The sequence below is a fragment of the Arachis stenosperma genome, chromosome 4 (genome assembly GCF_014773155.1).
Source record: "Arachis stenosperma cultivar V10309 chromosome 4, arast.V10309.gnm1.PFL2, whole genome shotgun sequence".
Lineage (NCBI taxonomy): Eukaryota > Viridiplantae > Streptophyta > Magnoliopsida > Fabales > Fabaceae > Arachis > Arachis stenosperma.
In genome coordinates this window covers 3,270,033-3,335,342 of record NC_080380.1, presented here as the reverse complement: position 1 = coordinate 3,335,342, position 65,310 = coordinate 3,270,033, and the positions used below count along the sequence as shown (strand labels likewise).

General features: G+C 33.6%; 4 protein-coding genes and 1 long non-coding RNA gene across 6 annotated transcripts; 1 reads left to right on the top strand and 4 right to left on the bottom strand.

Annotated features, from left to right (window-relative positions):
• The first annotated feature begins 7,324 nt into the window (after positions 1 to 7,324).
• LOC130976797 (probable magnesium transporter NIPA1) lies at positions 7,325 to 16,682 on the top strand. Its single transcript, XM_057901723.1, has 8 exons — positions 7,325 to 7,620; positions 7,710 to 7,766; positions 7,854 to 7,944; positions 8,020 to 8,180; positions 14,778 to 14,905; positions 14,994 to 15,131; positions 16,210 to 16,302; positions 16,424 to 16,682. The coding sequence occupies exons 1-8, from the start codon at positions 7,494 to 7,496 to the stop codon at positions 16,583 to 16,585; spliced, it is 957 nt and encodes a 318-aa protein (XP_057757706.1). The 5' UTR covers positions 7,325 to 7,493; the 3' UTR covers positions 16,586 to 16,682.
• Positions 16,683 to 22,309: 5,627 nt separating this feature from the next.
• LOC130976995 (uncharacterized) lies at positions 22,310 to 27,751 on the bottom strand. The gene is made up of 3 exons (XR_009084807.1): positions 27,371 to 27,751; positions 23,932 to 24,779; positions 22,310 to 23,851 (listed from the first exon to the last, which is right to left on the bottom strand). It is a non-coding gene; the product is annotated as an uncharacterized LOC130976995 (long non-coding RNA).
• Positions 27,752 to 30,865: 3,114 nt separating this feature from the next.
• On the bottom strand, positions 30,866 to 51,462 carry LOC130974144 (uncharacterized). 2 transcript variants are annotated; one of them, XM_057898894.1, is made up of 31 exons: positions 51,323 to 51,462; positions 50,899 to 51,021; positions 49,194 to 49,351; positions 48,250 to 48,294; positions 47,965 to 48,043; positions 47,766 to 47,839; positions 46,999 to 47,105; positions 46,648 to 46,869; positions 45,581 to 45,787; positions 44,743 to 44,956; positions 44,577 to 44,648; positions 44,090 to 44,442; positions 43,664 to 43,853; positions 43,306 to 43,546; positions 42,885 to 43,224; positions 42,415 to 42,595; positions 42,157 to 42,297; positions 41,797 to 42,058; positions 41,112 to 41,693; positions 39,469 to 39,932; positions 38,884 to 39,020; positions 38,582 to 38,763; positions 38,114 to 38,491; positions 37,719 to 37,844; positions 37,037 to 37,102; positions 35,140 to 36,953; positions 34,784 to 35,063; positions 33,324 to 33,557; positions 31,890 to 32,408; positions 31,675 to 31,807; positions 30,866 to 31,413 (listed from the first exon to the last, which is right to left on the bottom strand). In XM_057898894.1, the coding sequence occupies exons 1-31, from the start codon at positions 51,389 to 51,391 to the stop codon at positions 31,157 to 31,159; spliced, it is 8,250 nt and encodes a 2,749-aa protein (XP_057754877.1). In that variant the 5' UTR covers positions 51,392 to 51,462; the 3' UTR covers positions 30,866 to 31,156. The 2 variants fall into 2 exon arrangements, with proteins under 2 accessions (XP_057754877.1, XP_057754879.1); XM_057898896.1 differs by having other exon boundaries at positions 43,670 to 43,853.
• A 1,670-nt stretch (positions 51,463 to 53,132) lies between these two features.
• Positions 53,133 to 53,915, bottom strand: LOC130972919 (dihydroneopterin aldolase 1-like). The gene is made up of 2 exons (XM_057897260.1): positions 53,711 to 53,915; positions 53,133 to 53,329 (listed from the first exon to the last, which is right to left on the bottom strand). The coding sequence occupies exons 1-2, from the start codon at positions 53,913 to 53,915 to the stop codon at positions 53,133 to 53,135; spliced, it is 402 nt and encodes a 133-aa protein (XP_057753243.1).
• A 6,415-nt stretch (positions 53,916 to 60,330) lies between these two features.
• Positions 60,331 to 63,198, bottom strand: LOC130977013 (chaperone protein dnaJ 20, chloroplastic-like). The gene is made up of 2 exons (XM_057902008.1): positions 62,643 to 63,198; positions 60,331 to 60,550 (listed from the first exon to the last, which is right to left on the bottom strand). Exons 1-2 carry the CDS (start codon positions 63,159 to 63,161, stop codon positions 60,377 to 60,379), a joined length of 693 nt encoding a protein of 230 aa, XP_057757991.1. The 5' UTR covers positions 63,162 to 63,198; the 3' UTR covers positions 60,331 to 60,376.
• Positions 63,199 to 65,310: the final 2,112 nt, after the last annotated feature.

The window sequence follows — 65,310 nt, the reverse complement described above, 5'->3', positions numbered from 1 at the left end:
GTTTGATTCAAATTTTTAGTTCTTGTAAAATTACTGGTGATCTGTTATGATTTGATTGTAGTTATTTTTCTTTTAAATTCTAGATTTTTTTTATGATATGCTATTTTTTGTATTTTAGAGTTAAGATATTAATATATTTTTTATTTTTAAATTTTCAAATTTTAAAGCATATTTTTATTTTTGTTTTTTGATCGGATATATCTGATATCCGTCCACAAATGTGTAGATCGGATTGGATCTGAATATAAAATGTGCGAATATTGGATTCGATCCGATCCAATAAATTTAATCCGAATCGTATCGAGATTTTGACCACATCCGATTCACGTGCAACCCTACTTTATCTTAGGTAATAACTCTCGAACCAACCCTTTATTTACATTGAATTCTGAGTTCTCTGTTCATAATGACTTTATGCATGCTTTAATTTGTTTCATTTTTTTTTTCATCTTTGCTCTGATGAATTGTTAATTAATTATCTTTTGCTCTGATATATATAATATGTATACTTTTGAACTTGGATTATTGGTTGGATTATTCAGTTCATTTTGATGATTATCACTTATATTTTCTCAAGTATTATGTAAATTATATATTGCTCTAATACTTGTACTATAATGTTGGAATACTTATGGTGAGATTCTCTAAGATTTAAAATAATAGTTGAAAAGTCTTCACTCTAAATGCTTATTATCTTATGATGAGAATAATCAATAATTTTTAGAAATTATATTAGTTTCATCATTACCTAAGGGAAAGAATTTTGACTTCATATAGTTTAACACTTTAAATCGTGTTTTGATAATTAACAAAAATAAATATAATTTAAAACTTTCAATAATTTATATTTAATTATTTTCTCAAGCTTTTAAGTAATAGAAAATTGAGTTATTTATTTCAAACTAGTCAAATATAAGACTTGAAAATTCACCTTTATTGTATATCATATACCAAACTAGCAAACACATATTAAAGTAGTTTTGACTAAATATTAACATATATCTTAATAGGATTTAGATTTTAAAGTTTAAAGAAGTCTTAGTTGTTTATAATCTTGTTGATTTATTGTCACAAAAAATAAAAGGGGATAAAAACCTAATTAACAATAAATAATCGATTAAACTCGTATAAATACAATTATATATTTTATGAGTTAATAGTCAAATTAATTATTAAAAAATAAAACATTGTTCAAATTTAGTTCTAAAATATTTTTTCAATTAAATTGGTCCTTACAAAATTATAAATTAATCATATTTGTCTTTTTAGTCACTTCATTAATAATTTTTTTTAAAGATTGATGTGGCAAAATATTAATTGATAATATATATAATACCTAATATATCTAATTAGATATTGATCAAATATATTTATGAAAATTTATTAATTTAGTCATTTTTTCTAATTACAAAAATTCTATTCCTAATCTGACATAATGACTAAAGGTGTGTTTGGATTTGCGTTGGAGAAGAGAGAAGCCCCTTTGAGTTCCTTGAACGCTTCATCATCTTTATGTTTGGCAACATTTTGGCTGCGTTTGTTTCTGAGAACAGGATAGGACAAGACACTAAGAATAACAGACAAGACACTGATAGTTAGAGACACAAAATTTTGTGTTCTTTATTCTGTTTGGTGATAAACTAGAACAAATTATGAAAATCTAATTTATTCTCAATTTTTTTAATTAAAAAAATTTGAGATGAAAAATATAATAATAAAAAAATATAATTATGAAAAATTAACAAAAATAATAAAAAAATAATAAAAAATAAGTTGTGTCCTTTGTTAGTATCTCCGTGTCCTTCCTGCAAGATGGACACAAAATTTTGTCGTCAGAACGGACCAAGGGATCCGGCAAGTACTCCAAAAACCCGATCTGGCGGGAAGAATGATGACTTGGTCCATCGAACTCTCCCAATATGACATACGATACGAACCCCGGCAAGCCGTCAAGGCGCAGGCGATGGCAGATTTTCTAGTAGAAGTAACGGGGGATCCAAGCGAAGAAGTGAGTACACGGTGGAAGCTCCATGTGGACGGAGCCTCCAACCAAACCTTTGGAGGTGCCGGGATCATCCTGGAAAGCCCGATTGGGGTTGTATACGAACAGTCGGTCAGATTCGAGTTTCCCATCTCGAACAACCAGGCAGAATATGAAGCCCTTATAGGAGGCTTAACCCTAGCAGCGGAAGTCGGCGCAAGAAGACTAGAAATATGCAGCGATTCCCAAGTCGTCACCTCCCAAGTAAACGGTAGCTACCAAGCCAAAGACCCTTTGTTACAAAAGTACTTGGAAAAAGTTAAAAGCTTGAGCCAAAAGTTTGAAGAGGTCACGGTCCACCACGTACCTAGAGAAAGGAACACACGGGCAGACCTCCTATCAAAGTTGGCCAGCACAAAGCCAGGAGAAGGCAACCGGTCTCTCATCCAAGGCATGACGAGAGAACCAGCGATCACACTGCACATGACAAGCCTAGGTTCTTCATGGCTAGACCCCATCACCGACTTCCTAGAACACGGCAAACTCCCTAGTGACGAAAAGGACGCGGCGAAATTGAGAAGGGAAGCGGCCAAATACGCCGTCATCCAAGGACAGCTGTTCAGAAAAGGGCTCAACCAACCCCTACTGAAGTGCCTACACCCCGACCAGACGAACTACGTCCTCAGGGAAGTCCACGAGGGCTGCTGTGGGCACCACATCGGAGGCAAGGCCCTAGCGAGGAAACTAATCCGAGCCGGATACTATTAGCCGTCAATGATGGCGGACTCCAAAGAGTTTGTCAAAAAATGCGTAAAGTGCCAACAGAACGCCAACTTTGCCAGGGCGCCGGCCTCCGAGTTAAGATTGCTAACGACCTCCCGACCATTTTCTCAATGGGGAGTCGACCTCTTAGGGCCCTTCCTAGTCGGCCCTGGACAAGTCAAGTACCTCATAGTCGCAATTGACTACTACACCAAATGGATAGAAGCCGAACCACTAGCTAGCATATCCTCGTCCAATTGCAGGAAATTCATGTGGAGGCAGGTGATAACGCGATTTGGGATACCGGAAGTCGTCATCTCAGACAACGGCACGCAATTTACTGACAAAAAGTTCACGGAATTTCTCAACGGCCTGGGTATAAGGCAAAGGTTCTCTTCAGTAGAACACCCTCAGACGAACGGACAAGTGGAGTCCGCCAACAAGGTTATCCTTTCAGGGATAAAAAAGAGGTTGGACAATAAAAAGGGTGCTTGGGCCGACGAACTAGCAGCGGTTCTCTGGTCCTACCGAACAACTGAACAATCCTCCACTAAGGAAACTCCTTTCCGACTAACGTATGGGGTGGACGCAGTAATACCCGTAGAGATCGGCGAACCGAGCCCGCGGTTACTTTTGAAAGGAGTGGAGGAAACCGTAGAAAAGGACCTGATAGATGAAGCCAGAGAAATGGCCCATTTGACAGAAACAGCGCTAAAACAAAGGATGGCTCTGCGCTACAACACCAAAGTGCTCAAGAGAGAATTCGAGCCGAACGACCTCGTCCTGAGGCGAAACGATATCGGCCTACTGACCCCTGGAGAAGGCAAGCTAGCGGCAAACTGGGAAGGCCCCTACAGAGTCAAAAAAGTGATGGGAAAAGGTGCCTTCAAGTTAGAAAGGCTTGACGGCAAAGAAGTCCCGAGAACATGGAACGCGGACAACCTAAGAAGATTCTACTCCTAGAGGATGGCCCGACAAGCCGACCAATCTAGCTAAGTAGATAATTTGCAAATTTAAATTTTGAACTTTTCATAGCGACCTACGAGTCCTTTATGCGATTACCGAATAAGATATACTTGTGCAAATTTTCTCTTCTGTTTTGTCACCCAATTCTCCAGATAAACCATCCCGTCACGACCAACGACGACGCGCGACCCCGGGACTGATCACCCCGGGAGCCCGTCAACCGCCGTTGTAACAAATGACTACGCGAAAGGCCACGAGCCGTTGATACAAATGACGACTATAAACCAAAAACGGTTAATAGAAACGATAACACGACCAGACAAATAAGAAAAAGTTTACCACGCCAACACGAGCAAACGACTAAAAAGGTCATTGTTCATAAGCCAAAATAAAACGGCTAAACTCAAATTGTTCACAAGCCAAAACAAAACGGCTAAACAAAAACTTTAAACAGAGGATTCATTTCTTGGGGATGTCAACGACTTTGCCATCCTGAATGACTTTGAGAACACCAATCGCCGACGTATCAAACTCGGGAGCAATGACTTTGACCTGAGCCTTAAGAGCCTCCTCGGTCGCCAAAATCGCACCCTTCCCCTGCTTGACGACATCTTTGTACTTAGCTTTCCACGTTGCCAATTCAGCCTCCGCGGCCTGCTTTTCCTTCTCTATCTCGGCCACCCGTTTCTGCGCCGCGCCGACCTGGCTCTCCAGAGTCATTTCACGTTCGACAAGACGAGAAACCGTGGCATCCGAGTCTTTTAACTTTTCCTCAGCAGTGGCAGCTTTCTTCTCGGCAGCCGTAGCCTTCTTCTCGGCGGCATCAAGTTTCTCATTCGATTGGGTCAACTGCTCCCGGAGAGTCTCGACTTCACTCTTCAGCTCGTTGTTAGCCTTTCCACTAGATTCCAACCTTCTACGGAGGGACTCCATCCCGGATAGCTCAAATTCGGCCTTCCGGGCTATCACGGCGCCCCGCAAAAGGGTACGGTACATCCACCTCGCCTGCCCGGCAAGGGAAGACTCATGGAAATACTCCTCAGTACCAGGGATCAGCTGGGAATCTATAAAGTTCCCGGCATCAAAATTCCTCTCCATGACGGTAAGGACCCCCTCGGGACTAGAGGACGTCTTCCTCTTCCTCTTAAGGCTAGGGACCTCTTCCACCCCGTCATCAACATCCGAGTTAGACGTCGAACCCCCGGTGCCTATCACCTCGCGAAAGGGGGAAGCGTGAACCGTTTTGTCGCCCTCGACCTGGGCAGCTTGGGTCGAGGTCCCGGTTCCGTCAACCGCAGCTTCTTGCTCGGAAGCAGCCTTGTCCTCCGAAGGAACTGCAGACTTCTCGGCAGCAGATTTTTCATTATCCCCTTCGTCGTCACTGGCGCAGAGGAAAGTTTGGAATAAGTTGGGAAGACCCGTCACCGACGCAGACATCTCCACTGCAGGAAAGCAAAGAAGGTCGGTTAATCGCCACAAATTATTAGTAAAAGCAAAAAGGTAAAGAACAAGTAAAAGTTTCTCACAAATGTAATTACGACCGGCCTCCCGATCACCCATGAGGAGATGAGGATTTACTTGATTCCTCCCAAAGACTGCCAACAACACCTCGGCAATCTTCCTATCCACCGCCGACATGCCTCTATAGGTTACCTTAATGAAGGCGTTTGACCCTGCTCCGAAACTCCAATAGGTCGGAATAAGGCGTACCCCCTCTAATGACAGCCAAAAGGGATGACGACCTTTGGCAGGGCGGACTTTGAAATATTTGTCCTTAAACCCATGATAAGAATCTTCAAACAAACCAAAAATTCTCCGACCTTGGGCAGACCGGAAAGACATGAATCCTTTTTTATGTTTTCCCTCCTTCGAAGGGTTAGTAAGGTTGAAGAAGAAAAGAAAGACATCCACAGACACCGGGAGCTCAAGATACTCACAAACCATCTCGAAACAGCGGATTGAAGCCCAGCTGTTCGGATGCAACTGCGACGGCGCCACGGACACACGACTCAAGAGCGCCATTTGAAAGGCGGAAAAAGGGATACGGACCCCAACTTGAGTAAACATGGACTTGTAGAACCAAATCCAGTCGGCTACTCGGGGGTGATGGAGATTGATCTCGTACAACCGCTCGTGAGGAGCCGGGACGAAGACGTCGTAATTGGCTTCTTCATCAGTCCCTCCGCACAAGTACTCGGCTTGCCGGAACTCCGTAAGTTCGTCCTCACCCATTTGATTAGGCGAATCCTTCACGTCGGAGACGACCCAAGCATAAGGATCGTACGCAGCGGGAGAAGGGGAAGCCCGGGAGACCGTGCGAGCCATACCTACACGGGGGGACCATCCAGTCAGTCTAAGAGATCGGTAGATCGGTTGCTCAGGCCGAGCACACCACTACTCTCCAACTAAGGATAAAACACTAGAAGTGGACAGGGAAAAGCCTACCCTGGAATGACTTCCCCCCCTAACGCGTATAACCACCATTGAAAGGCCGCACAACAGCAACAAAAACCAGACCAGAAACATGCAAAAACGAAGCAAAGAAGAAAAGGATTTAAAAAATTACCTGAATTGATGGAAAGGAGATGATGTTGCAAGTCTGGGAAAATGCAAGGAGGATGAAGGAAGACACCGCAGCAACACTCTGAAATCTTGTAACAAAGGAAAAGAAGGAGAGAAATAGGAAGTATGAAGAAGTGCAGAGGCCTAAAACTGATCGTTTAAAAACTGCTTCCCCAAAAGCGCGAAACGCCTGGGGGCAAAATGGTCTTTGCAGGGAGGGTTTTCCATCCCATTATGGGCATTAAATGCTTTGCACAAAGAACGATGCGGCAAAACGGTTATTTATGCAAACCAGGGGACACGCGCGCTGAGGGTGTATCCTCCCCACGTGTGGCCGAGTTGACGAGAACGAACGAAATAGGAGACGACACGCCACTAATAGTCTCCACGACTACCACTGGCGCGTGGGGGCACTGTTGTGGCCCAGCCCAAATGGCTCGCGGGTCAACTCGACCCGATGGCAACCCGACCCGACCGGCCGGATGCCAACGGATCACAACACGACCCGGACACGCGTCCCTAACAAGCCCCCCGCTACAGCTGTGAGGAAGCTTCGAGGAAGGTGGGCCTGCCCCCGTAGGGCCCACCTCTGACACGATATAAATAGGGAAGGACATGCCCTTCCCTCGAGGTACGTCACATCTTTTCACCTCATTATTCTGCCCGCCTGCACATCGCTGACTTGAGCGTCGGAGTGTCTTTGCAGGTGGCACCCCCCATCCTCTCTCCAAGACAAGTGCTCGGCTACTCGGCAAACCCGATTCCAGTACGACCAAAGCTAAGGCGTCCTCACTTCCTCTCCTACATACCCGACCTGTCCGGAAACCGACCACCAAACAAATTGAAAAAAAATTTAAAGACGAATTTAAAAAATATTTTTATTTTTAAGGAACTAATTTGATTATTAACTTTATATTTTATTGCTAGGATGAAAAATTATTTAAGTGGTGGCGTGGCTTGTAATTGTGATTTGTGTTTATACGCATAGGTAACCAATTTAGCGTTACCTGTTTCTGTCTTTCTGTCATTTTCTCTTTCTCTAACATACATACATCACAATTTGAGTCTCCCAAATTCAAAAGAAATTCAAAGCTTCTTGCATTCACCCATGAAAATGCGACTTTAGGTCCAGAAAATTCTTAAAAAATTTGCAGGGTGATCAAGGGGGGTTAGGGCCCTGCAAATTTGAATCGTAACCCCTTGAATCATACGAGACGACATCATGGGGATGACAAAGGACAACGTAATTGGGTTTGTTTTGGCTGTGTCTTCCAGCATTTTTATTGGTTCAAGCTTTATAATTAAAAAGATGGGTTTATTAAGAGCCGCCGGTAATGGCAAAAGAGCAGGTTCAATTCATTCATTCGCCTTCCTTCCTTCATTCATTATTTTCAAACATTGGAATCATTTTTATAATTTCTTTAATTTGATTAATTAGCCACGGGAGGCCACTCATACCTGACTGAACCGTTTTGGTGGGCCGGAATGATTTCAAGTGAGTCACCTTCTTTAATTATGTAATTAATTAATTAATTTAATTGATAAGGTTTATTTAATTAAAAATTTTTGTATTTGGTTGCAGTGATCGTTGGGGAAATAGCTAATTTTGCGGCATATGCATTTGCTCCTGCAATTCTTGTAACTCCTTTGGGAGCTTTAAGCATAATTTTCAGGTGAGAGCTGAGCATATAATAATGTTATAATTAATTAATGTGATGATTATTAATTATGATTTAATGATGATGCAGTTCAGTGCTAGCTCAATTTATCTTACATGAGAAATTGCATATGTTTGGAAAGCTTGGATGTGCCTTGTGTGTGGTGGGGTCCATAACAATTGTTTTGCATGCACCGCACGAGCGCGACATCCACTCCGTCAAGGAAATATGGGGGCTTGCTACAGAACCAGGTAATCATCTTTATGGATTCATAAACACTCCTTAAATTACACCATAAATAACTTTTTCAGATGAACCTATCAAGTATACCACCACTTCCTCAACTTCTCATGTCATATTTATTGTCTAATAATTATTCGATACTCGTATTTTTTGTGTTCAATTAGACAGTGTTTATTCTACTATATGCGTAATACGTCCATTAAAAATATGGACATTGTTTGGTCGTTGAGATATTAAATTTTGATAGACACAAAGATACATCAAAAACACATAAAATACATATTTTTAGTAAGACGCAAATGATACGACACTTGGATACAAATGATGAGATATATAATTTTTTTTATTTTTATTTCTTATTATTTTTTAAAATTTCAGTCTCGCCCTTAAATATCTATTTTATCACATCCATCTCTTGGAACCCCTCTCCCACCGCCTCCCTCTCTTTAAATATCTGTTTTAGTTTTTTTTTTCTTCTAAAAAGAATTGTTTAATTGATTGTTGTATTTAGTTTGTCTTTTCTTTTAAAAAAAATAAAAATAATTTTTGAATTAGAATTGTTAATGATAGTAATTTTGGACCGAAGTTGAAGAATTAGTAGTGATGGTGATGGTAAAAGAAATGATAATAATTATAAATGTATTGTTTGAAGGTTAAAATTGATATTTTTTTTGTTGACTAGAAAACAAAAAAAAAAGAGAGGAAAGCCTCCTAAAAATCAGCAGCTAAATTCTTTGTAAGTGAGACGTAAAGCTCATCCAAGGCTCCAACAACTCAGTTTGAGGGATATTATTCTACAACATGATTGGATGATCTTTGAATTACTTTAACAGCAGCTCTCCAATAATTCTAAGTCAAAATCTCATGAATTTTAGAAACTAAATCATGATCAGCACTTTGGATGTTAGTAAAACGGTCTTGGATTAGGAGAAAAGTTTTCAAACAGTCTATCTCACAAGAAATCTGTCTGTACCCTGCCTCCCAAACTAAAAATAATTCTCTCCAAATAGCAAAAAGCTCACAACGAAGTACTGTTCCTAGCGGCAAAACCCCAATACAACCACATTGGCAGGCACCATCCGAGTTTCTAATAATACAGCCAAAGTCAGCACAATCGCTATGAATACTAGCATCACTATTAATCTTAAATATCCCCCCAGGAGGAGGAGACCAAGATGAGCTCGGGCAAGATAAATGAACACCGTTAAGTTTAGTGAACAAAGACTTTAATTCCTTATCAGATGGTAAGATTAACGATAGCACTTTATTAAAAGGCCAAGAACTCATAGGATTGAAAACATCATTATTTCTGTCTCTTCAAATTCATCAAAGAAGAAAAGAGTAGCATTGACATTCTTACAATCAAATATCCACTGTTTTAAGGATGGACAGTGAACATCATTAAACTATAAAGTTTACCAAACTGCACTAGCTTTTGGACAATCACGTAAACAATAAAGGACGGTTTCTGGAGCTAGGGAGTAACGTGGGCATAAATCAAAAGAAGAAAAATGGTGATGTATAAAAATAGTAGTTGAAGAGCATTATGGAGGCAAAGCCAAACAAAAAATTTAAATTTCTCAAGTATCTGGGATCTCCAAAACCAGAGCCACTCTTCATTCTCCTCCCATCCATATTTATGCATGCAAAAACATAAGTAACCACTACTAAAAGAGTAAATTTTTTAATTTGATTCATCCCATCTCCAACCTGCTATGTCCCCAAATTCCACACCAGGATTGTAAGAATTAATATTTAGAGACAAAACATCAAATATAGTAGTGTAAATTCCATTGAAATTCCAACAACTATCTCTCCAAAGATCACCAATAGCAAGGTCAGTATCTGCGATGTGGATATATGACAACTCATTTGCAACAGCACATTCTCTTCTCCAATAATCAAACCAAAAGGAACCATTTAGAGAACCAATACACCAAGAAAAATCCTCTTTCAGAACTTGATAAGCCTTCACAATACTTGTCCAAACATAGGAAGCATTCTCATAGGAGGACAAGCATCTATGCTTATATTTATTAGTAAGCATTTGAACCCAAAGTATTTTTGGACACTAAAAAAACTGTCAGACAAGTTTGCCTAACAAGGCTATATTAGTGCAGGCAGGGTCTCTAATCCCAAGCTTACCAAACTTCTTCGGAGTGACCACCGTCCTCCAATTAACAAGACTTATATACCTTCCTTCAACCTGGCCCTTCCAAAAAAAAATTAGTGCATTAACAAAGATATCTTATTAGTAACATTGATAGGAAAGAACGAAACCTGTAGTTGGTAAACTGGTAAAGAGGCTACTACTAAATTAATCAAATAGAGCCGCCCGGCCCTATTCAAGAGACGCCCTTTCCAACTAGCAAACCAACTCCTTATTTTATCCACGTTACTATTAAAGGAAGCTTTGGACACCTTGGAGTGATTAATATTGACGCCGAGATACTTACCAAGATTCTGGGTGAATCTAATGACAAAAACTCCAGTGAACATCTCTTTTCTTTGATTAGAAACATTCTTGGAATAAAGAGCTCTGAATTTATCTAAATTAATTTCCATTCCGGAAGCTTTGCAAAATAAGTTGAGGAAATTCATAATAACTTGGACTTGGAATTTTCTGGCTTTGCAAAAAAGCAACAGATCATCAATAAATATAAGATAGGAGACCCTAGGTCCTCCTTTAGAAATAGGCACTGGATCTCATATACCCATATCAACCTGATTAGTAATATAGCAAACTAAACATTCCATACAAATAACAAACAAATAAGGGAACATAGGATCTCCTTTCTGAAGACCCTTCTTAGGGACAAACTTATCTAACCTGCTGCCATTTCAAAGAATTGAAAGAGAGGAAGCTTGGACATAGGACATGATAAGTTTGATAGTAGCAGTGGGGAAACCAAAATCCCTAAGGGAATGTTATAAGAACCTCCAGTCCACCTTATCATAAGCCTTCTCTAAATTGATTTTAAAGGCCAACGTTCCTTTGTGCGATTTTGTTTTCTTCATGAAATGGAGAATCTCTTGAGCAATGATAATATTCTCTAGAGCGCTCCTGCCTTAGATGAAACCACCTTGAAGAGGTCCAATGATATTTGTCAAAAAAGGTCGGAGCCGGTTCACCAAAACTTTGGTGATAATCTTATACACCATATTACACAGACTAATCGATCTAAAATCTTTCATGTAATTAGGCACCTCCACTTTGGGAATAAGCACTATGAGAGTTTTCATAAATGAAGGGTCAATATAACCACCTGAAAAAATATTCTGAACAAGCCTCCAAATATCCAAACCAAGAATCTCCCAATACTCTTTAAAGAAAAAAATTTAAAAGCCATCCGGGCCTAGAACCTTAAAGGAATTCATACCAAAAACAGTTTCTTTTACCTCAGTTAGTGTTACTGGTGCAGTGAGATTCTGACAAGTTCCATAACTTAAAGAGGGTAAGGGAATATCCCCAAAACAATTCAAATCAACTTCTTCTGTTGAACAAAAAAGATGCTTGTAGAAAGATATGGCTTCTATTTTAAAGAGCATCTTGATCCGTAGACCAAGTACCATCGTTTAAAAACAACCTATTAATCTTATTATGTTTTCAACGATTTAGAGATTGGAAGTGAAAAGATTTTGTATTCCTATCTCCAAAACACACCCACTTTTCTCGAGACTTTTAAAACAAAAAAATTTCTTCCTGTAAAAGAATATAATTATACTCATCTGTAAGCTCCTTTTTCTTTGTTTCTAAGAGAAAGAGAATCAACCAACTCAAGCCTCTTCTGGATGGATTCAATTTACTTCTCTAACTTTTTTTTTCACAAAAATATTACCAAAAATCTTGGAATTAAAATCCAAAGAACCTTCTTGCACCTTGTGGACCTTGTTGGAAGATGACCCATATGACACTTCACCCTTTTTCAAACCTACTTTAGCTTTTTCTTTTTTAATCACCTTAGTTCATCCTCCTCTTTATCACTTGCTGCCAAATTAACGTGATTTGCATGAGAAACGGTCCCCGAAGAATCCGAACCTTCCCTATTCTTTTGCTCCTCACCAATATTATTTCCAAATTCAAAAGTTATCATTTTTGATCAACCGTTACATTTCTCATCTCCAGCAATTTGTCGATTTCCAATGACATCTTTCCATGGTTCTCATTCAAAGCAATTCCTTCCATACCCTCGTCAATGTAAGAAGAAGCATTATTGCACTCTCTTGCTACATGACCATATCAAGAACACGTCCCACAAATAAGATAGAGACTTTCGTATTCTACTTCATATTCATAGTCATCAACAATGATTTTGTTTATCACCGTTATACCGAGGTCGATCTGGACGCATGCACCCGCAAACTTGCCCTTCTCTATTGATTTTGTAGCTAAGTCAACTTTAATTGGCTTCCCATTGCCACTGCTTTGCGCATCTTTGTCTCCTCCTAGTAGTACCATATAGGAAGTTCAGAGATGCGGATCCAGATCATGGTGAATCCAAAAGAGGTCTCATATGGTCTGAAATTATAGGACCAAGATTTTACAGCCACATAAAACCCCGCAATCAGCCATGGACATCTAAGAGCACTCTCTTTCCATCTTCGAAGAGATCAAACTTAATCATGAAATATTCAAACCCAACATCTAACAATTCAAAACCATTTTTGAGGCGTCATACGACCTTAAGCTTGTGAAAAAACGTTGTGTAACTGAAATATTTTCCTAACACCTTAATAACCACTACATCCATATATGTGTCCTTGTATATTTGTGTGTGTATATTTATGTGCAAAATATATTAACCAAATGCTGTCCTATATCTTAGTATATTTGTGTTCGTGTTAGTATCATATTTTGTGTCTATAGTTCTGTCAATCAGAAATTTTAATACATAGATAAAATTATTTTATACTTTTTATGTTACTGTTAAAGTTTAAACTAAAATAAATTAATCAATCCAATATACATTACAGCTAAGCTTGAACTAAAATAAACTTTTGAAGTACAACAAAATGTATTAAAAATATATAAATATATCTCAAACTTTATTTATTACTAAAGAATTTGAGAGTTAAGAATGTTCTAAAACAAGTGAATGGAAGAATAGTGGGTCCGAATAATATACTTTTTTTTTTTTTTAAGTTTCAAAAGGTTGAAGAAGAAAAGGCCTTAGATGGCTAACTAAGCTTTTAAACATATTTTAAGGTTTAAATACCGTAATTTCTATTTATAAAAAGGTAAATTTTATCTATTTCTCTAAATTAAAGAATAAATTATACTTTTAGGGACATGTCTTATTTTTATTGAATGAAATAAATTAGTTTATCATAACTAACTTTAATTTTAATAAAATTTGAGTTTTGTTAATCTAATCAATTAACAATAATGTAGCCTTTTTTGCAAATTATAAAAATCACTAGACAAGTCTAATTTCATAATTTTTCATCCACACATTTATTAATCAATTTCAACCACAAATTATAAAAAAAAACTCTCAAAAGACAAAAGGTTAAATAAAAAGAAAATTCAAGAGACACCAAAAATTTAAAATTCTCAAAACTCTCTTGCTTTCTTAATTTTTTTAAAAAAATAATTTTTATTGCTCTTATTGACTAATTAAATAATTATATCTGTTTATTATTCATCATTTTTGCATATCAATTGAACAACAACGGCTCTAGTTTGAAAAGAATTTTGAATTAAAATCCTTTTAGTTTGCTTTGAAGGCCAAGTATGTGAAAAGTTTCATTGTTTTGAAATATTTCAACGGATATATTTCATTGTTAAGAGGAATGATGAAGATTTTTTAAGATTTTTTTATTTTGTGATTGAAATTGATTAATAGATGCGTGATTTTAAAAAAATAAAAAATTACAAAATATAATTTCTCTAGTAATTTTTATAATTTGCAAAAAAAATTATATCAGTTAATTGATTAGGTTAACAAAATTTAAATTAAAATAAGAGTTAAAAACTTAAAATTAATCATGATAAATCAATATATTTTATCTAATAATAATAAAATATATCAAAGAGATCATTTATTTTATTTAAAAAAAAAATAGGTAGAATTTACTGTATAAAAAATTAGAGATACACAACATTGTTAAAACTACAAAAAAAAAAAAAAATAAAATAAAATTGAGTCATACTATAAAGATATGAAAAATAATGATATATAATATTAGGCAAGACTCATATTTTAAAGAATGTGAAAATTTAGGTATGGTCAATTTTACGTGAAGTTGATAATTGAAAATCGTTAAATGATTTGACTGATTTGACTAAATCTTTATCTAACGGTTCTCAGTTTTCTTCTAATTTAAGTAAATCTATTCTGGAAGTTATATATTTGTAAAGAAGAATCATAAAAAAATATCAAATAAAAGTAAGAATTTATACATGATTTTCATTAGTTTGGAAAAAGCATAGGATAGCACGGAGTGTTTCTGATTCCACTCGTCCCAATTATCAATAAATTAAGAATTTCTCAATCAATACAAAAATTCCCGGCTTTAATGAGATTATTTCAGTGGATTAATTTTGATCAAGTAGTTAAAAATATGCTCCATTTTTTTTTGTTTTAATTGGTTTTAATGAGCAGGTTTTATTTTCTATGCCATTATTTGTGTGGCATTGATTTGCATTCTGATTTTCCGTTATGCGCCAACACACGGACAGAAGTATATAGTGGTATATATTGGAATATGCTCACTCACGGGCTCACTCACGGTATTAATTAATATTAATTATTATATATATATGTGTGTTCAATAATCCTCAAAATAATTGATGCTAATCTTAGTTTATGCATATATAGGTTATGTGTGTGAAAGCAGTGGGAATGGCCTTGAAGCTTACATTTGAAGGGAATAATCAATTTAAATACTATCAAACTTGGTTATTCACATTGGCCGTCGTTGGCTGTTGTCTCATGCAGATTAACTACTTAAACAAGGTTATAAGATCGCCTATATTCTTATAATATCTCATGAATTTTTTTAACACTAGTGGAGCTTTAAAGAAAGAAAATTGGCAAACTAAGAACTTGAAAATTTAATCACCTGTTTTTTCATAGAATTATCATAGACTTAAAGTATAATCCATTAGAAATATAAGATTTAAAATCTAACATTCTATGATGATATATTGTTGAGAAAATACTTAGTTTGGTCCTTGAAATTTCAATTGTTTCAATTTAATCTCTAAACTTTTCAAATTTTAATCATGTTAGTTCCTGCAGTGGTTTCCGTCAAAGAGTCAATCGAAAAATTTAAGGACTAAATTGAGGCAATTAAAATTTTAAGGACTAAATTGAGACTCGAATGTAACTTCAGAGACCAAATTGAGTATTTTCTCTATATTGTTATATTAGAAGCCTACTATACGCACATCTGATCTGTGTGCGACAAAAATCATAGTGCCAAGATAGTAAAGTTTCGATTGGCAAATGGGTTTGTCCTCCCATTCCGTTCAGTCCTGTTCTGAACAAATTCTACTACTAAATGGATTTGAATCTTTGACACTTATTTAAGCGGATTAGTAAGCTAACCCAACTTAATTAGGTGGGGTGGTGGCTTTAGTTATGAGAAGTGAATTGAATTTTTTTAGAATTTTTTTTTTTTTGGTCAGAAAATTCTTTTAGAGTTAGACTAGGTTAATTTTGAAATTGATCTGTTCTTGGCTTATAGTATTAAAAAAAAACAATGAAAATAAAATTTAAAAGACACAATTAACCTCAATGCATTTTTCTTCTCATTTATTATTTTTACCTTTTTCATCTCACAAAATTTTAAAAACAGATAACAATGAAAATAAAATTTAAATATAATAGATCCTACTAATTGGTTTAACTTTTCTGTATGATCTATTTATTGTTGAAATTTTTCTGAGTTTTGATTTACTTAGTTATGTATTAAAGTAATTCCACGATTAAATTTACAGAATTTAAAATGCACAAAAATGAATGTAACATATTCTATTTGTTTGGTCTGGAAAATTAAGTAACAAGTTCAAATTGGAATAAATGTTTGCAGGCTTTGGACATCTTTAACACAAATGTGGTCTCTCCAGTTTACTACGTCATGTTTACTACACTTACCATCGTTGCCAGTATAATCATGTTTAAGGTGAATTATTTATTTACTTTCCATGCCTTTTTCATCAATTGCATTATTTAGCTTTATTATTAATAATGAATGAAATATGCAAATAAATTATAGTAATAATATTTTCGTTCTTTTACTGTAGGATTGGGACCACTCGAGTGCACAACAGATTGCAACTGAATTGTGTGGTTTTGTCACAATTTTATCTGGGACATTCCTTCTTCACAAAACTAAGGATATGGGAAACCCACCACTAGAAGTTTCTAATATTTCAAAGTCAAGTGAAGACCCTCCAGAAATTTGATTCATTTTTGTGTTTACATTACAACAGCAATTTGCTATTATTCGATGTATATGTAACTAACATAATTCAATTAATTAATTGTTAAATTAATCGTTATTCAAACCGACTCCCACACGTTTTTACTATAGAATATTTAATAATTACCAGTTATTCCAACTATAGAATATCTAATTACCAGTTATTCTTTATTTCTCAAAATGTGGTGAAAAATATTGTCCTATCATACACGGACACTAACACGGACAAAACAAGATACGACATGGGACACACCGATACGCGAATTTTAAAATTTTATTAGATACGTGAATACATATACATCTAAAATATAAAGTATTTTTTAGATAAATCGTAATCATATTTTGATATTTTATTGATATTAAAATATAAATTAAAATTTTAAATTATTTTTAATGTCTTATTTTAATTATATCAAGTATTTAAAATATTTTTTGTTTTAATAAATAAAAATATATACTATATCTAAATTCATTTCAAGAATATATGTTAAGAATAAAATTGGACACGCTGACACGTGATAGTATTTAGGTGTGTTCAAACGTGTTTAGAGAAGAATTTTTTATTTTTTATTAAAATACGGTTAGACACAGCAAACACGCATATCAAACAAGTATCGATAAATATTGTGTCTAAAATATATCCAACATGCAAACACAACAATTCAACGAAGTATTTGTGCTTCATAGATATTGTCACTTATAATAAAGGATAGTCAAACTATTTTGAAGTTATTTGATATATATATATATATATATATATATATATATATATATATATATATATATATATATATTAATTAATACTAAATGTATTCAATTTAATTATTTAAATAATATTAAAGTGAAAACTTACTATTAAATAATAGGTTAAATTACTGGATCAGTTTTTATAATATTTTAAATTTATAATTAATTAAATTTTTACACTTAAAAAATTTATGACGAAATCGCTACACGCCTACAATATATATAAATTTGTACTTATGTCCCATTATTCAAAAAAATATTGGATTTAACATAATATACTTAAGCATATTCTCAAGTGGTGTCTTAAAGGTTTAATGTGGCTAACAATTGAGTTAATAGTCAAATTCATCTTTAAAAAATATCTCGATTTTTATTTTTGTTCTCAAAAAATAAAATTAATCAAATTCATCTCCGAAAGATAATCAATCTGATCGCATTAGTCCTTCTGTTATCTCCTGTACTGAAGTGGCTAACGCTCATTGACATGGCCTGTTAACTGCCAATGTGACACTTGCTTAGTGTACCCTCTTGTTGCTGATAAGATAAGTTCATTAGATCAATTCAAATCAGTCTCTAAGTCCATGAATCCTAATCCCAAATTAGCATTGACGGCCTTCACTCTTCTCTTGTTCTCTTCTGCTGTTTCAGCCATGACCAGCAGAAGCAGCAAAACCACCAGAGCATGATCAACACCAAGTAAGTTCATAGCAGTACACTTTAACATCACGTGATACTCTCTCTACTTATTTTTTCAGCTCTGACTAACTGTTTGACTTCACTTTCTGGGTTCAGGTTTTGGAGTAGCAACAAGACACGTGCAATCTCACATGGAAGAGAAGGAAAAAGGGCAACGGCAGGGGATGAGAAGAGGTCGAGGGGTCTAGGGTCGTGGTTGCCGTCGTGCAAGTCAAAGTGCGGGTGGTGCAGCCCATGCGAGCCACTTCACGTGCCGGTCCAAACGGGTATGATCATACGGCTTGAGTACTACCCAGAAGCGTGGCTTTGCAAGTGTGGGAACAAGATTTTCATGCCTTGATCACTCATCATTCACATGACCATCATCATCATAATCATATATTAACCTTGTTGCCAAAACAGAACAGAAAAAGACATTGTTGGCACCCATCTTAATGTTCTGTTTTCATACATGAACTCTTTGTGGCATGAGAAGAGGATTTAATATAGTTATAGTTTGAATTAATTGCTCCAAGAGCAACGATGAAAGTGAGAGGAAGAGGGGAGATGGAACTACGGAAGAGAGAGGAAGAGGGACGACAGTACCAAGACAGCCAATCATTGAATTTGGGATTAGGGTTCATAGATTTAGGGACTGATTTGAATTGATCTAATAAACTTATCTTATTAGCAACAAAAGGGTACACTAAGCGAGTGCCACGCTGGCAGTTAACAGGCCATGTCAGCGAGCGTTAGCCACCTCAGCACAGGAGATGACGGAAGGACTAACGCGATCAGGTTGGTTATCTTTCAGGGACGAATTTGATTAATTTTATCTTTCGGGGACGAAAATAAAAATTGGAGTATCTTTGAGGGACGATTTTGACTATTAACTCAACTAACAATGGAGAGCAAAGGCTCAAACACTTCAAACCCCCCAATTTTTGTAATGACAAAAACCCCTTTCTTTGTGTCCTCAGGTTCTGTTTGTTTAGGCAGTGTTTGGTTAGTATCTTTTAGACATAAAGACAGAGACACAAATACACAGAGATACATAGACACAAAATACACAATTTTTTTTATTATGTTTGGTCATAGTGTACAAGACACACTTATCTACATCAAATATCATTTTTGTCCCTATATTCTATCCATCGATACATCACTTCCATTACTGTCATCATTGCTTTCCACCACCACCATTGATTTTTCTACAATCCAAATTGCTATCATCAATGTCTCTAATTCATAATCAATTCAATAATTAAAAAAATTGGACAAAAAATCAAAAATAAAAAGAAGATGAGAAGGAGGCCGGGAAGAGAAGAGTTCTAATGTCCAATTGGACTTTTTTGTGTTCCATTACCATTATTATGAAATACAAATTTTTAAGAAAAAGTGGTGGCACATCCCAAATACTCAAGTCATACTTCCCTTCAAAAAACAAACTAAGATTTTGTTTTGAACATGAGTTTTTTTCTTAAATAAAAAAATTAAAATTTTTGAGAAAAAATATTTAATAAACTAATATTCGAACAATGCTTCATCCATCATCGTTCAAAACTCTCATTTTGTGTGACTTTTTTCCATCATCCAAATTCATTGTCATCACAGCTGAAAAAGAGACAGATCTAGAGGCGGCACGATCTAAAAACCACAAAGGCGGAAGCACATGGAAGAGGCAAATAGGAGAACACATACAGATCTAGAGATAAAGCGAGGGAGGCATCAACACGAAGATCAGATCTGATCTCTGGGCGTGAAGAAGAAGATAATGGGTAAAAGAAGAAGGAAGAACAGAAGAGAGAAAAGAAAAAAGATGATGATGACGATTAAATCTGCCATTTGGAGCGTGAAGAAGAAGATGAAGGAAGAATAGAAAGAGGGAAGAGAAAAAAAGGGATCAGAAAAGAAGAGAGAGGGTGTTAATAGTATGGGATAATTATGGAATTTTTAAAAAATAATAAGGATAGAATTGTCCAAAACTATAATTCAATCTGTGTCTCAAGCCAAATATCCGTGTCTCAACATTTGGGAAAGACACAAAATACACGTCTTTTGTAGGTAACCGTGTGTTAAAAAAATTGTGTTTCGACAAACAAACGGTGAACATGTACCACCGTGTCTATGTCTCTTAGGCTGCATTTGTTTTCGAGAATAGGACAGAACAAAACACTGAGAACAGGACAGGACAAGACACTGATAGACAGAGACACAAAATTTTGTATTTTTATATCCTGTTTGGTGATAAACTAGAACAAATTATGAAAATTTAATTTATTATATTTTTTTCATTAAAAAAATTTTGAGATGAAATATATAATAATAAAAAATATAATTATAAAAAATTAACAAGAATAATGGAAGAAAAAATAAAAAATAAGTTGTGTACCTTGTTAGTGTCTCCGTGTCTTTCCTGTCATGATGGACACAAAATACACTAATTCAGTGTCTCTGGACACATTGTCTCTGTCCATGTCTCTTCTGCCAAACACGATTTTGTCTCTATGTGTCCCTGCCTCAGTGTCCTGTCTCTGTAAACAAACGCAGCCTTATAGATATGGACAATAACCAAACAGTGCCTTAATGTATAGCATGAGACATGGACATTGATAGAGTTTAACTGAACCTTTGCACAACAAGAAATTATGAACTGAAGAATCGCAGAAAGAATGAGAAAGTGTTAAGTACGATTTTGGTTCCTAAGGTATAGGTCGAAATTTTTTTTCGTTCCCAACCTTTTTTTGCATACAAAACCGTCTCTAAGGTTTAATTAATTTTAAAATCGTTCTTACTTTAGGGACCAAAATCGTATGAAGGTGGCGACGAAAGCAGAAACACTCTCTTTCCCTTATTTTTTCTTTTTTTTTTATAATTTTTTTGTTATGGGTAATTTGGTCAAAAATTTTAATATTTAAGTAAAAAGAACGATTTTAAAACTTGGTTTTAAACCTTAGGGACAATTTTGTATGCAAAAAAAGGTTGGGGATGAAAAAAATTTTCATCCTCTATCTTAGATACCAAAATCGTACTTAACCCAATCAAAAACTAAATGTAATAAGAAAATGAAAATGTTATTGTGTAGAAAATACTGAATTACAGGCGTGTCTACCAAGAGATAACATTGCCTTTTATAGAGAAGAAGTGCAGCATACATACACACTAGTCACAAGCCAAGAAAACTAAGAAAGCCAACTAACAAAATCTATGACTAGCAATCTGTTTCTGGCAATTCTATTAATTCTGTTAGTATACTATGCTTGACAACTCCCTTCAAACTTATGATTGGTCTTGAAACAATCCTAAGTTTGCTCCTCAATTTGTCAAAAACAACTGCAGACAAACGTTTGGTCAATAAGTCTGCAACTTATTCAATACTAGGTATCTGCGCCACCTGAAGCTGCTGTTTCTGAACTTTATCTCGAACAAAATGAATATCCAATTAAAAATGTTTGGACTTATCATGAAAGACTAGATTCTGAGTTAGCATCACATCACTTAAATTGTCACAAAATATCATAGGTGAGGTCAGAAGATGAACTCCTAGCTCCATCAGCAGATTTTTATTTCATACAATTTCAGCTTCACAAGAGGCCAAACTCCTAAACGCTACCTCAGTTAATGATCTACTAACTGTATGTTGTTTCCTATAAGACCAAGACACTAAATTAGAGCAAAAAAACGCACAAAAAGCTAAAATTGACCTTCGATCCTCTAGATCACATGCCCAATCAAAATCAGAAAATCCATAGATTCTGAAATATGAATTGCTATGAAAACTCTGGCCATATTCTTTAGTTCCACTTAAATATCTTAGAACTCTTTTAACATATTTCCAATGTGCAAGCAAAGGCTTATGCATAAACTGGCTCAGCTTACAAATAGAAAATGATATATCTGATCTTTTAATAGATAAATATTGTAGACTCTCAACTATGAATCGGTACAGTTTGGGATCATGAAAATCTTCAGAACCTATGGACAACAATTGTAAAGAGGATACCATAGGAGTTGGCATTGTTGATGCTTCTCCCATGTTAACCTTAGACAAAAAGTCAATGACATATTTAGTTTGAGAGAGATGTAAATGTCTAGAATTTGTTCCCTTAACCTCAATGCCTAAAAAATAACTTAATTCTCTTAAATCTTTTAAGGTAAAAATAGAGTTCAATTATTACAAAAGGATTATTTTCAGTGATGATGATATCATTTACATAACAGAGAATGTGGATAGCATATGTGGCAGATTGTTTTATGAATAAAAGTGTATCAAATTGATCATTTTTTAAACCAAAATGAGACAAGGTATTGTTTAACTTAAGAAACTACTCCCTTGGCGCTTGTTTAAGACCATATAGAGACCTATTCAACATGCAACACTGAATATGAGAATTAACAATACGAGATACAACACTGAATACAAAGCTAAACTCAAACAGACAAAGATAAACTGCTACAAGCTACTTTTTTGGTGCTTTCTTCGAATACTAAGATGGGGTGTATTTATTCGGGGGCGTAGTCTGTATCCATAAATTATATGGATAACCCTGAGACATACCAGCATCTAGACCACTGCAACCGTCAAAAGCACCGACATCGGACATGTTGGCATCGCCAGTGTCGTACAAACTGGAACCACTTATGCCCGGAGCACTCGCTCAACCATAATCATACTTGTGCTACAGGTCATCTCCTCCAAATCCCGCTTCCTGCTGCAAGTATTCATTCAAATATAACAACTCGGTACAAGGTGGTACGGAAGGACAAGGAGGATCTACATGACCCGAAGATCAATCCATCAACAAGTCACTGGCATGACCTTATGTGGTGTGATGACAAACAGACGGCTCAGAAGCAGCAGGCCCTTGTTGCTCTGGCTCAAATAGATAATCTGTGTCTCTTAGGACCTGAGACAAGCTGATGTCATCAATTCCAACCAATGGAGTGAAGTGACCGTCGACTGGAATTACCATCTGTGATATGTAGGCTTCTGCTGTCTACTGTGGTTGTAGTTCTGGTATGTACGGTTGTTGTTGATCAACTGGCCACTGCTGTTGTTGCTCATATACCAGAAACTATTGATGTTGGCCATAAGCCGGCACCTGATACTGGTACTCATATCCCGGCATCTGGAACTGGTGGTCATATGCCGGCACCTGAAACTAGTGCTCATATGCCAGAACCTAAATAATATTAGCACCGTTAAACTAACATTCACAGTAGTAGTAGTAGTAGTAGTAGTAGTAGTAGTAGTAGTAGTAGTAGTAGTAGTAATAATAATAATAATAATAATAAATCTTAATGATACATGAAATCCTTGGTCATAGCCTGGTGCCTGATACTGGTGCTTATACCCCGACACCTGAAACTGTTGCTCATGAAGGGATTTTACTGCTGAGGTCCAGCTGGTGACGGTGGTTGTTCTTATGGTTCATTCACATCGACCTCTTCAGCTGCAACTCTATCTGACATTCGTAGGTGATGCCCGTACTGCTGTGTGTACCACTCGTAGTACACCGGGAGAGGATGAAAGTCGACAATCTCGTCCCTAACTGCAGTATATTATAGTGGCCAAAATTTCACATGTTAACCCATTCACTGTTTCTGTCGCTCCAGTCATGGTTCTGTGGGCCAGTCAACTGCCTGCAATGAGCATCACCAATCTGGAATGCCGTGTCTGGTCAAAGCTGTTGCAGCCCCAAATTCGGTATGTTGAGTGCCACTCTATACACTCGAATGACACTAACGGCAACTTTGTGGAACACATAAACAAATTTACGGTTAGGTCTTCAGGAACCATGACTACCTTATATGGCCGCCATATAAACTGCACATCAGTAACCACGAGGCCGATTAGTAAAATTATTAATCTAACTAAGTAGCTTAACATAAATTGTTATAACCTACCTCGTTGACTCCCATGTTATCGAGTTGCCGCCTAAAATGCGTTGTAAACTTTCGCGTATATCTTGTTAGCCGGCGCCAATGACTCTACCTAAACAAGATTAGAATGATTGTAATCGGAACAACAACAACAACAACAATAATAATAAAAATACCGGTGCGCAAGTGGAACACCAACATTGGCGAGCTCATTGCGAGGAATAGGTGCCAGGAACGGCATACGCTCCCACGCCCAAACAAAAAGTAGAATGAGTGGTCCATCAATCTCTTTACAGTTGGATTGTGATGCACGACACAATGACCTGTACAGATGTGCCAGACTGGCTGCCCCCAACTGTATAGTGGAATCCGGTGAAAATCTCGAAGTAGAGGCAAAAACTTCGAGTTCGAAGAATTGGTAGACTTATTCGGAAATACGACCGTTCTGAGCACACAGAAAATGTGAGGCCAGACCTACTGCTCAATAGACTCCTGTGCGTCACACGATTTGGTGTTTCTGTACCGCTGAACTCATGCAAGATTTACCTTACCCAATACGTAATCGTCCGGACCGGGCAACCGACCAAAACAAGCGAAGCAGTTCTCCACCAAAAAGTGGTGACTGCTGTTTGTTCTTCCCATGAAGGGCTCCCTGTCGTCTTCTAGCATTACAGTCACTTCACCGACTGGAAGGTGAAACATGTGAGTTTTCGATCTCCATCATTCCATCAAAGCACTCAGAAGTGCAGAATGACCTCTTATTTCGCCTACTCACGAAACGTGATGAAACCTAGTTAATGCTAGTGCACTGAAGCTATATCGTTGAAGGTTTATGACGGATTAAATTTTTTGGGCAACAAATTTTTGATCGCCTACAAAAAAAATAATTATTAATATTACCTGATAACTATAATTAGTCTTAATAATAACCTTAATAAAAATATTAATAATTAACCACAACAATAACTATCACAATAATAATAATAATAATATATTAATAATAACTGTTAATAATATATTCAAATAATAATAATAATAATAATAATAATAATAATAATAATATATCATTATTAAAGAACTCTTTCGAATAATAAATATTATTATTAAAAACATTAATCGAAAAGTCCAATTTGTATTTTTTTTAAGTTAAATAATATAATTCGGTAAGTATAATTTTTAGACACCACCATATAACCAAAATAAAAATCGGTACCTCCATTCTTAAATTTCATAGCCGTGAAAATCACATCTTTTTCCTTATTTTTTTGGGTTGCACACGCACATCGAGCATAGTAAAAATAATAAAGTTGCATTAGGAATAGAAGCTGAGACTGAGAGACAGAGATTATGAGATAAAGAGTGAAAGATAGAGACTAAATTAAATTTAAGTATTATATTTAATATAAAGTGTACAGAATTAAGTTATGTCTCCGTATTTTATTTGGTTTAAAAAAAATAAATTACTATTTGTACCCATAAATTTCGTAAACGCTGACAAAAGTACCTATCAAACAAAGAAATTAATTTTGTACCCATAAAAGATGGATTTTATGTGACAACAGCACTCAAATTCTAATTTTTTGTTAATTTTTTAATAAAAATTCCAAATTACCCTGCTCTTTACTTTTTTCCCCAAATTTCAAACTTTCATAACCCTCATTCTTCTTCTTCCTCTGCAGCCGCTACCAGCCACCATCCTCGCACCTGCAATGAGCAGCGCTTCCATGCCTCAGCAGTTTGCATGAATAAAAACGAAGCCAAATTTTGAACCACAATCAAATCCATAATACCAACTGAAGAGCATTCGGACGCAAGCAAACTCATCTTCGTCATCAGAGGTATAGAAATCCTTCCAATGCCACTCTCAGATGCAACTTCTTCACTCCCAAATGAACCCTAACGCAAATAATGGGACCAAAAAGACATTTCCTTCCACTGATCTTAATCTCCGTTATCGCCTTCATCTTTTACACATTCCACTAGTCTTCACTTCCACCACCTTTCGCCCCCGAACTCAACCCCAATTTCACCCTCCAAAACCCAATTCGGAAAAACCTTAACCCTAACTTCACCTTCACCATCAAATTCCTAGCCTTTAATCGCCTCGACTCCCTCTCCCGCTGCCTTCGCTCACTCTCCTCTGCCAATTATCTTGGTGACCGCGTCCACCACCACATCTACTTTGACCATTTCGCCAATGGATCATCGGAGATTAATGAGAAGCTTAGAGAATTGCACCGGATTTTGGAGTTTATCGATTCGTTCGATTGGTAATTTAGGGGAAATGTTGTGCTTTAAGGGGCCCTGAAAGCTGGCTTGCAGGCACAGTGGCTGGAAGCATGGTGGCCTGGGCACCTGGCCAAGAAACAATGACAAGTTTGCGTTCGTTGTGGAGGATGACGAGTTTGCATCCGAATGAGGATGGTGGCTGGGAGTAGCGGCAGAGGAAGATGGAAAATTTTGAAATTTGGGAAAGAAGGTAGAGGACAGGGGTAATTTAGGATTTTTATTAAAAAATTAACAAAAAATTAGGATTTAGATACTGTTGTCACATGAAACTCATCTTTTATGGGTACAAAATTAATTTCTTTGTTTGATGGATACTTTTGCCAGCGTTTACAAAATTTATAGGTATAAATGATAATTTATTCTAAAAAAAATACAGAGACTGAAACAAACAAAGTTACTTGAATACCCCTTGTTGATTCTCTCTTTCTTCTTTTCGCTTTTCTTCAAATTTCTCTATACAAATTCATAATATAGTAATTCCAAATCAAACAAACATAACTAAATATGAGTGTTTCCAAATCCTGATCAAGGCATGGCCAGAGAACATAAATAATCAAATACCAAAACAAAGCATGTTCAAAGAAAATTCAGTCACATCAACATAGAGGTTTTTTTATTTAAATAAATATATAAAAATTATTAATTTCCAAAATGAGCATAGATAAAATTGTTGATGAAAATGCACACGGCCAATTCACAGGAGCCGCCCGCAAAGTGAAATTCGCCATAAACTCAGCCCAGACGCCCATGTCGTGGGTGACATAGCTGATGTGGCCATTTTGCATGTGCCAGAAGCAGCATGGATCCTCAACTTACAACTCCTCCAATTCGCATGCGATGCAGCTGAGTTGGGTACCCACACCCACTTCCGATGTTTTTGACTTGGTTCTGACCTGCAACTGCTCCATTTCGTGGGCGCCTGGGTTAAGTTGATGGCGAATTCCACTTCACGGGAGATTCCCATTGTAGGCATTTTCATCAACAATTTTATCTATGCGCATTTTGATAATTAATAATTTTTATATATTTATTTAAATAAAAAAGCCTCAACATAGATCCATGCTTAAATTCTAAACAACTCAATAAAACCAACAATTTAACCACACCAAAAAATTTAAGAGAATTTTTCCAAACCAAAAAGAAAAGAAACAAATGCATTAATAACATTACATACCTGTGTCAAACTGTACCCACAATTTGTACAAGATACTCATAATTCACAATAAAGACATATCTTTTTTTCGGTGGTAATAAAAGGTAATGATTTTCCCTTTCAAAATGGCAAGGGGGGTGCCGACAGCGACAGGCACGACGAAGTCAAGGCGGTCGACACGAGATGCAGAAAGAAGAGGACGAAGAAGTATTCAAGAGGCGAGCAAACACTGGCAGCATGGGAATTAGGGAGAAGAGAGGAAAAAGGAAGCCACTGACGACGAAGACAGGCTGATCCTGGTGGCGACAATGAGGTCACGATTTGAGTAGGGTGAGTTTGCAGAGAAAGAACGAAGGAGAAGGCCTTAAATAATTGGGGTAGTGTTGGATTTTCAAATTTTGATCGAAGGTATTTTAGAAAATAAATATTAGTGAAGTTTCAATCCCCATCTCCAACAATTTTAATGTTCTATGTCCCCACTTTATGAAGGTATTGAAGAAAAAAAAATTGTGTATTATGATTTATTTGAGTAAATAAGTAATTTATTTCATCCATTCTTATTATATAAAAGTTGATACCATCATTGTAAAAACCGAATTAAACTGATCGGTTCGAGTATCTAGACCATGTAAGGACAAAAACCGGTGTAAACCTGTCAAAACTGGTGAGAATTGATAGAAACTAATCTAACCGAATCATTTGAGAGAAAATTTTAAAATGGATGAAGATATGGTTTGAATTTAGGTCCTCTTTGTTATTGCATACACCCCTTATCACTAAACTTTGTTAATATGTTATTCCTTAATATTTTATATGCTAATTATTATAAGATTTATATATCATGTGTCCAAGACACATGTTAATTTTACAAATTAAAAAAATTTTTTATTGAAAATATAGAAAGTTTAAGTTTTCAATGCATTTGTTTTACATTCATTAAATGAAAATATTTAAAATTTTTTATTAATGGTAAGCTTATCATGTACCTTTAAAAAATATGTTAGTTAAATTCTTAATTATATAGTAAATTTTCACAATAATTTTTTAGATATTATTTTAATTTTATACTCAATTATATTTAAATAAATTATATTTTTTATTATTCATAATTATTAATAAAAATGTTATTAAACATGTATAAATAAAAATATCAAATATTTTTATTAATTAAAATATAATTACTTTTTTATGATATGATTATATGTTATTTATTAATATTATTTTTTAATAAATACATATAATATATAACAATATAATAAATATAAAAATAAAATTAAAAAATTTGTATTATGAAAAAATACTAGAATTTTATATACTTATTTAATAATAATCGGATTATATCAAGTTATAATTTGTTGAAACTTTAAAAAATATTAGTGAAGATTGTATTTTAAATTTTAATTTTAAGTTTTTGACTAATTTATATTTTTTATTTACATATGAATGGTTCTACCAGTTCAACCAATGATAGTAGTGCGATAGAATTTACCTTTAAGTTTTAAAGGCACTTTTTTGTCACATATAAAACTAGACGCATTCCACCATTTTGACCAACCTGCTTGGATCCTATGATTTACATCCTGTTTAATCTCTCCATTATCCTGGATGATGCACCTAAGATATTTAAAACTTTTAACTTTTCATAGAATGTTTTCTCCAATGTATTAGGGTTTTCTGTTCGGCGGCCAAACTTATATTCTATATATTTCGTCTTACTACAATTTATGTGCAAACCATACACTTCTAGAGCTTCTCTCCATAAATCTAACTTCTTATTTAGGTCTTTCTTTAACTCTCTTATAGGACGATATCATCGACAAAAAGCATGCACCATGGCACAGGCTCTTGGATATATTCTATGAATACTTCCAAGACTAATGTGAAAAGATATGCACTTAAGGATGATTCTTGATATAATTCTATTCTAATAGAAAATTCTTTTATTACACCACCTTAAATCTTCATACTAGTTGTAACTCCATCGTATATGTCTTTTATAATTTTATATTTACATTTTTTTATATTTACATTTTTATTTATTTTTCTAAATCCAAACAAGTTCAAATTTAACACATCTCCTTACTAGATATATTCGAATATATTATGATCATAAAACTAATTTATATTTTTAATATTTTTCATTCTCATTTATTTTTTAATTATTTTTCTTTAATTATTTGCAACCCAAAAATATAGAGGTGAAGATTGGAGAAAACATCCTACGAAAAAAATTAAAAGTTTTAAGTATCTTGGGTGCATCATACAGGATAATGGAGAGATTGAACAGGATGTAAATCATAGGATCCAAGCAGGTTGGTCAAAATGGCAGAGTGCATATGATTTTATATGCGACAAAAAAGTGCCTCTAAAACTTAAAGGTAAATTCTATCGCACCGCTATAAGACCGGCTATGCTATATGGTACGGAGTGTTGGGCGGCTAAAGGGGAGAACGAACATAAGCTGAATGTGGCAGAGATGAAGATGTTGAGATGGATGAGTGGTCATACGCGATTGGATAAAATAAGAAATGAAAATATAAGGGAAAGAGTTGGAGTAGCACCAATTGTGAAAAAGATGGTTGAATCGCGTCTCAGGTGGTTTGGACATGTGAGAAGAAGACCGATAGAACATCCAGTCAGGAGGGTGGATGAGATGAAAGATAGACAAATGGCGAAAGGTAGAGGAAGACCTAAGAAGACTATCCATGAGGTGGTCAAACGAGATCTACATGTAAACGGTCTCTCTGTAGACATGATACATGACAAAACACAATGGCGTCGTTTGATTCATGTAGCCGACCCCACTTAGTGGGATAAGGCTTTGTTGTTGTTGTTGTTGTATTTGCAACCCAAAAACACTGTATGAGAAAACAAAATAGGACAACTAAAACAAATATAAAAATAGAAACAAATAAAGATAAAATTTTGTACAATTCTAATATTAAAAGCCTATACCTTTTTTAAAAATAAATTTGTTACGATGAGTAATCGGAGATTAGTGGGTTGGACTTGTTGGGTTGGCCCAATCGTCTGAATGAAGAAGTCTTCGATTAGGTTTGCGTCAGAGAGCATTCGTCCGACTTGTGTGTATGAAGAAATGGAGGGTGCTACCTGCAAAGACATTTCGATGCCTAAGTCAGCAAAGGGCTAAGCAGGTTTAGAGAGTATTGGGATTTAGAAATACCTGAAGGGTATCAGTGTATTTATAGTGGTGAACCAATAACCACCGTTAGAGTAATTTCACCTTTTAAAGAGAATAACCGTCCTTTTATCTTAAGAAAATTGAGATATGACTCCTGAAAGTGGGTTGAGAAAATTTAGGAATAGTTACTTATTTGAATAAGTATTATCTGTCAGCTAACCTTCGATCCCAACTTCTTTTTTTTATCATATTTAGACCTGGACCTTAGTGTTAGAACAGAGTATGAACAAATTAATTCAAATGTTTAAAATAATAAGGTATTTTTTAATTTATATTACATTTTAGTTGAATAATTATATAAAATTATATACAAATTATCAAATAAATATTCTGCAAAATATTTAATATAAAACAATTCAATTTTAACATTAGTTTACATAATATCTAACCAATCTTTAAATAATATATCACTAAAATACACTATATAATATAATTAATTTACTTCTTTGTGGACTCACTCTAGTTTAAATATATTAAAAAAAAGCCTTCACCGGTGAGACATGCCTAATTTGTACATCATCTAAAATTTAATTTAAATAAAACATTATGAAGGGTTAGTGAATCCATGTGCTGAAATTTTCTCCTCCGTCCAACATCACCATCAATTAGTGCATCCATCTCCCCATTTTAAATGTCATGATCTTTCTCTTCTTGTTGGCACGTTGCTTCGCAGCTATTCTCATCTTCCGTTTGGCATTTCGCATCGGATTAACAACAGCCATGAGCTTTTCCTCCTGTTTCCTCTTATTCCTTTTCAACTGAAGGTTCTTCCTGATAAGGTTGTAAATTTGAACGAAGCTTTGAGTACCCAAAATATTCTCCACTTTCCTACAGGTCTCTTCTGCCAACTTCTTCAGATCATCTGGAAGGAAAGAACCAAACTCAGTAAGTAGCCAGAAAAGATCTCATGAAAGAAGCAAACAAGAAAACCTAGGGAACACAACTTCCAATCTTCCAGGGTGGGGATTCACTTACTCCAAGAGTAAGTCTTGCTAACATACACAGTCGAAATCCATTAAAAATTTTTTCGAGGGTTCAAAGTTAACAAGACTTGCCCCTTGAGATTTGAGTTAACAAAGTTAAATTTGCCTACAACCCCTAGTTAAGAAATAAGAAGACTAACCATCAACTTCTTTTCCAGCATAGCCTTCACAAACTTTATAAAGAGGTAACAGGACCTCATGCCCATAGCGCATGCAGTCATCCTGCGTAATCCGTGACATGATATTTCCATAACTATTGAAGACTATTCGCATCTGCATTAAACAAGCAAAACAATATCAGTGATGAACACATTTATCAAGATAAAGAATGGGGATCTAGAGTTTGCATACCAACCTGAATAGCATCCATTTGAAGGGCGATTTTCCCCATTTTCCGAAGCAATATTGAGACAAGTACGTATTGGGTGCTATCAACTTTTGGAAGATTGTTATCTGTACGGACAAGAGAGGTTGAAGTCGAGTACATGAAGAACCTTCCTTTTCTTGAATTAAGCAAGTCAAAAGCTTTAAGGAACCGGTCCTTCTCATGTTGCTCAAGAGTCGACCAGAATGCAGGGGGATCTATATGCGCATCCATTAAAGAATGGACACCGCAAATAGCAAACACAATATTCTGGGTCATCAGGTTACTGTCAGCATCATTTAAGAGTGGCATTTTGAGTTGGCAACAAAGGGAAGTAGCTACTAAAAATAGTCTACTTGGACTTGTAAGATAATAGTGTCTTAAGGAGCTTTGATTGTTCTCTTTGCTAGCATTTACACGAGCAAAGTATAACGCTATGAGGCGAGCTGATCTACTACGTATCCATGAATGTGGGTGCAAAAGCAACTCACAAATTGATTCCCATGTATCCTTAATATGCGGCAGAAGAAAAAAGTTTGTCAGTGTGCTTGTTAACGAAATTTGAAAGGGGGGAACTAAAATGGAAAAATTTTAATTCTTCAGTGGTAATGCATGTAGAAAGGACCACGAATGGCTGGCAACATTTATTTTGATTCTATGCGGCCAAAGAACACAGCAGAACCACTTGGACTTTAAAGTATGCTATTTCAAGATCGTAAAAATATTATAGAAAAGCGGTATGAAAACCATGCAATTCAATTGTCCATAATTGAAATCAAAAAGCATGTTTACAACACAGTAAAATAGATCTATACAATGTCCACAATTAAGTCAAATGTTCACGTGTGTAGGTGTCAAATACAACCCCTGGCAACTTAAGATATTACAAGGGCTGATCTTTTAACACACAAAGTAACACACTCGATTTTCCTTCAAGTCCAGAACACCTCTAGTGTTGCTCCTTTCCAATAATTATCAAACAAACCAAATCAAACTATAAAATGAAATTTCTTAAAATATTGAGCCATATTTTTTTCTTCATAACTTGTGCCCAAAAACCCAAAATAAATGAAAATTATAAATCAGATAACAGCAAAAAAAAAGAACACATTGACATATTCTGTTAAAGTAGAGACATAAAATGGCTGGTTCAACGTTAGATGTTATAGAAACCCATATCTCTTACCATCCAGACTTTGACATATTAGTCCCAACCAGGTTTTCCAAACCAAAAGCCGAAACTCTCGTACATTTAAGCATAGAAAGTACCCATTATTTATTTCATGCAGTCAACCACTATCTATCACCTCACAATCACAGACACACACACAAATTCCGTAGAGAAACAAGCCATAAGCAACACATATAAATGTCATCTTAAGTCTGAATATATAAATATAGAAAGGAAAGTACAAAGAAGTTTACCTCAAGATCCTTTGAGAAGCATATATCATGGAACTGATGAATCATCTTCTCTAACATAACAAGAGAATAGTATGCCTGCTTCCAAAAGGGAACAGTAGATTCATCTGAAAAGCCCACTTGCCCTTCCGTGACTGCAAGTATGGTGGACTGCAAGATTCGACGAGTCACTGGCAAAATACAATTTATATGTTTACGGAATCCTTTGTTTACTGCCTCAATCAGCAGCCCCAAAACCTATGTCAACAATTTCCAATTTCAATACAAATGAAGCAAACAGGAAAACGAAAATGTGCTATGCTGGAATAACTTAGTTAAAGAGAATAAATTTGGACATATGAAACAACAAATAGATTGGTGATAACTGATTTCTCTTGAAAAGTACGCAACTCATTCTTCTTTTTCCTTAACAACTCAGCAGAGAAAGATTCCACTTGAAAGAAGAGACTAATATGGTGAATACCGAATAACTTGTGTTTCTTTAACCAGAACTGTACAGAGCCTTTACAATTTATATCATTATGTGGACACACCTCTTACAGTTATGAACTTATAATTGCTTAATAGTAATTTCCCAAAATAACTAATCATATCTTATAATAATTGGATAAATACAAAAAATTCTGAATTACATCCCATGACAAAATAAAACAACAGTGACTCCATTATTTAGAACAGGATTATCACATTGGTAGAAGCTTGTCCAAAGGCAATGTGCAAGTTTGGTAATCAAATTAGATTCCAACTTCACAAAGCCAGATTTCAATTCATGCTCTAGATTACAGAAGTTCGATGGGAACATAACCTTAATGGCATTCCTACCGCATTATTTGACAGGTCAACAAGGCCGGAAAGACACAGTTTCACCTCACAATTCACCACTCTGAAAGACCAGAGAGATTAACAATACACCAACTTGGCTCTTGGCACCATATTTTGATGCTAAACCTCTGTGCCCTATGTGGGAAACCAAAAGCAAGCATGTGCGCAATGAATTTTCTCTGTTTCCTTACCTCCAGGATAATACCATCTACAGTAAAAAGAACCAGAAGCATCTCATAATAAGAAAAGTTTACTCTTAAGTTTTCCCACTAAAGTGCTAAGTACCGAATGACTAACTTCATCTAAGCCTCTAAATAACATAGAGGATGTGAAACTGAGGTTAATAAATGCACCATAAAATATTCCACTGCCATTCCCTTAATGTGGTAAAACCTGAGGTGTCATTTCACTTACCTAATGAAGAGCATTTTCTAGGTTAAACCCTTGCATTCACAGTTTCCAAGATAATTCAAATGCCTCATGCAATCGACATACTAATTCCAACTAGTACTACAAAAGTTAATAGATAACCCAAGGAGTGATATTATAGAACTCAAATTATCATGATATATTACAATTGTGACTTACAATAAAGTTCACACATCACAACATAATTACCAAGAAATTTTAGAGTACATCACCTGTGCGGCAGCGCCCCATAGTTGTTGCTTGCCACCCAAGTACCAAGCAAGAGCATACTCAAGCATAGAATTCAGCAAATTTGGACTAACAGAACCAATAAGCTTCTTTATGGCAGCTCCACTCATTGAGCGAACAATATTATCATTATCATTGGCCAAGCAAGCTACCAAATGGACAAACAATGTCTGTGACTGCTCATCCAAAACACTTGTTGGAAATTTGACAATAATAGCGTGAATCATCTCAAGAACAGATTCCCGTCCAGTTGAATGCTCGTACCTGTAACAGTTAGAACACCAATGAGCCTAAATCATACTTAGCACATACGAGATACAGAATAGTCCAGAATACTTGCCTCAAATTTGAGAGCAAGAAGTCTAGATGTTGCTGCAAACGCTTTTCTGAGAGCCGATAATCAAGCAAAAATTGCAACAAGATTTTACTGCATTTTTTGCGAATTGATTCCATTTGACTTGTCACCATCAATTCAGCAACCCTAGTAACAAGGTCATATATCTCAGGTACAACCAGCTTGCGGCTGACAATACCCTTTAGAAGTGAAAGGGCCACCAAAGATGGATTTCTTTCAAGATCAACAAATATAGGCAGCTTAACTAATAGATGTATTTGATCTGTTGTAAGAGAAATTTTGGTGTTCCGCAAAAGCGCAGTCAGCAAAGTTAAGGATGATTGCATTAAAGGACTACTAGAGCTCACTGAATTCTGCGCAATATCAAAAAGAGCAGCCTTTACTCTCTCAGCTTGTTTTTGAAGAGATGGTAAAGGCAGTTTCACTAGTATAGTAAGGCATCCAAGGGAAGAAGACAAGATATCCTCGTACTTTGAGCTTAAGCTATCAGTTAATAGTTTAACAAAAGGATCTAATAAGGATAACGTATTTTCACTTTTCATATCCTGTCTCATACCCTTTAGACGTTTATGCAATATTCTGAGACCAAATACTGTAATGAGGTGTGAACCCAATAAGCCACCAGCAACTACCCGGCCTGTAGAGATTCTTTTAGCATTTTTAGGCCTATCCTTATCTTCCAATTTCATCAATTTGTTCTCATGCCAACCACTCTCATCTTTAAACCCATCATCAATAATGCCATAAAGAAAGACAAATAGATCAGTCTGATCTACTGATGGGTTGCTTTCAATACCAGCAGCTATATGAAGCAACATATTTTCCAATTTTGTTTTTACATTGGGAGTAACATGCTTCTGCAAATGAGTTGTCACAGGTGCAAGGAGCTTCAATGCACAGGTTTTGAATGTAACGTTTTGTGCAACCAGTTTCAAGCTTTCAAATGACTTCTTCCTCCTTGTTTCTTTCATTTTAGCAGCTATCTTTTCCACCTCCTTTTGCTCAGCAACATCTCCGAGAATGTCATTCTCTATAACAGAAAGAAGATCCTTCAAGCAGTAATCAATCTTTCCATTGACTGGACCAGAAAGACACTTCGACAAAATATAATTAAGTGTGTATCCCAAGACATGAAGTTCATATCCCCGTTTTAAGGTACCTTGCAAAACCTTGATAATAAATTGCAAGTATTCCAATCCAAGTTCTTTCAAACATGCAGTCAGTGCAGACCTAGCTTCGTTCCTGATACTTTCTAAATGATTCTTTAAGAAGTTACAGACTCGGTGCAAAATGGTGGGAAGATACGTGTCCATGACATCGCCTGGAAGTAACCTAACCAGTTTTAGAGCTGCAAGACTGATATTTACATTAACCCTTTCAGAGTCAGAATCTAGCAGTTTTTGTATCTTGGGGAAGACAACTTTACGAAGACTAGTTTGGATATCTGGGTTCACACCAGAAGTGCCACAGTTGCTGTTATCAGAAGAAACAGTGTCAGCTACTGCAAGCTCAGAAACACCACCCAAAGATTCCTTAGGTTCTTTAGTGTAGGAAAGTTCAAAGTGAAATTTGTCCAAAATACAGCAAATCAGGCGTATGTAGAATTTTTGCTTGTCTGGACTACTAGATGTTCCCTGAAAACATTTGATCAACAATGAATAGTATGACTTCCATTCCATCTGACTTGCTACAGAAGCAACAGTCTCTATGCATGCATTTTTCATATGCTCTGCCTTTCCTTCTTTCTCATCTAACATCATGTTGAAGTAGAGTCGCATAAAAACCCTCTCAATAATGAACTGCAAGTTAACAAAAATAAAATTATACACCAGCAACTAAGATGGATAAAAGATACTTCCAGTTGAAAGGATATAGTTATCACCTCTGATAATTTGTTTGTGCTGATGACCTTCCTAAACAATGACAATGCCTTCACTCTCTTACGGATCTGCAGTACCACATGGAATTACGTGAAATGTAAATTCTACAAGCTACTGAATGATCCCACAAAAATTTACAGACTAATTGTTGAATACAGGACAATATAGTAGTGTTTCTGACTACATCATGGAACGGCAGCAGCAAGTTGTTGCATCAGGAAATAACAGCTGGCAGACATTAATCATGTAACATTTAGAATACAAAAGCTTCATATCTGTTCAATTAAATGAAACCTAGGAAACTAATAGTAGATTCGGACACAATCAGTTTTTCATTATTGACTTGCAACTCGGTTATTACAAATAGTTACAGAACCAAATATATAGCAGCAGTAATAGAATCAGCTGAGTAAAAGTCTACAAGCATCCAGAAGAATTAGAAACAGCTAAGCTGATCTGTTTGGTAGTTAGAGCTACTGCCAGCTAGGATAGAATCTCCTAAATAACGCACGTAAAGACTCTTCTACTGTTCGCTCTCTCTCACAAACACTATTAGGTGAACAACTTGTGCAAGCTTCAGATAGGTACATGACAGTAGGTAATAGTTAGGCCCATGACATGAATCATGTAACTGCACCTAATATCCCATATGTTGAATAGATCTTAGGTTGAACAGAAACTTACCACTGGGTCAGTTATATCCTCAAAAAAATTGACTTCATCACTCTCGTGGCACAGGACAGTAAGTGATTTCAGGTTTGACACTTCTGGAAGCTTTAATACCATTTGATGCAACAATTTCAGCCATCCCTGAAACCAGATCAACCAGTGTTAAAGAGTAGAGGATTTAAGAAATTACTTATTGGTAATTTCAGTTAAAATCTTCAATCAGTAATGAAAATATCTATATAATGATGGTTTACTCTTCTAATCATCCATCAATGCATGAGTTAAGCAAAGAAATCTTATATATGTAGGCAGACAAGTTAAGGAGGGGACATGATATAAGTCAAGATCAATGCGCATACATGCCTAACTTGATACGTCTTGAAATACACACAAGTCCAGCAACCCAATACCTTTCTAACAGAAAGTGATCCATCCATTGCTTCTGTCATGTGCTTTAACAGAAATTTCTGTGTTACACGCTGGACGCATGATTTTGTCCAACAACCATCAATGTTCTTCATCATTGACAATTGTTCACTGTTTCCTTCTTTGCAAAGGATTAGACCAAAAAATTCAACAAATGATAGCAATGAACTATAGGCACTATACATAAAAGTTGTTTCCTCTGACGACATGTCATGCACACAGTGGGATAGAACAAGTAATGCATGTTCAACTTGAACACTTGCAAAGAAATCATTATCGATTATCCTGTAAGCATCCAAAATGGCATCATGATCAAGCCAACCCAGAGTTGATGTTGTATTCAGCTGGCGAAGTATCTTTGCCTGCAACCCAACAAAATCACAATATCATATCAAAGAACTGACAGCAAACAATACAAATGGCTATGAACAGGGACTAAAGATCAAAATTACCACTGAGAGTACAGATGCATCTGATGCTGCAAGGGCGTCAAGAACATCACAGATTCTCAAACGCATATCCAGCTCAGCCAAAATATATAAAGGAGAAAGCGCACTTAGAATTTTAGCGGTACTTCCATCTCCCAATATCGGGGCAATATTTTGAATGATTTGCAAAACTTCAAGACATAAATCTATGGGTAAAATAAAAAATAAAAAAAAAACACAGAGCAATGGATGTGAATTAAACTATCTGCAATTAAAAAGGAAGAGCACAGCATGACAGCAACTAGAGAGATATGTGGTTGTCTCACCAGAACTTGCAGTTTTCTTTCCTATAAACAAAAGCAATATTTCCACAAATTTCTTTGCCAACTCTGACTCCTTGATATACTTGGGTAAGAATTTGAAAATTCTCATCACTGTCTCCCCAGGAGATCTGATCAGCTTTCTGATCAAGGAAAAATTCAAACATACAAAAGCAAAATGTTAACTGCATATATCCCTGTTCCCCCAAGTAATTATATACATAAAAGCAGATTTTTGTTCCATATTACTTTATAAGATTATCATGTCCTTTCAGAAATACCCCAAAATTAAAAAATGAATAAACAAAAATTGCTAAGATCGCACTTAGCCCAATAATGTAAGTATTTACTACATCTTGTTAACTTTTCATTTCATTTGACTGAGCTATATTCAGCAGTACTTCAAAGAATTGTTTGTCAAAGTATAAATAGCTAGTTTTCACATGAAAGAAAAAATCATGTTCTACCATAACTATTTCCCAGTATAAGCCAAAGATAAGCTAAGCAATAACAGAAATTCAAATTACGGAAAGTGTCAACATTAAAGAACAAACATCATTATCCAAGCACAGTTGTAAAATGAGCTAATACCTCTTGACTGAACGATCACTTCCAAATAAACACCACATGCTGTCTATAAGTGCTTTAATATGTGAAAGCAAAACTCTCCGAGCAGGATTGTCTTCATCATCCAATTGATTGTCAAGGCTTAACAAGTTGTCAACAAAGTTCATAACACTATATAGTACAGCTTCAGAAGCTGATTTGAGAGAGATAATTGAAAATATATCAGGTACAAGACTCTCCCTTGTGCGTAATAGTGCTACCAGTTTATTGTTTCCACTCATGGCCACAAAGCAAGACAACAGTGAACTTGGTTTCTCACTAGTAGCAGTCTCCTGTTTGAATTTAGCAATCAGTGATTTTACTGCAGAGAAGAATCGGTCCCACAAATCAGAACTAAATTCATGATCTTCATATTTATTGAGGACAACAGAAACAATTTTCAGGCACAGAGATCTCATATCCTTGAGTTGCTTCAAAGTATTTCCACTCTGCACAAACAAATTGAAAAATAGAGTAATAAATAAAACAGACAGCATGGATCACGGGAGAAACAGTCAATCCACTTTAAGTTACCATGAAACAACAAGACAATAAGAAACAATAAAAACGAGCAATATGTGAAAGCAAATCCATGTATAGTTGGAAATAGAATAAGTTATAGTATATGATGGATGGTAAGCATCAACATTTAAAAGTCACAGAAACTTGTCTAATTCATTATTATTTTCTAGTAAACATAAGATGTATTCATTATTTTGTACATATAAATATTACAATCGTAAGTAGAATTCACTCGGGCAATCCAAAATTCTTGTGCTTAGATTCACAATTCATGAGGTGATTGCTCGTCTAAGATGGAGGTAAGCCATGATTGATAACATACAGATTGGAGAACACCATGGCAACAGGGAGTTAACTCCCCCATCTACCAAGAAAACAACAGTTGAATGTCACAAATGGAAAATTTTATTGATTTAAAGCAAGTCTTGTTAAGGGATATGTGTCTCCCTTTTAGACTAAAACAATCCATTGGGGCTTGGTTTAGCAAGGACCATTTTGTCCAAAAGTTTTGGAATGTTAACACCGTCATACTTCTCCAAGCTACTATGTGATATAATGCTCTATGTTGAGGATACAGTTAACATAATATTGATCGTGTGAAGATTTTCTGAATAGAGGACATGGGTATGTTCTATTTTCCTTATAAGAGGTTGCTTTTTTCTAGCTATGGGAGTGGTATGTCACAAAAGAAAGATACAAATGGGATATATTCTAAAGAAACTAGTATATGCTGGATGGATAGGTGAGTCGATAGTCATATGGAGACAAACTAAACAATTACCACATAAGAAAGAGCCATATTAGAATATGAGACATACTGAAGATTAGTTGGGAAGGTTAATTACCCCACTATTATGGGCTGGGTATTTCCTTTGTGGCAAGAATAATAAGCTAATGTAAGAAACTCCTCTTGCTTATCACAGTGCTAAATACAACTCAAGCAGTTTACTATTTTTGTGCATAGTTTGTCTTTTTACAGAAACACACATCTCAGTGCTTATCATCACTTGTACGGGCACCTATACTTAAACATGAATTTCTTCCTCAAGCTCATACAGGTAGTTCGTAAATATAAAACTTTAAATTCAGCATAAACAGAATATTACCACAATTTGATTTTCTGGATCACTGTCCTCTTGAATGGATTTGATATTAGTCCCAAAATCAACACTATCTAGTGAAAGCCCACCATCCTCTAGAAGGGGATCAGCAGTGGTCCCAGAATTGATTTGATCTGTAGGAAGCCCAGTGTCCTTATGAAGGGAATCTACATTGATGCCAGACATTCTTTGATCTAAAGGAAGCCTGTTTGGTTCTTTTGCTTTGTCAAGACTTGAAGTACAGCTCTCCAATACTCGAACAACACACCCCACTAATAGATCAAGAAAAGGGCTAATATGCATTTCATCAAAAACCCCAACAATGTCTTCAATGACATGCAAAAAACCATATTTCTTTTTCCAGGGTAGAGTTACCATATTTTCCAAAGTGAAATATTGTAACAAAGATAACGCTTGAAATTCACTAATGGAGCCTCCAGATAAGGTCCAAAACAAGTTCACAATCCCATCATTTTTCTTCACTATTTGCAATGGCTTTACCAGTAATGCAAAGAAAAGTGGCAGCTCATTGACATCTAGTCCAGCCAAGAAGCTTAGAATAGCTTTCCGATGACAAATGCTTGCTTTCTACAGAAGGCATTTAAGATCATAAGAGTAAAACAAATGAGAAGAAACTGACAAAAATATATGTTAACAGGCAAAATCCTCAAGAAGCATAAGCTGCATATACCTTTCGAGATGCAAGTCCTTTAAGCTTTCGTACTTTTGGCATTAGAAGACGAATAACTAATGGCACAAGATAAGCACGGTGACATTGCTCAATGAAGCCTGATTCTCTCGATAGACTCCATGCTGTTAGTTCCTCCCTTAAATTTTTGGAATTGATCAAGTTCCTCAGATGTCCATCATATGGCAAAAGGTAATCATCTTTCCAGATCAACAGGCAATCCAGAACTCTCATTTGTATCTCAGGATCACTTTCTTCAAGAAGCCTGCCAAAACACCCAAAAAAAATAAAATAAAATCGTATTTCAACTTTGAAATAGGGAACAGCCATTAACAAATAATAATGCAGAGATGTACAACTGACCTGTTCTGCAGGACCTCCTTAAGAAATTGACCTGAGTAGAATGACTTGGGATTTTTCATCAGCTTGAACAAGTTTAACCATTCTTTCAAAATGGTCTTCCACTCTTTGCCTTTGCAAGCACATGACTCAAACTGCCCTACACTGCACTTAGTTTTACAAAGGAAATTAATTATCAAACAGATAATTTAACACTTCAAGTTCATGAAGTTTTAACTATGACTCCTATCCTACAAGGAGACAAAATCCAGTAGACTTCACCTTTCAAGATCATGAGTCTCGTATCCCAAAAACTTCAAAAATAAAGGAATGAATTGCCGGGAGCGAGGTTCAACAACACTTGGAATTTTCTGTAAAGCTTTTAGCAAGAGTGATAATATTGCTACAGTCGGCGTACTATCATACGCAAGATTGACAAATAAATCAAAACAATCAAGTAGACCTGAAAAAAAAAATGAAGTTGATTACAAACCAGCAGAATGAGAATTACAAAAATATTTTGCTTACCAGGATTTGAACATTTTAGTGAAAATGTTTATAGAACATATAAAAATACCTATTTACCAACTACTTTAAATGCATACAAACCAACCAAGACCGTTCTATTTTCACAGCATATATTAAATAGCCAGATTCCCCAACCAATTATCATGCCAGTCGACACTACATGCAAAAAGATAAGCATGAGAGGAAGAATGAACCTAAGATCCGATGAGAATCAACAAACTTACACGTTGGTTGATCAAGTAATGCACCATTGACACCATCATGCAAGTTGAAAGTGGTACGTAGTTTTAATTGGCACTTTTCCAGATAACCAATGAAGTTATCCCATACCAGTGAAAAATGTTTGCTAATCAATACAGCAATACATTCTAATATAGGATCCCAAAGGTCGCTAAATCGATTATTCAAGATGCCTAACAATCCATTCAAAACAAGAAGAACATATAATTGCGGAATCCTTCCAGCAGATAGGTCCATCTGTATCTTGGAGATCAATTGCTGAATGCTTCTGCTTGTAGATATTGAAATAGGAGTTTTTTCAATCAACAGGAGCAACACAAGAGCCTGTGATTTCACCAAAATAAGCACTCATATTAAATCTCAAGTTAAAATACGATGATGCCAGCAAACATAAAAGATACATACATTATATCCTGTGCAATTTACTTTTGAAATCAGAGAAACTTCAGTTTTCCTTTTCTTCTCAGGAGGCTGATCTCCTGATGAAGTCTCACAACCAACTTTGTAACGACAAAGTATTCTAAGAGTTGAAATGCGAATCTCCTTGCATGGATCGTGTAAATTATCAGCGAACTCTGTCACTGCACTTGTAATCCCTTTTACAAGTTCTGAATGACACATAATAGACCCATGGTCTTCCAGAGGGCTACAACATACAAGTGGAGTGTTATACAAGTACAAAACTCTAACTACTTGTAAAATTATTGACTCAATTCGATTAAGAATGGAAAACAAGAGTTATTACTAAAACACATCCCCATACCCATACTTGTAGTCCAAATAATCAGCAACACCCAACAAGACTTGTGAAGATGACTTGTATCGTTTTGCAAGAGTTAAAAACCTTCCAGTTTCATCAGTTACAATCCTGCTGTAGCTATACAGCCTGCTATAAGAACTCAGCGAAGAACCTATAATGCTTTCCCAGGCTTTTCTAGTTGAATGAATATAGTCTGCAGATTAGAAACAGAAGGTACAGAAAAATATAAGAAATGACATAGCATTAATGAATACAGGTATCCTAGCATAACCCAAGCACTAAACATTTTTCTCAAAACAAGAGTGTTCATGGTAGTGAACACCATAGAAATAGGGGCAATGAAAAATCAGCTTTGGTATAAACTTGGTCAGTTCAAATAGGATTCCCATTAGAAAAAGCCACAATTTTGCACAAGGAATGAAGCAATACCAGCTTTAACCGTCAGAAGCTGATCTATAGCATCCATGAGATTCAGCAACAAGGATGGATTGGTCTCAACAATAGACATATGAGAATAGCAGCTCACAATCCCCCATATCCGTGCCATTCCTTTTTCATCAATTTTATTATTTTCTGATACACCGGTACATGAAATATCATTTATTTTATCAATCCAGTTACTGATAGCCCCTTGCAAACGGTTGGATAAACTAGCTAATGCTTCTACGCCTGTTACATCCAGAAAGTCCAACTTCTGTGTACTTAATTGCATTTTCTCGCAGAAGTACTGTAACAGGTGTATCGCCTCTTCTTCTGAACTCTCCATTAGATCATTTATTGCTCTAAAAAATCATGAGATAAGTCAAATATAGAAGTTGGGAAGTACTAAACTACAACCTTTTTATGCATAGAAAGAGAAACAGAGAGACAGAGAGACAGGCTAACGTGCATGCACATGAACACACAAAAACATTACCTTATAACATTACTTCCAAAAGCAAGTGCACAAAGTTCCTTTTGTAGCAGTTGTCTGATAAAGTCCGTCAAACTGGAACCAAAACTCTAACATGTCAAGAACAAGAAGGTTTTAAAACATGCAAGTAATGCAAATGCATCACTACAGTCATTACTACAGTCATTACCGTGAGCTTCCTGATTTAAAAATTGGATCCCACTGTAACGCGCACTCTGATATCGTTGATGGGTTGTAACTACAGAGCCCACTGAGAATGACCAACATTAATTCCAAAATCTCATTAACCACCAAATGTAGGTCTTCTTGTGACTCAACAAATCCATCTGGTGCGATAAAGGTTCTCACAAGCAGCCGAACAAGTTCAAGCATAGGCTTATAATCTGACAGATGTAAGTGCAGTTACAATTAGAAGGGGGAAAAGAAAGAAGGACATGGACAACTCAATTAACTTTTTCCACGGAAAGAAATTGCACAGTATCCTGAGATCAATATTAAAAGTAGAAAAACTAATTTCAATACAATACATTATTTGAAAAATTAAAGGACTTAAAAAAAGGGGATAATCTTAATCAACTGAACTCATTTGAAAAATTATTTCAATACAACACATAATTTCAATGAAGGAAGAATTGAAGAAGATAAGGAACAATCATCTCAATCCAGGTGATGGCACTAGAACTCAACCCAATCACCCACTCGCTTTTATCACAATTAGATGCCAACAGCTTATAATCTGGCAAACATAAGTGCAGTAAAAATTAGAACCCAATTATGGGGACAAACACGAAAGAATAGATTTGACCTTGGGGTATCTTAAGACTGAATAAAAAGTCATATAAATAAGCTTATAAAGAAATCAAGGAATAAAGATTTAAGAACAAAAAGGAAAGAAGAATGTGATCAGTTTCCTAACAGGCAACTGTAGTTTATTTTCCTTGTCAATTACCTACCTTAGTCAAACAGAGCAAAATGAAAATTAGATTACATATAGCGTTGTAACTCACCAGACACCTTTTGCCCATTTTGCATCTTCACAGCGGAAACTAGAACTGATAAAATGCGTCTTAAATGCTTGACATCTCCACTACTAACACATTCACTTATTTCCTTATATAAGAAATCCCATACCAAACTCAGCTCTTTGGCCTCCATCCTGTCACATAATTTATTAAAAGCGGATTTTACAATTTCCAAAACGGTACACCTGGACTCTGAAATAGAGACAGAGATAAAAATAATGTTATTTGAGACATTAGAAATCAATCACAAGTTTAGTCAGAGTCTACCTTGCTAACACCACAAAATCAAGAGTAGGAGCATCTATTTAATACAATTATTATACAATAATCATGCTGGAGTCTAGAACATCAAAATGCTGTGTTTCAGTCAAACAACCATAGTATTAATACTAATATAAATATTAATATTATTTACATTCCTTACCTTTTATGAACAAAATAAGCATCTTAACATGACGTTTTAAGACATTTAGTACTGCAGACCAAAGTACTAAGAATTTTGCAGAAACATGCCTAGGAATAAACCTCTACTCTGGTTGCCACTTATAATCTAAATAGTATCATACTTCTGTAAAAGTAATCCTAAATATTTTGAACTGAAAAATTAAACATCAAACACATGACACTCCTAGATGATGCTAGACACCGAGTGCCATCACAGAAGGTAGTGCAGGAGGGAAGAGATAGCCAAGCACACCAATGAAGTGCGTTGAGGGTAAAAAAGAGAATAGGGAAAAGCTGAGTACAAATTGTCAAGTCTGTCCACCATCATAATCTGAACCTTTTAGATAAGAAAATGGTACCACACCTTGAACAGATGCACCATAAAATATGTATTTATCGGTATAATATGCTAAATGAAACCTTTTTGTAACTGTGATTAACTCTAAGGACTTAATTACAAAATTTTAGTTTGAAACACGATTACAAATTTTTGAACTATATGGAGTTATTTAAAAATTGAGTAAAACTATTTGGAACCGCTAGTGTAATCAAACCAAATATTATTCTATCGTACATATGCAGGAGGATTTAAGTAGAGACAAGCTTGCCTTGGTTAGCTTTATCATCAGTAACAAAATTTGCCCTTTTTCTGATGGCTTTATCACCAATAGAAAAAATTGCTTTGCTAGTCAATAACTGTATAACTCGCTCTGCTTTCGAATGGAACCTTGAAGAGTAACCTTTCATTATATTATAAAGCAATTCTCCAACAGCTGATTCACTGCAGGCAGATGGATCCTTCACTGCTTCAGCAATGATTCTTCCAATTCCTATGTCACCAAAAAGTATTGGAGAGTTTCATAACCAACAAAAGAAATAAATAAATGCACAGTTAAAGAAAAGGAGGGAGGGGACAAAGAGAGAGATCAGTAAATGAAAACAATGAATGACATCAGCACCTCGTTTAAGCTGCTCCTCCGGGGCATTTCTCAGGACAAACGACATTACTTCAGCCATAAATTGTTGGACATATTCCTTTGGATAATACCTCAAATCTTTTGTGACCCTTGATATATCATAGTCAAGAAAAGCAACCCCAAAGTTTAGAATACTACCATTTGAAAAATTAAACGCATACTGCATAGGCATTCACATTTAAAGTTGTGCCATGTTGGCTAATACAAAATATGATCAACTACCCGTTTCTCAACCTTTTGTAATCAACAATATACTACAGTTTGCTTACTAAAAAATTATGAATCTTCCCCATATTTCCAGATACAGTTTTCTGTCGTAACTAAACGCTCGGCCCAAGTGATGTAGTATTGTCAAAAGGGCTGAGGCAAGGTGGAAATATGTTTGACCAGGTAACATCAAGTACTCATCTAAACAAACTACCAGCAAATCACAACATGTCTGTTCTAAAGTACATTATACTTTTGTTACTTCACTATGACCAAAATTACGTTAAATTATTGCTTTTATCTTTATAAATTACAATTTTTTTGGCATTTCACCTCAACATGCTTTCCATGTCATCAAACACTGCTCATTGGGAAAAGTATATACTTTCATTAGTGATGAAAGTCTAATGAGGAAATTTAGAAAGATATGAAGGTAAAGGCATATACATTCAGGAGTATTTCAGGCAACTGCAGCATAGTTAAACTTCATATAGATAACAAGGAAACTACTAAAACAGTAAAACTGTAATCCAGAAACTCACTTGAGCACCTCAGTGGTGTTGTGAATTAAATATTTCTGAAGATACATCATAATATATGACCATGATGTGAAGATCTGCATAAGAATGAAGAAATAAAGTTTCATATTTCACATTTATGTTGGGAAATGAGAAATCACCAAATGCAAATGGAAAACAATATTTTCCTTATAGGAATATCACTGACAAGACAAGCTTGTACCTGCTCAATGAGATCTGGCTCCCTATCTCCCCCACTTTTGAGAAGAGATACCAAAGAATCAACAATTCTTGGCAACATCCTAACCAAACCGACATGGAAATCCATAAGTAAGCCAAGTGAGAATTTTCCTTAAAATGCATATTTATAATAGGGAAACCTTCAAATAAGGCCATGTACAGAGTTGATACATGAAATAAACGAAAACATAAACACGATATCTAAAAGTTTAAGGCATAAGAAGACCAGAATATCTAAAACACCAAGTCAAAGCGAGCAGAAGCTTACGGAACAAATTCTTCCAGAATATCTCTGGATAATGCTGCAATTAACCTGCAGAAGAGAGCATTGAGGTTTTAAGGGTATGGAAGAAAGGATTGAGAATTATGTCAACAGCTTCAAATAGTAATCGAATAGCAAAACCAACACAAAAGACCTGTTTAGTAATTGTCCCATAACATAAATACAAAAACTTATAGACACAAACATGCTGGAGAAGGAGACAAATATAGAATTAGGAAAACATCTCTACCTAAGACAGAATTTGCATTATTTTCTTTCCAACCAAAAACTGGGGACAGCGGGAAGAGGATAGAGACTCAACTATTATGTCTAGTCTCTATCTCCTGTCCTTATATTTCTACCTGAGACACCTACCAAACACAACCTAAAGGAAAAAACTCACCCTTAACCAAGTCCAAAGCTACTTTGTTAAAATAATTAATAACTTATGATTATAATTATTATGTACAAATCAGAATTCAACAAAACATAAAACATGTACCCAAATGAGCTGATGCTTAATAGAAGAGCATATCTAAATATATATAGATGTAAACACTGACTAATTGAACCCATACCCAACATATTGTTTTGTTATTTTTCCTTCACTCAAGCTAATCTAGATCCTCTAGAATGTGGATATAAGCTGTAATAGAATCTTGATAAATAAACTGAAACCAAACTTTGACAAATAAAGACAGACTTCAACAAATTCAAATGGTTTACTTTATTACTTGACTTTGACCAACCCACTCCATGCTACTCCTTACCACCCTCCTAAGGAAAGTCTAACTATCCTGATAAAAATCCTTTTTTTTTTCAACATCATCAAATAGAAAATTACTACCAACATCAATATTTTTTAACAAAATAAGATTATGTTTTTTTTCACAATTTAATGTGCAACACACCATGCAAAAAGATAAGCAATCCAAGCAATGCCTGCATACCTGAGAATAGGCTCAACAGATAGCCTTGCTTTCAAGTGCAACCTAGAAAGAAGTTTTGAGATTAAGGATTCCTTGTGCAAGAGAACCAAGGCCAATGATTGTGTACAAGGTAGAATCTCTTCATACAATGTGATGAAATCCTCGGCAGTGTTTAACTCCTGTGTTTCAACAACGCAGTAAATAATAAATACCAATCAGCACATGGCAAAGATCAAGTAAAAGGCCACTCGAAAATTTTTTTCTATTTTTCTGGATTAGAAGGAAAAGATAGAGGAAGCAAAACTCTCTTCTCCCTTCATTTCAAATCTCCAAGGAGATGAATAATTACAGATGTTTTCTTTTTAAATAAGAAAAGAGTGTGTCCAAACACAAAAGGGACGCATTCCATGGAAGGGAACTAGATCATAACAGTCAAGAAACTCCCAGGAGAACATAAAGAACCAAAAGAAATATGAATACAACCTCCCACATCACTGTCAACATCCATACCCTTTAACTACTAATATAATAACTATCCCTAATCAAAACAAAACCCAATACACACGGATTCCAGCCCCTTCTCACTTGATGGCGCATTGCATTCTACTTATCACCAAACATGTAATGCTTCACATAAAACCTTGAATGCCACAGCCTCCCTCCAGCAATAACCATCAATAGGCAAGTATCCATGCCATGTCCTATGATATATCTGAAAATCACACTCTTCTACCATGATTATCCATTCCTTACATTCCACAATATCATTCAACATCTCCTACTTCTAAATCTTTCAAATTGTATGACACAAAAATATACAAGACCCCGCATGTTCTTCTCAAGTCTACTCCAAAGAAATTCACACCAATCATAATACAACATATGAGCCAAAACTGAATTTTTTAGACTATACTTTTCAATGCTTCCTCTCCCATTATGCAAGAAAATTTGTTTGAATCTCCTATACCACTTGCTTCAACGCCCCACTTACCCTTCCCCAAATAACTCTGCAGCCAACACATTAGCCATGCCATGTCTCCCACCACCTGATAAGCTTCATCTCACCACGCCTTCCTCTCACACTTTCTTTTCACAGATTATGCAATTATCTTAAAATACTACGAAGCTTAATTGACATGTCACCAAAAAGATTAAATAACATGTTTCACACGCAGTCTTTCTTTGCTCTCTTAATAAATGTATATTTACACACAAATCCCGAATGCACAAAAATAGAAAGAGAGTTACAGGATAAGTGAAATGCATATTTTTCCATATATCGTCATAAATTTTTGTATGAAAAACAGTGTTACAGGATAAAGCACCCACCGAAAATAAAGTGATCACTACAGCTTAACAACAATCAAGGTCCAAAAAACATGTGACACAATGAAGCTGCAAAAAACACTAAATCCCATGCAAAACATTATAGAAGCACCATGCACTAACTATAGCTAAGGTCCACATTATTTTATCTTTAGTGCACGAAAGATCAATCAATTTCTACTCTATAACAAAAACAACTTATTCAAGCTATTATGCAACTCCGTCTAACAAGAGCAAGACCACTGTGGACTACTCGAGATAAATTAGTTAAACATAGTAGTTAGGAAGGTAGGATTTCTTCAATAGCGAAGGCCTAATGGACATGGAAACCTTTCATACATAAAGGCAAGAAAATAGCAATCGCAGCAACTTAAATGTATCATAATAACCAAAACCATACCCTCCATTCTATAAGACAGTCTCTGAAAAATGAGGAACCCTCAGACGGCTCAGCTTTAACCTTCTCAAGACTCCGATAGACGTTGATATCAATCTCATCTACTCTCTCAGAAAAGGATTTAAACTGCACAATTCAATAACCCAGTAAATGAAATATAAAATAAAAACAAAAAGTGTCAAGCAAGCAATTCACACAAATTAGCAGCACGTAAGAACAAATTTTCAACCCAACCGAATAAAACAGCTTTCATCAATAATAACGAATATTTTTAAAAATTAAAAATAAATAAATAAATAAAACTCAGTAAAAGTAGGCAAGGGTTTAGGGTTTAAGCAGAACCGGGACTAAGCTTAAGCACAAAGATAAAGGTTAATTCAGAGGGAAGTGTGACGGCTGGTTCGATTTCGGAAGAGGAGAAGCTTACGACGAAGCGGCGGCGGCCGGGAGATTTGTTAAGAGACTTGACAGCTTGAGCGTGCGATGCCGTTGCCATGTTGAGTCCTAGTTGAAGAGAAGGTAGTAGCAGCACACCACTACTCTTAATCGGTGATGGAAATTGGAATGTATTATATTTAGAACTTAGGAGTTAGGAGCGGAGAAGAAAGAAACGGGCCAGCGGTAAAGTGGCTAAACCGATCGAAACTTGAAAGAATGGGCTGTCAAACGGGTGAGCTCGGCCCATTTAGATTCGGCCCGTAAATTTTGTGGATTAAATAGGCTGGTCCATTTAAACCTGTTTATATGCAAGCCAAAATATTTTAGTCCGGATTATTTATGGTCTGATGGGTTAAATGAGCTAGTCCATTTATTATTTAATTTTATTTTTTTAAAATTATTTTGACAAAAAATATTATTTTTAAGTCAAAAATTTTTAAAAATAATATTTTTTTAGTTGATAGATCAAATTTTCAGATCAGATCAAAAAAATTTTAATCTACCATTTTTTTTGTGTTAATCGAACTCAACCGCTTAATTTTAGAGGCAAAATCCGCCCATTTAAATGAATAAACAGACTAATCAAATAAATTTAGCCTATTTTAACCGCCCAAGATCCTTCGCAAGTCGCAACTCACATCATTTTTCACTTTTTCTTTCTAAATTCTCAAATACCTTTGCTTGGCTCGCCGTTGTTTATTTTGCAAGTCCCATTTACTAAATTCTCCCTCACTTTCTCAGCCTCCAAACAGAGATTTAGGGTTTTGATTAATATCCCAGCTGTCAAAATTGTTGAAATTGATTTATTAAAAATAATTTTATATTTAAATATCTCATATAAAAAAAATTTTTATTTATTTATTATGTAAAAAAAATTAATTTTTAAAAAAATATAAATTATAGTTTTTTTTAAAAAGATATTTTTTATTTTTTAAATATTTTTATTTTTGTTACTAGAAATTTATCAAACAATGCTAAAAAATAAAAAAAAAAATCTTTTTTTAAAAAATATCTTTTTTTTATTAACTTAATGATACCCAAACAAGCACGTAACAAGAGATCAATCCATCTAACTTTTATGTTATTATCTCATTGAGCTGAAAATTGATGGATTGGGTGCACATATAAATGATTAATTGAATTAACTGGCATTTGACTCTATTTCTTCCTGAATGTTCTGTTTGTGTATCGTGTCATGTCCATGGAATTTGATTATTGAGAATGAGTTCTACCAACCAATTTGGCCCTAGAGAGTGTTTCAAATTTACACTTCTCACTAGAATGTGTTCAGTTCTTGAGAAGTCTTTTGGTTTGTTTCCCATTTCTAGCATCATGCCAGCAAAATTTACCAGAATTGTTACTTTACATGAAATTAGTAAAAGAGATTTAATTGCAAATCTTTTGAACTTTAAACACGTCTCTTATGATAAAGGATAGTTGTTATTACATTGTTGCTGTTATGAAAATCATAGTGAAAAATGTGCTGTGGTTGATGAAAATTTGAGAAAGAAATTGTTACTGAGAAAGCTTCATCATAAACTTAAGTTAGTTTCATGCAAAGCATGCCATAGCTTTGAAAGTTCACATTAACCCTCAACAAATTTGCAATTAAAGGAATTATCTTTTGTTTATCTTTGTATATTAGTCAAGTAGAGATTAAATTTGAAACCATAGCTGTCTTTGTGTTTGAAACAATAACAACCAAGTCTTATCTAACCCAAGCATTCTTGGAAGTTCAATGTAATGAAAAGACAAAGTTAGAGTTACAAAACTTTCAGCACTGAAAACCAAACTAAATTCTAGTTAGATACATCACTTCTGAACCTATGAACCTCAACTCCTAAGTAATCAACTGGACCCATAACTGCAACATGGGGTTTTCCAACTAGAACCCTAACAGCAGATATCTGATGGTGATTGGTTAGAGTTGTGCTTGCAATCTTTTGAGCCACTGATTCCAGAAGGTTGTGAGGTGGCCCTTCAATAACTTCCTTTACTATTCTGCATTCATCAATACTTCACAAATTAACATAGTATTTATGCAAAATGAGTTTAATTTTGATACACTGACGTTGTAAGATGTTATACACAGTGGTTTAATCACATGTGTTATTTTAGATGATTATTCACACGGTCAATATAAAAAATATTTATTTTTGCTTACATGACCTTACACATTGGATACACGGGTAAAACCACTTTATACTGACAAAGTACGTCAAAATTAAATTCTTTTTCGGAATGAAATCATAAATAGCTCATTTTATAAAACTAAAGTCTTATTCTACCCTAAGAAAATTATTAGAATGCAGTATGCTGATACTTTGGAAAAAACAAGACATAGCACTTCATTTTATTTAATAATTAACATGATAACTGGATTTAGCAATTCTTGTTCTGATTTTAACTGAATCTGACAAGTTATCAGATTTACCAGCAGCTCTAAGATCCATCCAAGCATCTATATCTACCAAGAATTTCTGACCAAGTGTTCTTTCTTCTGGATTCACACCATGAAAACCATGGAACATTAATCCCCTCAGAATGAGTTTGTCACCCCTCATAAGTGATTCAGTTTCCATTGTTGTTGCTGCTATCATCATAGGTGAACACTAACACTGAATTGAACAACAATTCCTCAATGCAATGTTGCAAAATTACATAATAATCGTAAATTCTTATTAGTGTTGAGATTGAATCCAATCAAATTTAAATGGTGATAATCTTTTTGTATGTTTCCCATGCTATCAATATATCTCTTAACAGTTGCAAAACCAAATTTAAACTCAAGAAATTGGTTAATCTATTACAAACGCAGAATTCACATGTGTGTGTTTGGTTACGTGATTAAGAGATAAGCATTTGGAGAAGCAGAGGAAACAACCTTGTTCATTTGTTTGCTTTGTAATATGAAAGGAGAGAAAAGAAAAGAGACATTTTTATTGTGGTGGAACCATGGTAGATAAATAGAATATTTTTTTACATTGATTCTTTTCACTTTTTTTTCTCTTTATTTATTTATTATTAATTTGTAGTTGTTGAAATGAAGATGATTCAAATCCTACCAAATACCAATTACCAATAACTCGAGTTAATTAGGGAAGAAGTGTTAGAACGTATGCTGAACACCGACATGGATATGAACACCGACATGGATATGGGATACGGCACACCATATATATAAAATATGAAGTATTTTTTAGATAAATTATAATGATATTTTAATTTTTTTATTGATATTAAAATATAAAATATTTTTTAATTTTTTAATGTCTCTTTTTAATTATATAAAATATTTAAAATATTTTTATTTTAATAAATAATAATATATTATTTATAAGCTCATTTCAAAAATACATATTAAGAATAAAGTTGTATATGCTGATACGTAATAATATTTAGATGTGTCCAAACTTATTTAGAGAGAAGAATTTTTTTATTTTTTTAAGATTTTTTATTTTTTTTAAGACGCGATTGGTCACAGCAAATACGCATGTCGAATGAGTGTCATATCCGAATGTGTCTAACACACCAACATAGCAACCCAATAAAGTGTTCGTGCTTCGTAACTTAGGACAAAAGTTTTGGATTTGAGTATTAAAAAAATGAATAATATAGATTTTTTTATGTTATTTACTTTCTTAATTTTTTTCAAGTGAAAGAAAATAAAAATGTTATGTGCAAAAAAAATAACTATTAAATTTGTCACTATATATTTATATACATGTGTTGTTTAATTCACCTTTAAAATATCTTTTATATTTTAATATGTATTTTTATAGTTGGTTGATTTGGTATGTACATTTAGCATGAACCAACAAAAAGAGTGATAATACTAGAATTTTTTGTTTAAAATAATAAAATCCCTTTCACACGCCTCACAAGTCTTAAATCAACATCCTCATATGTTCATTCAATTCAAAACAGATCTGCTAAAGAAAAATGAAAATGTATAAAGGTAGAATAACTATGACTTTGTTATTGATGGATACATATATATGAGAACAATAGGGATCTAAAAGAGTTCATACTTTATATCAACAGACATAAATGAAGAATGCATTTTAGTAACAAAAAAAATGCATTTATAAGTACTCTGTATAAGAGAAAAAAAAAAAGGGACAACTGCACTACACAAACTCTATCACTTTGCATAAAGATCTAGTGCTTGTCCTCCTTAGGAATCTCTTTTGGAGGCACCTTTGATGTAGATTTCTGCATTTTCCTAAAAAAAGAATTGCAAGAACATATTACAATCTGAAAAATCTGTTAAATCTATGTATAATCGACGGAAAAAGTAACCATCGCCTGCGTCGACGTTGCATTATAAGAAGAAAAATAACAAAACGAAGATATGTAAGTTTAGGTTTAAGGTTTAGGACAAACATGCTTTAAAGTGCAATTCTAAATCACAAAAAAGCCTTCAAATTATTTTCTGGTAGATTCATAACATACATTTTGACTTACTAATTTAATAACCAAATCAATAGTTCTAAGTTTATTTCTAATAGTATTTATTTAGAGGGCGAATATCAGAGATTATGGGGTTCAAATCCTAAAAATAGCCTCTCTACACGAAAGAATAAGGCAACACATATCTACTCTCCCTAGACCCACCAGATCAGAGTCATACGCACCAAGTTCCCTTTACTTCTAATGGTAGTTGCTTAACAACTAAGTCAATAAATCAAAGCGAAGTTCATGGTATGTTCCTGACATATTCTGGAATAGGTGTTTTATTTGAAAAATAGAATTTATCCAATTCATTTATACTATGATACTTAACAGATTTCAATCTTCGAAGCTAGGAGTGTTATCGGTTCGGTTTGGTTCAATTTTAGACCAAAAACCAATCGAACTGATCTGTTCGATTTTTACATAATACCAATTAATCAGTTTGCTGTCTGCGCAACAACCGAACCAAACCGAACCGAACCAAAAGCGGTTTGATTCGATCAGTTTTTTCGGTTTTTAAATCCTAACTAATAGAAAATTAATCTTAGTAAAATGATGTTCAAAACAATCAATAAACTGAAATAATATTACATTACATTCAAATTCAACATAATTTCAACTCATTCCAACAACTAAACATAAAACAAACACATTTCTTAAGTCTAAAATTTCAATTTTAATGTATTACTAAACCACTTTTATGGTTCGGTTCGGTTCGATTTCTGCTGAGCCAACCGAAAACCAAACCGAACCGATCGGTTTACTTCGAAAAAATAAAAAAAAAACCGATTTTTTTCAATTTTCATTCGGTTGTTGTAAATTTTGGTTCGGTTTTGCGATAAATTTCGATTTGGTTCGGTAACTTACACCCCCTCAAAGCTGTTGTTTTTGGTCTTACTACCAATTAAACATGCAGTTTTTCATCAAGAGAAACACTCGGATCAAATCCTTCTCAAAATGGGAAAGCAGTAGCTCTAAAATCCATTAAAAATGCATTACAGCCAAATCTCTTTCCAATTGTATATAGGGCTAACTACACGAATTCCTAAGAGAGAAAAACAAAAAGGTTAAAGGAACATAAGATGAGATGACACCACATACAACTCAAAACAATATTTCTCATTATTCCTTACTTTCTTCAATATGAGACTAATTTCATATCATCACACTTATAACATTAACAATCACAGCCTCAACCATGATCTTCTTATTCTTGAAAAATTCTTCTTTATTAAAGATCATGAAGGGTTTGAACCTCGTACTTTTCAATTATAAATTGCTCCTTTGAATGTTCTTGTGGCCAAGTCATTGGTTGAGAAGAATAATCTCCATAAACAATTAGACAAACTTCAACTTTACATAACTTTGAAAATGTTAAAATTTTCCTTTTTTTCATAAAAGAAATTTTACATTTTCATTTGTTTTGGATGCATTTGCAGACTGTTTTTTTACGACCCATCTAAAATTAAAAAATATTCCAAAATATTAAACATAATATAAAATTAAATTACATATATGAAAATTATGAGTAACAATCTCAATCTCTATGGTAGAAATTAACAAACACAAGAAAAAAGAAAAAGAATAAAAAAAACCATCTCAAATTCTTAATTCTCAATGTTGTCTACAAACCTCACCCGCAAGGTTAGATTTCAAAATCGTCATACCATTTACAACTCCAGGTCAAAGCTTAGTCTTTTTTACCTGTTTTTTTTAGGAATGAAATTCCTTTAAATGAAAATGTAATGTGACCAATATTTTTTCTTTTATATTTGCCTTATCGACCTAATATTGACAAACTTTTTTTTTCATTAATAATAAAATACAACTTAGGATGATTAAAAAAATATTACATGTTTTAAATTAATTTCAATATTATGTTATATTAATTATAACTTTATTGTTTTATTTTTAATCACATTTGTTGAATTAGGAAATAGATCAAAAAAGTATGAAATTAGAATTTATAGACAAGTTCAAGTTTAAGTATGATTATCAACATTTTTGTAACAAGTATTTTTTTTATTTTTTATAAATGAACGCATCATAATTTTTTGACATAAAATTTATCAAGACCCAGATTTCACCCGATTGAGACCCGATTTTAGTGTGACCCAAAAGTAGTGTAATTTCATCATCGAGTCTATGACCGGATAAGAATCTCAAAAATAGACCCGATTATTATTTAAGGTCGGGTCAAAGTTAAGACGAATCTAGTTTTATCCGACCTCATGTACACTCCTAATTCAAATTACCCCTCTCTCTCGTTGTGATTCACTCCCTCTCTAGAAGTAAAATTCCAAAGTATAACTATCCATGCGGTATTATGTTTTTATTTTTGGAATTATGTTTTTACTTTTTTGGGTGTGTTTTTATTTAGTAAAAATTATTTTTAGGTTTAATATTTCTTATTTTTTGTTCAATTAGAGTTTTGGTTTCTGGGTTTAAAATTTTGGATTTTGCCTTACATAAAAGTGTGTATCTTTAACTAGACCCAAACAAAAAAATGATAAAAAAAAATTTTATATCTTAGGCAAAATTTGGTAATCAAATTGCAGGTAGAAAAATATATGGCAAAAAAAAAAAGATATGATTTGCTTTAAAATAGTGAAAAGATCTTGACTTTGAATATATGACACTATCATTAAAATATAATTTTTAGCCGAAATTATAAGTATTTATATAAATAAGTCAAAGTCAACAATAAGATAATAACATACTTACTAAATTAAGAGAATATAGACGAATAAAAAGAACAAAAAAAACCCTAAAACTTTAGCTATTTGGATTTGCAACTCTAGTTTACTTCATTTACATGTTGAGTGGCTGAAATTGGTGGTCATTGTTATTCTCATCAGCCAAAAAATATTCATCCATTATTATTGGTGATAAGATTTACAAAGATTGTGACACATTCTGAGATTTATGAGAAAGAATATGATCTAAATTAATCTCATATTAAAATTAATTAATCCAATTCTCAACCTCAGCAAGATCATCCAATTAATTTTTTACCACAAATTTCTTCTCACTCTTATCTCTAATATACATTCATCCCTCCTTTCCCGTTATTTATTATCTCACCACATGTAAATTAACCTAAGGATGTGGACATGTATAATATGAAATAAAAATTAATAACATTCAACTTTTATCCAAATTCATCTCTTACTTCCACGATTCTCTCTCTTTTTATTTTACCCACATGTTAAAATTTTTTTCTTGGAAAACAAGGAAGAGAGAAAGGATAATAATGAAAGAAAGTAAAAATAAATATTCATAAAATCCTTGCTCTTATCTCCAGAAACTAACATGCATGCTCCTTTCTCCACCTCTCCTCGCTATTCTCCTATCACTCTTTATATCATACAACACTTAGCAAGTAGCAACTTAAGGGGACAAAAAAGAGAATGAGAGTTACAAAGAGAGAAGAATAATAACGATGATGAATGGATATTTAGGAATAAAATTGGAAGAAATAAGTTGACTAATTATTGGGCATAAAAAATGAATGGAAGGAGTAAAATTAAAATTTATTAAAAATAAAATTAAAATAAACTAAACATCAAGAATATTTTTAAAATTTTAAAAAAATATTAAGAACAAAAAAATAATTTTATCTTATTTATTAATTATGTAATATTTTAAGAAGCCTTAGACTTAGTTTGGTAAAACTTTTTGAAGAGGTGTTTGTACTTTTTAAAAACTCAAACTCCTCATTTTGTGTTTGGTAAATCAAAAAAATTATGTACTTATACTTGCAGTTTTAAAAGATAGTTTTAAAAGATCGGATATTTTTGAAAGTATTTAGGATAGAGTTCTTCAAAGTTGGGTTGTGTTTTTTAAAATTTAAAAATCTAATATAATATTATATGTTAACTAATTTTTAAATTTAGTGCTTACATTTATTATAATATTTTTAAATTTTAAAAATTATTTACCAAATATAATTAATATTGCTTATGTTTTGATTTACCAAACATAAATACTACAATTTTTAAAAAATTATCTTTTAAAAAATAATTTTTATAAATTTTTTTTAAAAAATAAAAGTTTTACCAAATTAAGCCTTAGAAAGAAAGATATTTACTTATCCAGAGTTGCCTAATTAATAATAATAACCCATAGTATATGTACGTGCATGTAAAAGGAATTGAAGTTCAAATTATGAATTTATGATTCATTTTCTAATAATGTATCTCTGTGCCTATATTATTGGTAAAAGATAAAAAAAAATTAATAATGTTTTCCAATAATTAGTAAACATTTATTTTATTTTTCTTAACTGCTCAATCCCTTAACAGTTGTTTATCCATTATTATTTCACTAACAGATTCTTAGTTATTCTCTCTATTTTATATTAAACATGTCTTTCTAGTTAATTATATATTATATATCATTAAATTTAATTAAAAATATAAATAATAAAAAAGACAAATATTCCTAATTTTATTTTTTATATTAATTTTTAGTATTCTAACTTTCTCATTTTATTTAATAATAGAGAATATAATAAGTAAAAAAAAACAACTTGAAATAAAAAAAAACACTTAATTTACAAAAAAAAAAAACAAAAAAATACTTAACATTAAACAGGAGGAGTAAAAATAGTTTCTTCCTCGACAAAAACGTTATTATTAATATTTCGCATTTTTGCTGCCCAAGAATCATTGACTCCACTATTTTTTATTTTGCTTCTTCTCTTCAGCCCAGAAAGTTGTGACTCCCACTGAGTTTTCCATTCATTTCTTTGTTCCATTACCTGATTGCGAAACATTGATTATAATTAGCATGCAATATAATGGAACAAAAGTATCTGGATCTGATTGTTGTTTCAATGATTTTGTGAAAGGAACAAGAAATTAAAGTAGTTAAAATTTTAATTATATGCCTACTAATTAAGAAATTTAAAATTAAATATTGATTGTAAAATTATTATGAAAATAATATTATTTAATATCTAATTTATATTGTTAATTTATTTTCTATTGTTTCTATATTATTGTGATTGATATTGTGTGGAGTGTTAGAGATATAATCATGTTAGTCTTTATAATTTTGTCAAATTTATAATTAGATCTTTATATTTTGTTTAATTAAATATTTATATTAATTTTAATTTTATACTTAGATCTTTAAAAATATAAAAAATATTAGAATTAATAAAATATTTTTTTAAATTAAAAATATCTACAATTAACAACATAATTAAATCTTTAATCATATAATTTTCAAAAGAAATATTTTTTTTATATTTAAACTAACTTATTTATATTTGTTATCTTAGAGAACTTTGTTAGTATTTTTTTTAGAATTAATTTATCTAAAATATAAATTTTTAAAGATTTATTTATTATTTTATTCTGATTTTTATTAATTAATTTATTTATTTTCTGGGAAGGTGCTTTTCGAAATTATAATTTGATATTTGTTGACATGGTTTTAATGCACAACTTTACCGAATATCACTTAAGATGCTTTTATTACTATAAATTCCAGAGTTTCTATCTGGTGGTGCAAGAAAACCAAAAGATATTAATTAAACACCACCTTAATTAATTAATTAGTTAACTTCCATTCATAGCCATACATACGCAACATGAAGATAATATTTTGTTATTGAGAACTCAGAACTACAGGAAGATAATATTTATTTTGTTTTTGGGGACTTCCATAGCCATATTAAATTAATGTTCTGATTAGAACATTTTTTTAATATTTAAATGATCTAGCTAGCTTATATAAACTATTGGTACAAAACATTTTATAAAACAATTTAATCATTAATTATTCTATTAGCATTTAGTAAAGTTATTTTATTCAATCAGGTATCGTCTTAAAAATCATATAAATACAAATATCTTATTAGATAACATTATAGGAACCTTCTTTACATTTTATATTTGTTGATATTAACCATGAAGCCATATTAATTCTTTTACAAATAATAACTAAAATAAGTATACTTAATATATACTAAAAAATACTCATTTATTTTAACGGAAAAAATAACTAATTTAATGTTTTAGAATATTTTTGGAATTTATCAAGAAACCAATATGAAAAGCTACAAAACATGCATGCCAGCGTGTACTAAGTAAATGGCCAAAAGAAAACACGTTACACGTATAACACGAAAAGAAAAAACGAACTTGAACTCAATATTCAATATTCATTCATTATCAATTTATCATTGACACTGAAGTAGGTGTTACTGTGTTACTACTTAGTACTTACTAGTACTTAGTAGTGGTGCAGTCGTCTTCCTTTTTATTTAAGAAGACTAACATTTTTCTTAGAAGTTTTTAAAATTTACAAGTTTTTTTTTTCTTAATTATTTTCTCTACAATTATTGACACTAATACTCATGTTTTTGCTTGTTAAGTATGTATGTGATAAATAATTTAATAAATAACATTATATTTAAATAAGTTTAATTTTAATAATTTAAAATAATTTAAGTAAATTAATTATATTTACTTTTTTAAATAATTATTTTTATTATATAACATAAAAATAATAATTTTTCATGTAATATAAAATTATTTTATACATATATTCAATTATTTAATGTTATTTCAATATACGTAAATAATCATTAAAAAATTAAATATAATTGTAGGATAATATAAAAATATCAAAATTAAACTCTTGTAGTATATTAAAATAAAAAAATTATACTAAATGCATATCAAAATTAATTATTAAAATCAGCCACCAATATTATTAAAATATAAATATACGTTAAAAATAAATTATTTATACAAAAATACATTAGTAACTAATTTTAATGTGCAAATAATATTTTTTAAAATTAAATTATACTTAAATTTTGAAAATAGTTAAGTAAATACCGTATGGCAGTGAGGGTGGGGATGTTGACGGTGGAAGCTGGTGGCGCGGCGGTGGCCGAAGCGAGAGGAGAAGGGGAACTTGACGGCCATAGCCATATCTCTATCATAGAGCTCTCTCATTGCGGGATCAGAGAGAGTCTCGTAGGCCTGCTGCACACGAATAAACCTCCTTGTGTACTCCTCAACCCGACCCGGTGGCGACACGTCCGGATGGAACTTCCTCGCAAGCTTCTTGTACGCCTGCTTCAATTCCGCCACCGCCACCCACTCCGGCACGCCAAGAACCTCGTACAAGCTCGCATTCGCTTCCTCCGTCGCCACCGCTAACGCATCGAACGACGACGTAGAAGCATTTGCTCTGATGCTCAGTCGCAACGCGGGTCGGGCCGGATTGTTAACAATGTCGGGTTTGGGCGAATAGTAGCGGGTTGTTGTTTTGGATGGGAATTGGAAAATTGTTTTGGGTGGCGATGTTAATCGGTGATGGTGATAAGAACTAGGAAGGGCACAGCAGCGCATTTTGATTTCTGGTTGAGAGTTTGTATGTATGTGATAATGCATGTATGGGTGTGTATCTGTTTTGGTTTTCTCTTCTCAATTTATAACGGTTAGAGGATAGTTGAGTGTGTTGAGTGGGAGTGTGTTCAGTGCATTTGATATAAAAATTGGTTTTTGCTTCTTGCTCTGCTGCTTTATTACAACATACGTCATCCATTTTGGCATTATTTCTACGTATATCATCAGCTCGTACGAGGGCTAAACGTAAAAAAATAAAGGTGAAAATTTAGTCGACTTTACGTGAAGTTGATAGTCGCGAGAGTTGTTAAATGAAAATTTAGTCAAATTATTTTTAACATTAAAAATTTATGCATGAAATTTAAATTTTAATTTTGTAAAATATAATTCTACACATTTAAATTTTTTTAATAAAACCTAATTAAATTAGTTTATTATAATAAAATTATTTATAATTAATATTATTTTAAATTTTATTATTTAATTTAATTAGATTTAGTTCATAAAAAAATGAATACTAAAAGAGCGATTTATCTCGTTGAAATCAAATTTAAATTTATAATTTCTAATACTATTAAAATATATTAATTAATATTGTAAAGATATTTTAGTCCTTTTAACATTATTATGAATGACGAAAGAGTAGTTTAGTCTCTTTAATAGTTTTTTGAGGATCAAATTCATATATTTATATATTCTTAATTACTAAACGAGATTTTAAGTCTTTTCAAAAGACAACCAAAAAGGTATTTTGATCTTTAAAAAATCAAATCAGAATTTTTAAAATACAAATACTTTAATCATGCTATATATATACTTTTAGCTACCAATCAACTATTCATACATATAGGACTATATATTGAAATATGAAATATCAACGTATTTATATTTCAAATTTTATTAATAATTAATTATATTTTATAAATAACATAATCAAATTTGATTCGTATTTATAATCAAATTTTATAAAATAACATAATTAAAGTAAATTTACATTTGTAATCACAAATCAAAGTATAAAGTATAATAGTGCTGATGTTTTTTCTTTTATTTTTTTGGTGACTTTCTTTTATTAAAATTTGATTATATTACTATAATACGTTTTATTGATTTGATATAAAATATTTGATTATTCTTTTATAAAATATTTGGTTATTTTTATGGTTAATTATTTTGCAAAACGATAAATCAAATAATATACATTTTTTGGTGAGTGTTCAAATAATATGTATGACTAATTTTTTTTATTTATAGAATATTTTGCAAATAAATTGAGGGGTAAATATTATAAAATAGGAAGAAAAATGCCTAAAGAACTTGCATGCTATTGTCTGTTTCAAATTTTGACACCTTTTTGTTCATAGTTGCATTGTCAGCAATAAATAAGTGATTATCGATCACACTACTAATTTATTGGTTTATTAGTTTAATTAATAAATTATAAATTAAATTAATTAATTTAATTTTATTTAAATAAAAATATAAAATAATTCAAATTTAAAATTAAAATTAAAATTATATTTTTTTATTAATATTTTAAAATAATTAAATTTTAATAAATTATAATTTAATTATTATTAAATAATTATATAAAATTTTAAATTTTTAATAATAATTTTTTTAATTTTATTTTTATATTAAATCAACTATTTTTAATTTTAATTCAATTAGATTAAAATCTGGTTCACTAATTTTTTTTATTGAATTAATCGGTCCAGTCCGATCCGGTTCACACAAAAGCATGCATGATATTGTTGCTTCCAGATGTGTTTTTTCGGCTTCTAGATGTTTTTGTCTAGGACAATGAATAATGAAATGAGCAATGCTAGGGCGGGCTAGCAATTTTTGTGATTGTTAGCCATCAACTAGCCATCAATGATGATTTGATGGTGTGAGATTGGTGTGAAATTTCATCCAATGGCTCACCTTCCTCTGCTGGTTACATGCTGGCCAAAATTCAATAAAACTGCTGGCCCCTAGACTTTTCCTAATGAAATTTCAAGTTTTCAATTTCAACTACTCTTTTGACCCATTTGACAGCCTTTATTAGTTTCTTATGCACTTTCTTCATGCTGTCAATAATAATAATAATAATAATAATAATAATAATAATAATATGTTTAATATTTAGATAAATATTACTGATGATTAT

What these genes read in the sequence shown, in the direction of transcription:
- LOC130976797 (XM_057901723.1), top strand. Translation starts at nt 7,494, where the DNA reads ATGGGGATGACAAAGGACAACGTAATTGGGTTTGTTTTGGCTGTGTCT. An exon ending in GCTTTAAGCATAATTTTCAG is followed by an intron (nt 7,945 to 8,019) that starts GTGAGAGCTGAG and finishes ATGATGATGCAG; the next exon opens with TTCAGTGCTAGCTCAATTTA. An exon ending in CCAGTATAATCATGTTTAAG is followed by an intron (nt 16,303 to 16,423) that starts GTGAATTATTTA and finishes CTTTTACTGTAG; the next exon opens with GATTGGGACCACTCGAGTGC.
- LOC130974144 (XM_057898894.1), bottom strand. Translation starts at nt 51,391, where the DNA reads ATGGCAACGGCATCGCACGCTCAAGCTGTCAAGTCTCTTAACAAATCT. An exon ending in ATGCATCTGTACTCTCAGTG is followed by an intron (nt 38,492 to 38,581) that starts GTAATTTTGATC and finishes GTTGGGTTGCAG; the next exon opens with GCAAAGATACTTCGCCAGCT. An exon ending in AGGATATAACTGACCCAGTG is followed by an intron (nt 37,103 to 37,718) that starts GTAAGTTTCTGT and finishes GTGGTACTGCAG; the next exon opens with ATCCGTAAGAGAGTGAAGGC.
- LOC130972919 (XM_057897260.1), bottom strand. Translation starts at nt 53,915, where the DNA reads ATGGAAACTGAATCACTTATGAGGGGTGACAAACTCATTCTGAGGGGA. An exon ending in AACAAGAATTGCTAAATCCA is followed by an intron (nt 53,330 to 53,710) that starts GTTATCATGTTA and finishes AATGCAGAATAG; the next exon opens with TAAAGGAAGTTATTGAAGGG.
- LOC130977013 (XM_057902008.1), bottom strand. Translation starts at nt 63,161, where the DNA reads ATGCGCTGCTGTGCCCTTCCTAGTTCTTATCACCATCACCGATTAACA. An exon ending in CCCACCCTCACTGCCATACG is followed by an intron (nt 60,551 to 62,642) that starts GTATTTACTTAA and finishes TTTCGCAATCAG; the next exon opens with GTAATGGAACAAAGAAATGA.